Below are 72,089 nucleotides of genomic sequence, written 5' to 3'. Positions count from 1 at the left end.
GATAGAAGAAATATTCATAAACAGAGGCTGTGTTCCTATATAAGCTGTATAAGATGATATTTTTTAAAAAATGAGGGGTTACAAAAAAGAGGATGGTACTAAGAGAAACGTGAAGAAGCAAAATAAGATAAATTATACTACATAAAGAAAGAGGCACATAAGGGGGTGGAGAATACTATTATTAATATTAATTAGTTAATTAATATTAATTAATAATGAAAATATTAATGGGAGGAAGAGAATGGTAATAGGTAATACTTAAACCTTACTTTAAGTGGAATCAGTTCTGAGAGGGAAGAACAGCCAGATCTATTGGAGTATAGAATTCTATCTTACCCTACAGAGAAGTTGAAAGGGAATAAGGAAAGGGGTAGGATGGGGAGTATTAAAATGGAGGTAAAGGTTGGGGGGGTGGCAATTAATAGGCCTTAAAAGAGAAATCAGAGGGGAATAAGAAGGGAGGAGTGGGAAGGAAAGTAAAATAAGGGTGGGGAAAAGGTGGACTGATTAAGAACAAAACACTAGTGTGGAAGGAAATAGTCAAAGAAGAAAAGACAGGACTAAAAGAAGAAATCAAAATAATGGGGAATACACAGGTCATAATCACTACTCTGAATGTGAATGGGATGAATTCACCCATAAAACTGAAGCAGAAAACAGAGTGGATTAAAAACCAAAATCTCATAATACATTGTCTATAAGAAATACACATGAGGCAGGGAGATACACACAGGGTAGAGGTAAGTGGCTGGAGTAGAATTTACTGGGCATCAACTGAGAAAAAGAAGGCAGAAGTTGCAATCATGATATCTGACAAAGCCAAAGTAAAAATAGATTTAATTAAAAGAGATAAAGAAGATAATTACATCCTGATAAAAGGAAATATCATTACTCAACATGTATGTACCAAATAGAATAGCATCCAGATTTCTAAAGGAAAAACTATTGAAGCTTAAGAAAGAAAAAGATAGCAAAACTATACTAGTGGGAGACCTTAACCTTCCTCTATCATATAAATCAAACCAAAAAATAAATAAGAAAGAAGTAAGAGATGTGAATGAAATCTTGGAAAAATTAGAGTTAATAGATATATGGTGAAAAGTAAATAGGGATAAAAAGGATATACCTTCTTTTCAGCAGCACATGATACATTCACAAAGATTGACCATGTTCTAGGGCATAAAAACATTGCAAACAAATGCAGAAAAACAGAAATAATAAGTGCAACTTTTTCAGACCATAATGTGATAAAAATTATAATTAGTAGAGTTTCATAAAGAGACAAATTAAAAATTAATTGGAAATTAAATAATATGATTCTCCAAAACTAGTGGGTTAAAGAACAAATCATAGAAACAGTTACTGATTTCATTTAAGAGAATGACAATGAGGAAACAACATATCAAAATTTTGGGAAAATTTATATCCCTGAGTGATCATATTAACAAAAAAAGAAAAAGAGGAGATTAACAAATTGAGCATGCAACTAAAAAACTAGAAAAAGAAGAAATTAAAAACCTTCAGATAAAGGTCAAATTGGAAATCCTAAAAATTAAAAGGAGAAATTAATAAAAGTGAAAGTAAAAGAACTATTGAACTAATAAATAAGATGAGGTACTGGTATTTTGGGGAAAAACAAATAGAATAAAGACTTGCTTAATCTAATTAAGAAAAAGAAAGAAGAGAAACAAATTAAGAGTATCATGAATTAAAACTGTGATCTCACCTCTAATGAAGAGGAAATTAAGATAATTATCAAGAACTATTTTACCCAATTATATGGCAATAAATATGGCAATCTTAGATTAACAGAAGAGGAAATAGAATACTTAAATAATCCCATATCAGAAAAATAAATTGAACAAACCATCAAAGAACTCCCTAAGAAATCACCAGGGCTAGTTGGATTCACAAGTGAATTCTATCAAACATTTAAAGATTAATTAATCCCAATACTCTACAAACTGTTTGACAAAATAGGCAAAGAAAGAGTCTTACCAAATTCTTTTTATGATACAAATATGGTACTGATTCCCAAGCCAAGAAGACCAAAAACAGAGAAGAAAACTATAGACCAATATCCTTAATGAACATAGATGCAAAAATATTAAATAAAATACTAGCTAAAAGGCTACATAAAGTTATCACAAGGATTATTCACTATGACCAGGTAGAATTTATTCCAGGAATGCAATGATGGTTTTTAATATTAGGAAAACCATCCACATAATTGGCCATATCAACAACCAAACTAATAGAAATCACATGATTCTCTTAATAGATGCAAAAAAAAGTCTGAATTGCTTGTTGGTTTTGGGAGTGGGGAGGGAAGAGGAGAGGAAAAGAAAATAAATCATGTGAACATGGAAAAATATTTTAAAATAAAAAATGTTTTAATGTAAAAAAGTAAGAATAAAAAAATCTGGAATAAATAAATTCAGGTCTTTCTAACTCTAGATCTATTGTTCTATCCACTATATCAATAACTGCTTTGGAGTAGTGTAAGAATGCAATACAAAGCCAGGCATTTTGGAACCTAGAGAGTTAGAACACAAAGGAAGAGAATTGAGTGACAGTTGGCAGGAGTAAGGACTTCTGGGATAGAAGAGCCAACTGAATCTAGCTTTGGGGGGTTTAGCCAAGGTAAGAAGGTGGTTGTTTTTGGCTGTGTGACCCTCAAAGAAAGCCTGGGAGGTTTTCCTCAGACTTGATCCATATTGGTTCCTGAAGCACACTTGAATATCTAACAACAGATCCAACAGTGTTGGCCTGGGGTGACTGGACTTCTGTGGGGAGCTGACCCCTGGACTCCATTCTGCCTTGGGCATTGCCCCTCAATATTCCCCCTGAGTTTTAATAACAAATCTTAAGTATAGTAATATTATCTTGGGTTTGGGACAGTGAAGCTGTGTTTGGGAAACACAGAGTATCTCTGTGGGTACCTAACATAGTCAAGGACTGAAGGGACTTAGGGAAATTACCCCTGCATCCTCTTTCCTGTGAACCCCTTTCCAATTCCCTTGTTACTTGTTCCCTAAAATAAACCCTATAATTTATTTGGACAGATCAGCATATATTTCTTCGGTGGGAGGCAGAGAAAAGAGGTTGAAGGAAGGCAGGCTGACCTTCATTTTAAGCCTGACTTCCAGCTGGGGAATAGGGAGAGGCTTCTGTGTGCCCTGATGGGCATCAACATCTTTTTGGGGTCACACTCATTTCCTCTTGTGGAAACTTTAACTTCTACACCCCAGCACAATTAGCTGGGGTCCCCCATTTTCCCCTGGGACCCTATTTTGTCTCCCAGTAAGGAGGGGTGGCTGATAGGGAGGAGAAGCCCTTATACTTTTTTCTAGGGGGTTACCAACTACACCCCAAACCTTCTAATCACCCCCCTTCTTACAGTAGGCAGTTTAAATGTTATTATCCTGATTTTACAGATAGGAAAGTGAAGCTCTGTAAAGTTGTCTTTGATGATAAGATGGTGCCTGCCTATTGACCAGTAAGCCTTTTGTAACCAATCAGGTTGTTGGGTTTTTTTCCCCATTTCAAAATATAAAGAAAAATAAAAAGCCAAGAATTGTATGTGGGGAAAAAAATAAGAGAACACCCTCTATTCCTTGGGGGATAGAAGAATAAAAGAATTGGCAGGAAAGGTACATGAATCATTTCCAGTTTATTCAGATAAATCTGGTATCTCACTCATATGAGTACTTCCTCCAAATACTATCCCCAAACAGGATAGGAACCCATGCATATTTGTCTTGTCCATGTTACTCCATAAACTCACCACAATAAGTTTGGGCCCTTCTTTGTTTTCTCCTGACACATTAAAGACACCAAAGGAATGCACAGGCTGTTTATTGATTATTTTTTGCTCTTTCCATATGGCTAATCCATATTCTTGTTCACTCATAAAATTTCTTTGGTGATTTCTTTTACTCTAATTCTTCATTCCAATTCCAAATAGAATTCCCTATTTGTAAGTCATTGCTGCTTGATCATGCCAACCATCCATTTCTCTATTGCCTTCAATAAGGACACATTCAATTTCTAATTTATCCTCTTTCGTTTACATGTAGGAGCAGATCATTGAAATTATAAGTACAGAGATTAAATTGACTGTGTCCTCAGGTCTAATATCTTTCCTTTAAGGAGAAGGAGTTTTTTAAAAAGCTATATAGGAACTGAAAATCAATCCCAATCAATTCCACAAACATTTATTAAACATCAGCTACCCACAAGGCACTACATAGCTTTAAAAAATGTAAAATTTAGACAAAACAGGCCATGAAGTTGATCACAGAGAGACTCAAACACAAATGACTCTAATACCCATTAATATATGATAAATGTGAAGGGAATGTGCTAAATATAATGCTATGGGCAGCCTTGGGGGTTTATAGGATATTATAGTGATATGCTAGTAAATATTTAACTATCAAGTCTCTGAAACAAAAGAAAATATATGCGATACACATTTTTTTTATTTTTTTTTATTTTTTAAACCCTTAACTTCTGTGTATTGACTTATAGGTGGAGGAGTGGTAAGGGTAGGCAATAGGGGTCAAGTGACTTGCCCAGGGTCACACAGCTGGGAAGTGTCTGAGGCCAGATTTGAACCCAGGACCTCCCGTCTCTAGGCCTGGCTCTCAATCCACTGAGCTACCCAGCTGCCTCCTGTGAAACACTTTTAAGTTTAATCCTTATTATTAACTTTTCCCCCATTGCTTTCTTAAGTCTAGACAATTAACAAATGACAAATTCAAGAACTGGTTTATAATGTTTGTCCATTTCCAAAGTATAAATGCTCACACTGAAAATCGAATAATTTGTTCTCTTCAGCTAGTTTGAGTTGGTGCTAATACCTCTGGAAAAATAATCATTCAACTTCCTCTGTCTCTAATACACAAACTCATTCCTCCCATAATTTAAGACCCCCCCTCCTCCCCAATAGGATCTGTGATATATGGTTCTATGCTGGTCATTTCATTCAACAGATTCTAGATCTCATGTTTCTTTGGCTGGTTTTGCCTACATATTCAGAATAAATAACATTATCAGCAATTCCATTATTTTCAAGTCTAATAATAAGTAATTTGGGAGATGTTATTTAGATGTATAAATTATCCAAATACCCCCCTTCCTATTGGTTTGGTGCTTTCTCCAAAATAGTGGTCACTATTGTTGAAACTTCCAGTGATAGAAAGAAGCGCTGCAGTCTTTTGTCATTGCTTACAGCAATGGGATGGGATCAAAAATTGGTCAGCAGGGGGGCATCTGGATAGCTCAGTGGATTGAGAGTCAGGCCTAGAGATGGGAGGCCCTAGGTTTAAATCTGGCCTCAGACACTTCCCCAGTTGTGTGACCCTGGGCAAGTCACTTGACCTCCATTGCCCACCGTTATCATTCTTCCACCTAGGAGCCAATACACAGAAGTTAAGGGTTTAAAAATAAATAAATAAATAAAAGATTTTTAAAAATTGATCAGCAGATTCTTTTTTGGTGTGACTTCTCCTATCGTTCAGATCTCTTTAGCCCATCAAGAAGACATTCAGCCCTAAGGTGTCCTTCCTCTCCTTGCCCTGGAGGAGGTAATAGAATGCCCTGACATTAAGTTTTGAGCAAACCACCATGAAACATTTGATTTGGTATCTATAGAACCATCCTTCCCTCAACCTCAAGAGATAAGGTGAGTTCCAAGCAATCTCTGGAAATTCTGTTCAACTCAGGAGACCTGAAAATTACCTTTGAGTCATTTCTCATTTTTAATTACAGGCCAGACTACATGATTTAGCTCTGCTATCCAGGGTTAAGCTACAATCATCATTACAACACGCATCAGTAACCCACACCCCAAGGAGAGGAGAGTAAGATGTACTAGTGTTTCTCCCATGTAGGCAGAACTAAAAAAGTTGGGAAGCTGTCACTGAGATCTGATTAGTACAGGAGATTAGAACTGGTGGTACTGGTACAGCATCCTCATTATGCCAGCCCATGAAAATTTGGTGCATTTCAGACTTGAAAGCTGTCCCATTTTCATGTGAGTCAATCATCTCTGTGCCTTAATGCCCTTTCTGGTCAGACATCTATCCAGACAGACATGAGGGGAGTCGTGTCTACCATAGCCAGCTTGTCCTTGCGGAATATATTTTCCATGTTGTTAGCAAGCTTTCTTGTTAAATGCTGGATGGACTAGAAATGTCTCATTTCTTTCTAATTTTGCATCAGATTCATTGGGCCAGCTTGAAACCCATCTAGTCTAAAATAACTCCAAACTCTATCCATGGCTTTAAACAGTCATGGTTCATTCAATCTTGGCAACGTTTTGTTTTTTTGTTTTTTTAACCCTTACCTTCTGTCTTAGAATCAATACTGTTATTGATTCCAAGGCAGAAGAGTGGTAAGGGCTAGGCAATAGGGGTTAAGTGACTTACTTGCCCAGGGTCACAGAAAGTGTCTAAGGCCAGATTTGAACCCAGGATCTAGGCCAGGGTCTCAATTCATTGAGCTGTCTAACTGCCCCCAATCTGGAGAGTTTCTTACAAATCACTTTCTTAGGCAAAGCTATACCTTTACCCTGGGAAAATCAGAGATAGTTTGGTACATAGATATCTGAAGAAAAGGCAAAAGGGACCTCAATTCCCTTACAAGCCTTCAAGCTAACAATATCCTTCATACAGAAAAGAATTTATTTTCTAACTCAAAGTGAAAAACACAAAGGATTTGTACCTGAGCTCACAGATAGTCAAAAAAAAAATCACCTTTCATCTATAAGTCCCACCTCCCTTAGGGACTGATAGAGCAATACAAACTTATAGAATCAAAGATTTAGAGCTTGTCAGAAACTATTAAAACTACCAAGAATAGTCACTTCATTTTACAAATGAGGAAACTCATTTAGTAGACAGCAAGGGCTGGGTTTCCTTCTCTATGTCATGGTTCTGTCCACACCTATGCTCCAGCTCCTAGCTAGTCCCTAACCTAGTCAACACTCAACACACTGCTTAGTCTAAGAACTCTTCTCTGCCAGAAATTTGGGCCAGGAACTCGACATTATTCATTAAAATGGGTCAAATTCTGAAGTCCCCAATTCTCAAGTGTCTTGAATAGAAACAGAGTCAAAAAGAAAGATTGGTGAGGGATGCTCCTAAGATGAAACTCAATCTTGTAAACCTAGAGCTGTGGTTCTGGACCTCTGGTTATATTAGATTGCCTTTTCAGTATCCTCATCTGTAAAATGAGCTAGAGAAGGAAATGGTGAACAAGCTGTGAGACCCTGGGCAAGTCACTTAACCTTGCTTGCCTCAGATTCTTCATCTATAAAATGAACTAGAGAAGGAAACAGCAAACCATTCCAGTATCTTTGCCAAGAAAATCCCAAATGGGGTCACAAAAAGTTGGACACACAAAACAACTGAAACTACTTGGACATATTAAGAGGAAGGGGAGAGGGTAGCTGGGGGGCCCAGTGGATTGAGAGCCAGTTTCGGAGTTGGGAGGTTTGGGGTTTGAATCTGATCTCAGACACTATGAAACCCTAGCCAAGTCACTTAACCCTATTTGCCTATTCCTTTCTACTTCTTCTGCCTTTGGAACTAACACAGAATATTGATTCTAAGATAAAAGGTAAGAGAGGAGGTGAAAGAGGAGAAGGGACAAAGCATCTCTTAAGCACTTACTATTATAAGGATGATATTAGAAAATAAGCATTGTTATTGTTATATTAGTTTATTATTGTTATTATATATTGTTATATTAGTTTAGAGATAAGAAGTAGAGAAGCTGGAGGAGGGATTTTTATATGGGTGGAGTTAGAATCCAAATCCCTTAGAGTTAGAAATCTTTCTTTTATCCTTATCTATTTCAATAAATATTTTATTTTTTGCCTTTTATTTTTACACTATGTACCAGGTACAGCTTTAAGTACTCTACAAATATTAGCTCACTTGATCCTCAAAATAACCCTGGGGAAGAAGGTGCTATCATTATCCCCATTTTAGAGCTGAGGAAACTGATGCAGGTAGTGGTTAAGTGACTTGTTGGAATCACACAGCTAACCAGTGTCTGAGTTCAGGTCTGAGCATGGAGGTCTTCCTGACAACAAAACCCGAGCTCTATTTCCTGCAACCACCCAGTATCCTTGAGTAAAGAGGACACCAAGACAGATGACACACAAGAAAACCTAACTGAGTATGATCACTGAGGCGGCAAGAGATAAAATGATGGAGGGGATAAAATACTACCCTTAAAATCAGGATTCAAGATCTGCCTTGGGTACATACTGGCTATTTGCCCATATGCAGGTCATCTAATCCCCTCCTGGGTCACTGTCTTGTCATGACAAAGGGGCTTGTGTAACTCAATGAAACTAAGAGCTTTACCAAGCAGTTACTCAAGATGGAGAAGTCACCATGGAGAGCTCCCGCAGAATTGATCCACTAGAGAGGGAAATGGCAAACCACTCCAGGATCTTTGCCAAGAAAGCCCAATGGATGTCCTATGACCTGTGGGGTCATAAAGAATCAGATAGGACCTAATGACTGAACAGCAAATCACTTCATTGTTTAGTGTCCTCTAGCAATTTTCTAAAACTAGGAATGTGGAGAAGATGCTAATCTCTCTCCTCACCTGGGAATTCTCTCTAACAGTGAAATCACAAGAAGGGTCCAAACAAATTGGGCATAATTGCAGGGTAATAGAGAGCACAATGATCCTGGAGTCAAGAGAGAACTGAGTTTCATCTTCCCTCAAATGCATGCTGGCTGGGAGAAAGGCACTGAGCTATCTCAAACCTCAGTTTCTTCATCCATCATATGGATGCATCTGTTAGTACCTATCTCACAGAACTATTGTGAGGATTAAAATAGAAGGAAAGAGAGCTGTATTTTAGATATTATAATTATACAGAGCTATCATGATTAGATAAATATGTAGAGAGAGCCATAATAATTAATTAATTCCACATTTGTCTGACTTCCCTGCTGGTGCTTATTATTTAAATGCCTGATGGGAATGCCTGATGGGAATGGTTGTTGGGGCAGAGCTAGACATACTAAATGTTGACCTATGAAATCCAAACAGAACCTCTGTCTTAAGAGCTTTGGAATGTCTCTATCTCCAACACCGAGAGAATATCCCACATTAGCAAGAAATGAGTTTAGCTTGTGATGTTATTGGATGTGAATTCAATAGTGTCTATTTTTTGCCCCCAACTTAATTCAGTTCAACAATTGGGCTTGTTTTCCTCTAAAAGACACTGAGGCCAAGTGATGAGTTAGTATCCAGTTATTTGTCTTTCTTGCTTAATAAGAATCTAGTGAGCATCTACCATGAGCTAGGGATAGAACAATGAAAAACAATGCATCCTCGAGGAACTCACTTTCTACTATGAACTGGTTATAATCGTATACATGAATAAGTTATGATGTAGAACACCCAGTGATGCACAAAGGAAGAGTCCAGACAGTGGTCCAAGAGTTATGAAAAGGGAGAGAGAATTTGGAAAGGATCAAGGAAAACTTCTTGGAAGAAATTGCATCTGAACTAAACCTTGAAAAAAAGGGGGGGGGAGGGGAGGGATTAGATCAGGCAGACAAGAGGAAACATGGCACCAATACTTTCCAAGCATGGAAAATGGCCTGGGCAAATTTGCAGAGAGTGGCAGAATCAGACCAATGAATAATTTCTAGTCCAATTTGGATAGAATACAGAATGTTAGCGGGGTGGTAGAGATAGGCAGGGCTTGCAATAGCTGGTATACAGATGATTTCTGAAAGGTCTTAATACCAAGCTAAGGAGTTCTCCAAACCACTGTTCTCCAAAATAGAGGCTATAGTGTGAAGCTAAAAAGTGTGTGATCTACCAATAAGAGTATAGGAAGATGGGTTATATCCCACTTTTCTCACAATAGCCAATTATAGTGTTTGCCTCCAACACAACTAAACCCAATCTTATCCCTCAACTCTACCGCCTCAAACTGACAATCTATATGAATTGGATGAATATTTACAAAAATACAAATTTCCCAGATTAAGAGAACAAGTAATAGAGTATTTATATGACCTTATTTTAGAAAAAGAAATCAAATGAGCCATAAATGAGTTCCTTAAGGAAAATAAACTATGACCAAATAGATTTACAAGTGTATTTAACCAAACATTTAAAGAACAATTAATTTCCATATTATATAAAGTTTGAAAAAATAGGTAAAGAGATATGCTTCCAGTAGCTAAGATGCTAAAGTAAAGAATGCTCAGAGCTTGACAACCATTCCCCAGATAACAACAAAAAAAAATTTTAAGATAAAGGAGTTCTACTAAATTCCCTCTATGATATAAATATGGTTTTGATACCTAAGCCAGGGAGAGTCAAAATAGAAGGGGGAAACTATAGGCCAATTTACTTCATTGATTTGGGCTTTATTAAATTAATTTGAAATTTGCCTTTGCACTATGATATAAACTTAAGACAATAACATGAACAATGTTCCCAGGAAATGTTTTAAAAATGAACAAAAGGAATGGATCCATGATTTCATTGGTATAAGGAGCTCCCAGGGTAGGAAACACCCTCTCAAATGTAAGTCAGTACCTTCTCTTCAACTTATCCTTTTTTTTTTTTTTTTGAGAGTTTCTTGGAGCACTTAACAAGAAAGTGAATCACTCAGGGGACACACAGCCAACATATATCAGATGTAAGACCTCTTCAACAATGTCATAGCATCATTTATGGAAACTGATTTGTGAGTCACAGATCATTTTATTTGTTCACTAAAGCAGGATCCCTGAACTCTACTGGACAAGAGTTTGTTACAGCTAGGCGGCTGATGAATTGAGAGCCAATCTAGAGATGAAAAGTCCTGGGTTCAAGGCTGGACTCAGACACTTCCCAACTATGTGACCCTGACAAGTCACTTAATCCTCATTTGCCCAGCCCTTACAACTCTTCTGCCTTGGAACCAATACACAGTATTGATTCTAAGACAGAAGGCAAGAGATTTAAAAAAAAAAACCCTTACCTTCCATCTTGGAGTCAATACTGTGTATTGGCTCCAAGGCAGAAGAGTGGTAAGGGTAGGCAATGGGGGTCAAGTGACTTGCCTAGGGTCACATGGCTGGGAAGTGTCTGAGGCCAGATTTGAACCTAGGACCTCCCGTCTCTAGGCCTGGCTCTCAATCCACTGAGCTACCCAGCTGCCCCCCAAGAGATTTTTAAAAAAGAGTTTGTTACATTTCTCTAGCATCAATCAATAAGCAAGGAAAAGGATTGGATAAGAAATATTTAAGTTTGAAACATCTATAAGTCAATCTATGATGTGGGTCTGGAGTTCAAAAGAAAGACTGGGCTGGAGATAGAGGTCTACATTGAAGAGGCTAGGTGGCACAGTGGATAGAGCACCTCTCAGCTATCAGAATCAAGAAGACCCTAAGTTTAAATCTGACCTCAGGAACCTAAATTCAAAGAGGGTTGTTGTGAGGACAAATGAGAAAATATTTAATACAATGCCTGGCTTACAGTAGGTATTATACAAATGCTTATTTCCTTCACTTTCTCATCTGCTTAGAAGTGAAAGTTATAACTTTTATCTCTAATGATGTTATCAAGACAAAAGGGACCAAGACAGCACCTTAGGCACCACTCACAGTTGGGGGAAGGAAAGGAGGTCATTCTGAATGTTAAATGAGCAAAGAAGACCCAGAAGGAGCAGTCAGATAATTAGAAGGAGAACTAGAAGAGAGTGTCATAAACACCCAGGAAAGAGATAAGATCAAAGGAGAGATTGATCGGTCATGCAAAATGATTCAGGGAGGTCAAGAAGGATTTATACTGAGAAAAGACCATCAAATTTGGCAATTAAGAAATTGTTGGAAACTTTAGAGAGAGAAGTTCAGAGATGAGGTCTGAAACCAGATTGCAAAGAGTTAAGAAGAAAGAAAGTGGAGGTAATAAGCATAGACAGATCTTTAGACATCTTTTCCCCCCCAGGAGTTTAACAAGGAAAGAAATGAGACTTATAAGACAAAAACTTGAGAGGATGGAAGGGTCTAGGGTAGGTTTTTTGTTCTTGTTTAAGGATAGGTGAAACTGAAGCATGTTTGAATGGGGAAGGAACTCATTGATAGTGTAAAAATAAAAAGTAAATCTCTAAACTAATATAACAATACCTAATTTCTAATATGATCCTTATAATAGGGAGGGAAGAGTTGAAGATTCAAAAGAGAAGAGAACTGATTGAGAATACAACATGATACCCTTTGACCCAACAAAACCACTGCTAGGTCTGTATCCCAAAGAGATCAAAGAATCAAAAGACAAAAGATCAAAGAAAATATTTAGAGCAGCTTTTCTTTATGATGGCAAAGAACTGGAAACTGAGGGGATGTCCATCAATTGGGGACAGCTAAATAAAGTCATGGTATATGATTTTAATGGAAACTATGGTGCTAGAAGAAATGATAAGCAGAAAAACCTGGTAAGACTTATATGAAGTGATGCAAAGTGAAGTGAGCAGAACCAGGAGAGTATTGTACACAGAAACACCAATACTGCATGATGATTAACTGTAAATGACTTAACTATTCTCAACAATGCAGGGGTCCAAGACAACTCCAAGGGGCTCATAATGAAAAATGCTCCCCATCGCCATAGAAGGAACTGATGAGTCTCTTAATCCTCATTTGCCCAGCTCTTACAACTCTTCTGCCTTGGCACCAATACACAGTATTGATTCTAAGACAGAAGGCAAGAGATTTTTTAAAAAGAGTTTGTTACATTTCTCTAGCATCAATCAATAAGCAAGAAAAAGGATTGGATAAGAAATATTTAAGTTTGAAACATCTATAAGTCAAAGCAGACCATTTCTCACTTTATTTCCTTCATGAGTTTCTTCTTCTATATGTGATGTATTTTATTTCACAACATGATGGATATGGAAATATATATCGCATGACAGCACATGAATAACCTCCAGATTATCTGCTTTCTCAGGGAGAGGGAGAGGAGAGGGAGAGAGGGAGAGAATTTGGATCAGCAAAATGTCAGGAAACAAATGTTAAAAGTTGTTTGCATATGTGATTGGGAAAAACTACAATAAAATATTGCTGGAGAAGGAAAAAAGTAAAGCTATTTACAGAGCAATTTGAAAGAAAAAAGAGAATGCTATATGCTAAAGATAAGTTGAGACAGAACCAAACGTATATGCAGAGGTATTGGCTTTGGCTCCCCTTTGTCAGAGACTAAAGAAAAGGAGGAAAGTGATGTCTTTGTACAAAGAAAAGGTGTACAAAGAAAAAGGGGGTGATGATGTCAAGAGATTTTGAGATGGAGAGAAGAGGGAATTCTCATTAAAAGGTTTCAGTCTTCTCCCATGAAAGAGTTGCATTCTTTGGTCAAGAAGATGGGGATGAAGGTGAAACAGGGGGTGGATCTGAGAAGGGAAGAGAAAGTTTGGAATAACTTCAATGAGGAATGAGATAGTAAATCAATTAGAGAGGAATAAAATTACTGCCTTATTGTGTGTCCAGTTAAGGTTGGATAACATGATTTTGTAAAGTGTCCAGTCAGTATGGACAGCAAAATGGTACAGTGGATAGAGAGTTAGGTCTGGAGTCAGGAAGTTCAAATCCAACCTCAGACACTTGACTGTGTGACCCTGAGCCAATCACATAGGTCCTAGATGATATTCATGTTCCCAGGTGCCTGCCCATCGGATATAGCTCCCCCAAAAAATCCTCCCCTGTGCCAGTTAGAATTAGTTATGTCGCATTATGGGCTGATTGGTAAGTGTAACATTGTGATGCCTTATTTAATGGCGGTTTGAATGCAGTGAACAATCGTATACCCTGTTTGCCTCCATTTCCTTGTCTGTAAAATGAGCAGGAGAAGGAAATGACAAACCATGCCAACATCTTAGCCAAGAAAACCCAACTGGGGTCTCCAAGAGTTGGACATGACTGAAATGACTGAATCAAAACCACCACAGTCAGTAGAGTCGTGAGACTTCTTTCAGTTCTATTCAAAAGCTTCCGAGTTTGGAGTCCAGAAGGCAGATGGTGGGAGTAATCCATGGCCAAAGTTTGGCAATAGGACAAAGAGCTGAAGGATTCAAAGGATGTGTAGGAAAACTGAAGAGCTGAAATGGCTAATTATTGCTTTAAGGCTGGAGGGGGAACAAAGGGAAGGTCCTGAGTAAGCCCTCAGGGGTAGAAAGTTTGGATTGCCCAATAAGGATGAAAATTACATTCAGGAGGGTCAGAGACACAGAGGCTTTGAATGGCAAGAAGCTATGATTAGAGAGAGGAATGTCAGAGATTCTAATTAGGGAAGTGGAACGTTTATGAATAATTGAGAGAGATCTATCCCTCTATGTGGTTGAGATGAAGTTTAAGAGGTCATGGTGCTTAAAGAGGCTGGTAAATTTAGAGACTAAGTGATATTAGTGATATTAAATTATATAAATAAAAATTAAATATCGATGTAGTATAAGTGTAAACCAGCATGGCATAGCACATAGTTTCATTGAGCTATGCAAATCTCTCCACCATGATGAGGCAGTGGAGAGTTTTTTAAAAGAATATGTGAGAAAATCATATTCCACAACATTTTAACATGTTTATTGTTTGTTGTTATCATTCAGTCGTGCCCACTTCTCCATGACCCTGTGGACAATACCGTCCATGAGGCTTTCTTAGAAAAGAGACTGAAGTGGTTTGCCCTTTCCTTCTCCAGGAGATTAAGGCAAACAGATGCTAAGTGACTTGCCCAGGGTCACACAGCAAGTGCCAGAGACTAGATTTAAACTCGGGTCTTGATGATTCCAAGACCAGCACTTTATTCACTGAGACATCTAGTGCCTCTTATTAAAATATATCTAATACTAAAATCATACTATATATATATATATATATGCATATATATATATTTTTTTTGTCTGAAGGACAATCAGCATTTTATAGTATTCAAGAGTTAGAAATTCAATATCCACATCCTAACCAAGCTCATTCTTTCTCTCCAAACCTTCCCCTACTGCTGCCTAGGACAGAAAAGCCAAATACCCAGCCTCAGTTGCTGCCCGTAACAACACTCCATTGTGAGGTTGGTAGGGCCAACTTAAAAATACAGTTGAAAAATATTAATAAAATTAATTAAAATAAAATAAAATACAATATAATGTTAACATGTGATTTTCTAAGTCAACATGTACATACAGGTTAGTGACCCCCATTTCTATTTGAATTTGGCATTGCTGGTGTTGTTCCCCACTAAGTCCCCCAGACCCACAACCTCAGGGCCATCTTCCTTCCACTCTTTACTCTCACATTACACAAAAATCTTGTTTCTACCTTCTTAACTCTGGGCTATGTCTCTTCTTCTCTCCATTCACCACCCTAGTTTGGAACCCTCTCACCTCTTGCTTGGACCATTACCATCACCTTCTCACTGGTCTCCTGGCTTCAAGACTCTTCTCACTCCACTCCATCTCCTACTGAGCTGTCAAAGTAACTTTTCTAAAGAGTAGGTCTGACCATGTCACCCCTCCTCCTGGACTCATCTAACTCCCTACTACTTCTATAAAATTCTCTGTCATTTTTCTTGTTTTTGTTGTTCAGTCATTCAGTCATGCCCAATTCCTCATGTCCCCAAAGACCACAGAACACTAGGCATTTTGATATCTCTATGTAATATATAACTTTCTCTCATGAAAAATTCCAACCCTGGTTGTCTTTATAATGCTTTGAGAAGAAGATTGAAGGTTTTTCTCATTTGCATTTCTGATACTGATAACCATTTTTATATTGCTCCCATCATTATGCTTGACATGATGACAGTCGGCTTACCTAGCTCTTTCAGTTATTCTGTTTGCTATTTAACAGAGAGATGGCATTAAGGACTTCCTGGGCACATCCAGTTAGCTCACTAGCTATTTCTATCTCATTCAACACCATCACCACCCTCAAAATCTCTTTGCAAAGAGAAAAATCTTCTTTTTTATTTACACTCCATCCCATGCATCTTGATTATCAAAAAAGAGACAAAACTTATAAAGGTAGGGGGGCAGTTTCAGTGGATTGAGAACCAGGACTATACATGGGAGGTCTCGGGTTCAAATCTGGTCTCCCAACATTTCCTGTGTGACCCTGGGCAAGTCACTTAACCTCCATTGCCTAAGCCCTAACCCATCTTCTGCCTTGGAACCAATACACAGTATTGATTCAAGGTATATGTTAAGAGTTTAAAAAAAAAAAAAAGCAAAGGTAGTATGCATTCATAGAGCATGCCTCTTCTTTTCCAATTGGGAAAAGATTTTTCCTGGTATATTATTAGATTACACATTATAAGACTTCAAGTTAGAAGGAACTACAAAGGTCCTCTAGCTCAACCCCTTCATTTAACAAATAAGTGAGTCTGAATAGCTTCACTTATTTCCTACTCCTCCATGATAAATGGGATTCTTAATAATTAAAGTTGTAATGGGCTTCTAGTGGATTTTATAACTAGTTTTGTAAAGTGTTTTTTTCTTTCCTATGACAAACATAAACAGAAGTTTTTAAACATTGAAATGTAGTATTTTTGATGAACTGAAATGTGTCCATTAGTGGAGTGCCCAGAATGGTAAGATGGTTTCATAACTATGAAACACAGGGGAACTGTTGAAGAAACTCAAGACTCATAGAGATCCTAAAATATTGGGTCAGTTAGACATAGATGTAGTTTTAGAACCCAAAACTGATAGTTTTGTTGTCGTTAGTACTTGAAGATCAAAATGGCAGATCTAGTGATGTGTTTTGACTGATAAATTGAATTTCACTATGGATTCATTGATGCTAAGTAAATACAGAGACATAGATTTAGGTTCAACCTAAGGAATAAGTAATGAGTGGAGAAATTCTTGAATGAAATGGACTGGTTCATATGGTAGAGTTCACATAATCCAAGAACTTCCTTTTTACAGATAAGGAAATTGATGCCTTCAGAGATCACAATGTCTAGTCACACCAGTAGGTACATCCAAGATTTCAGTTTCCTTGACTCCAAATCCATATCTGAAATTGTATGGTTTTAGGTATTTTTAAAATGTCTTCTTAAATAACGATGAAAGATACTACTTACAAGAAGGATGTGTGTGTGTGTGTGTTCTGGATACTACATTTCAATTTGGGATTCTGATATACCTTCTAATAATAGCTAGGACAAGTCCCCAAGACTCACTGCTGGACTTTTATTGCTCAAGAAGAGCAAAATATAACAGGTTAGTGCCAAATGCCTCCTCTCTTGTTAGTGAAAGAATCCTACCACTCTATCTACTCTATTTCTAGAAACAAAGTATTGATATCGTCATGTTAATTTTATGCTGAGTTGTTATGTGGTTTCTCCAGAAACTCGGCTCTTTTGACCTAATTTAATGTTTCAACTGGGACATGATATCAGCTAAATTGCTCACCGTGGGTTTGATGATTTTCTCAAAACTCTCACTCATCACAGTTCATGTAATTGCTCATGGCTTACCTATTTCTACTATCTTAATTTCTTTCATCATATTAAAGCCCAACTCCAAGGGTGATTTACTATTTCAATACTGTTAGCGCTGTGGAAACTCTCTTACCTTCCAGACATAAGCAACTCTAGATTTAGGGAGGCCATGACTTGGACAATGGTGACTTATCAGACAGTGAACTCAGAAAGTCTTTTTAGAATTGGAAAGTGAGGGGATACCCATCCACAGGGGAATGGCTGAATTATACATGATTGTAACGGGATATTACTGTGCTGTAAGAAATGACGAGCAGGAGAAGCTCAAGAAAATCTGGAAAGTCTTACAAGAACAGAAGCAGAGTAAAATAAGCAGAACCAGGAGAACTTTACACAGTGACAGGAATACTTTACAATGAACCATTGTGAATAACTCACAATGTTCTCAGCACCATAAAGATCCAAAAACATCTGAAAGGACTCGTGATAAAAAAAATGCCATCAGCTTCCAGAGAAAGAACTGATGGCATCTGAATCCAAACCAAAGCAAACTTTTTTCACTTTCTTTTTTTTTTTTTATTATTGTTTCCTTCCACAAAGGATTAATATGAGAAAATGTTATACACACTTGCACATGTAAAATCTATGAGATGGCTTACCATCTCAGTAGGGGGAGAAGGGGAGGCAGGGAAAGAATTAGAGCCTCAAAATTCTTTTTGTTTTTAATGTTGGAAATTGTTTTTACATGTAATTGGGGGGGGGAAATTCAATTTTTTTAAGTCTTTTAACGGCTGGTGAGACCTGTCAGAGCATGAGACAAATGGGCATGGCCTTTGAGAAATCAAGGTCATCTCCACATGCCCCACAAGCACTAGAATAATAGCCAACATTTATATAGTGTTTGCTATGTGCCAGGCATTGTGCTAAGTACTTTAGTATTTCTGTTCTCACTTGAACCCCACAGTGGGAGGTGGATGCTACTATTAGCTCCATTATACCAGTTGAGGAAACTGAGTCAAGCAGTGGTTGAGTGACTTGCCAGGGTTCTCTAGGATGGAAGTATCTGAGCCTAGATTTGAACTCACATTTTCCTGACTGCAAGCCTGTCTAGAATTTGGTCTAAGAAGTTTTCATTCTCTTCTTAGAACCAAGATCTTGCAGCTTCCCGCCCCAGTCTTTGCAAGGGAAACCTAGCTCAACTTTCCTTGATCCCACGTCAGACGGAGGAGGACGGGTATTTTACCTCTGGGTTTCCTGACCCATGGGACGGGCTCATGGCCACTTTACCAGACTTTGCATGTAATGGATCATTGATTCCACACAGCAGAGTCGCTGAGTCACTGCACTAGTCAGAGGCAGGCAATCTCACCACACACCGGAAGCAGAAAAATCATTTCAGCATCTCCACCCAAAAATGCCTTTGCATTGGCTATATATGTAGGTCATTGTAGGGAGACTCGAGATGCCTCAAGTTACTGGGGAGGGACACAAAGAGGTGGTTCTTGTGCCTTAAACTTCATCAGAATACTAGCTCCTTTTTATCTCTATTTTCAATAACAAATATTGTTTGAAAGAGGAAAAAATGAGAAATTCTGTTATTTGGGGAAAAGTGTCATTTTGCACAGCTTCCCTAAGAGAAAGAAGCACCTGGGAACGATGCTAAGACACTGGTCATTCCTCTACTTGCCAACTGACCGCTCACAGCCCTCTGCCCACCTTCCTTTTGTCACACACTTGGTGCTTAATAAATGTCTGTTGAATTTGACAGCCTGCTGGCTAGTCCTTTCTTCTTGCAGAGCCAAAGCAATCTTCCTAAAATGTGGGTCCAGCCAGGTCTCAGCCCCACCTCTTCGGTAAACTCCAGGGGCTCCCTATTACCTCTAGGCCAAATAGAAAACCCCAGTTGACTTTTAAAGCCCTTGCTGGCCATGCTCCTGGCTCCCTTTCATGCACTTACTCTGCGGTCCACTGGTCTTCTGGCTGCTCCTCCAACAAGACCATCCATCTCCTGCCCCCATTGGGCCTCTCCCATGACGGTCCCCCAGCCAGCAGGCCCTTCTGCAGCTCAGTCTTAGACTCCTGGCATCGCTCAGCCTACATGGGCTTCCTTCACGGCTGCCGTCTCTCCTCTTGGCTTGCCTACACTCCCATCAACACTATTTCTCTTGTTTGTACTTGAGTGTTTTGATTAGAATGTGAGGCCCTCCCAGAGAACAGAGACTGTGTTTTTGTCTTCTTTGGTATCCTCAGTACTTACTTAGTGTGGGGTCAAGCATAAAGTGGGTGCTTAATAAATTCTTGATGACTTGTACGTACCCCCATCAGTAAAGAGAGGTTCAAAACACTGGTTCCTCTCTAGTTTTAGTAAAATAACATTCTTACCCTCCCCCGCAACTCCCCACCAAAAAAGTGTGAACTATGTGGACTCATCTTCTATTGTATTGTAACAAAAGCTTAAAAGGAAGTCTAGAAAATGTTGGTCACCTTGCTCTTGGAGGAAAAAATCTGAAGAAGGATTACCACTGTTCCATGAAATAACTTCCTGGAGAAACCAAATACACAATCTTTTTTTTTATTTGAAAATGTCTACAAAGTTTCAATGCTTCATTGTACAAATAACTTTTCCAACTTCAAACATTATTAAAATGTAAGACAAAGTTCTTATACAAATGAAAAACAGAGACCAAAAATATACATATTCTTTAAGCAAACTTTCTTGTGTAAGGTAAAAATATATATATATACACATATATATATATACAGTTCATATTTTCAACCTAAACACAACCACCTCAATCATACTAAAAGAGTAACTCTATTCTGAAGGAAATTTTTTTTAATTAAAAAAACTATAAGTGAATATTGTGGGCAAAAATTCAATTTCAATTTATAATATCTTTAATTTATGAAGATAGGTAACCAGTCCTACAGAATCACCCATTTCAAACTTAGTTCCTAGCTTCTACATAGTTTATCTTTTCAGAATACTCTTGGTAACATAGCTGTAATTCTCAATTCTATCAACTCTGCTGGATGACAAACAGCGACTTCAGAACATGTGAAGGCCTGCCTAATCCAATCATACCTTTTCGCATAAGTCTAACAGGGAAATAATTTAAAATTAAAATTCAATTTGTCTACCTAAAGAAAAAAATTAAAATAACTATTAGAATAGTTACTCATTTATATCCTTAGAAAAAGTCAACCTTCTCTTCCCTCAAAAATATAAGATTCTCAAATACTTTAAAAACCTCAATCCCATATATAATGAAAAAAAAAAAATCATCACACAAGAGTGAACAAAATGGAAAGAGCTGGCCATAAAGAGCACTATCTTTTGCCCCAAAAATTCTCTTTCCTTTTCTGAGCACGTGCCAGAGTTTGTGAAGCCATCAAACTAGAGGCTGCAGACCGCGCAGAGATCTGGGATAATCTGTCATCATCTACAACAGAAAAATCCACAATTACAAGTCAGGGTAATCAAAATCCATCATTCCTTATAATATGTTTATAACATAACCATAAATACTAACAAGCCCTCTCCTAATAGCATCAGAACAGGAAAGCTCAAAATTTGAAGCTCCAAAATCACTTATTAGCCACCCATCCTTTTATAGATGAGAAAACTAAGACCTAAAAACATGAAGTGAAAAAGAACAAGACCACTACACTGGAAAACAAGAAAAGTGGGCCTAGAATCCTAGTCTCCTCACTCCCAGGCCATAAACACTATTCGTCATTCTGTGTTTCTCTTTTTTTTTTTCCTCATCTTAAACTCTGACCTTCTGTCTTAGAACTGATGCTAAGTAAGAGTTCCAAGGCTGAAAAGTGGTAAGGGCTAAGCAACTGGGTTTAAGTGACTTTCCCAGGTCACTTAGCTAGGAGGCATCAGAGGCCATTATTTGAAACCAGAACCTCCTATGTCCAGGCCTGGCTCTCTATCCACTGAGTCACCTTGTTGCCCTTTTAGCTTTCCTCTTAAAAGTAGAACATAGGGGGCAGCTGGGTAGTTCAGTGGATTGAGAGTCAGGCCTAGAGATGGAAGGTCCTGGGTTCAAATCTGGCCTCAGACACTTCCCAGCTGTGTGACCGTGGGCAAGTCACTTGACCTCCATTGCCCACCCTTACCACTCTTCCACCTAAGAGCCAATACAGAGAAGTTAAGGGTTTAAAAAAAAATTTTTTTTTAAAAAGCAGAACAAATGTGAAAATGTTCCCTAATTAGAGAGTATTATGGTAAACATCTTTAAGACTTTAAGATAATTTGGAGAAAAAGAAAGTGCTTCAAATTTTAGGAACTTTTAATTTAGTTGAGTGAATAGAGTCCCAAACTGGAGTCAGGAAGACTCATCTTTGTGAATTCTAAGCTTGCCTCAGACACTTATTAGCTGTATGATCCTGGACAAGTCACTTACTCTGTTTGTCTTAGGTGCTCATCTATAAAATAAGCTTGAGAAGGAAATGACAAACTACTCCAGTATCTCTGCCAAGAAAACCCCAAATGGGGTCATGAAGAATTGGGACACGAGTGGACAACAACAAATCCAATTAAGTACTGTACTCGGTTTTCTTTCTCAGAGTAATCAATTCAGGAAAATTTGGCTGAATGCTTAATTTAAAAATGTGCATTTGAGAAATCTCAAGTACTCGTATTTGTAAATATATAATGATTCAATGACCATTTGCTAAATCTTCAGAAAGAGGCCTCAGAGGGCCTCATCAGAAGAAAAAAATATCAAACCCTTAAACACGTGGATATAAATACAGGTATTTTAGTAATTAAATTAACAATTGAGAAATTCTAGTATATTTTGTTAAGAGACATTTTACAATATCAAGCTTTCTGGGCTCTTCCTCTTGGTACTAAGAAACAATTTGCTAGGGTGAATATAATGTAGAAAAAAAATATATTTGCTCTTCAACTGGGGGAAGGGATTTCTGTGGAAAAAAATACACAAACATGGGCTATTAAAAAATATGAAATATTATTCTTGACTCAAATACTGATTGATCTGTGGGCCAGATCCAGGAAACTTAGTAGCTTTTTTAGGAACCTTACATTTTATCACGTCTCCCTTAGTTTTTAGTCACTTACCTTCATCGTTATAGACTTCTTGGTGAGGTAAATGGGAATAGCCTGTTCTTGGGCTCACAAGATTTCCTATAAGGGGGGAAAAAAAGCAAAATAGATTTGTTCTCACTTCATTAGCCAACTCATTTATTTAAAAGCACTTAGAGAAGGCAGACTACAAAAGCATACTAATTTTATTATTTCTGCAAATATCAAAGCAATGATGCAGCTATCTAGTAAAGGTAGCTAGTAGCCAACAGGGGGCCAGACTGGCGCTGCTAAGATGGTCACTGCCTCGCTAGAAATGCACAACTGGACGATGCCCATTGCTCATTTCATTTATAGAGGGGCCTCCAGCTCCGGTTGGTACTGATTTGAATTAGTTTACATATCAATTGTGGGACACAAACTGACAGCACATGACACTAATGAATTTCTTTGTTTTCACCATGAATGTAAGGCTATGAAGTAAAGAGTCTCCAGCAATCAGCCCCATTACTTCCATTATAAAACACGCTAAAAGTTGCTGATGCCTTTATAAACAATGTCATCAGCATCACGTGTGTGTGTGCCCATACATGCACAGATGTTTGTGTGTGTGCTGTAGGTTTTTTAAAAAAAGAACAAATAAAAGATCACCGTTATGCTGGAACTCTGCATTTCTGAGTGACCCCTGAATGCGACAAGATGGATTCCAGTAAGATGGCGCACCAAGAGGCTTAGTCCCGTGCATGGGGACAGTTATGGAATGTTCAGGGTACTTGGGGCCTGGACGGGCTCCCTCGGGTTTGGAAATATTGATTTCAATCTCATCCCTCAAAGGGAGCGGATCCATGGTTTTCAGGCCAGCTGCCAGAGGAGTTGGTAAGGGTCTAGCCGCATGTTCTTTCTAAAAGATAAGAAATACACTGAGATGCTGATCCAAGAGAGAAGTAATGAATGCTAACTGGAATAAAAGCAGTCTGGCAGGAGCAATGCCTTCTGTGTAGAAAGTCAAAAGAGGAAGAACAAAAGAATCTAATGGATATTCATTGAACTAGTCACCCATGTTCCCCATTCCTGCCTGACAACGCTGCAGTGACTTCCTGTAATATTCTTTTTAGCTTTAAGGATAAACTCTTTTTCTCCCTTAGATTTTATTTTTCCTACAGTAAAAATATGCTGAGGGATAGCTAGGTGGCTCAGTGGATTGAGAGCCAGGCTTAGAGACTGTTGTAAGTTGTAAGTTCAAATCTGGCAACAGATACCTCTTAGCTGAGAGCCTGGGCAAGTCACTTAGCCCCAAAGGCCTAGACTTTACTGCTTGTGTACTTTAGCACTGATTCCAAGATGAAAGGTAAACGTTGGAAAGGACAGACAGGACGGGAAAGGATGGGAAGGATTGACTCATTTTAAGGAAATAGAAAAAAATTTTAAAAAGGTGACCCTAAATAGAGCCTTTATCAGAAAACTGTGGTCCAATTCATTCTTTATATGAGACCCAAAGTAAAATATACTCCTTTCTCTTCTTTAAATAAAACTATATAACTAATAAAACAGCTAAACATAGCAAGTGTTAAAGTAGGTAATTTCTATAAAATATAATTCTTTTTAAAAGATAAAGTTGATACCTTTCTCACTAATTCTTAACTGTTGAAGTTCCTAGTCCTTTCTTGGATTCTCTAATCTATTTGCTTCAGTATTAAAATCCCTGGGTTAATTCACTGCTTCCTAGTTTCAGCTGGAAGCAAAATCCTACCAGTCTTTCTTACCCCTCTATAGCTAATGGTTTTATTTTCTGTCATAATGATGAATGGAGTCCTATCACGTGAAAAACTCTGATTTACCTCACTTTTGCTAGCTCTCAATTCTTCAATTCTAAGAGAAATAGAAATAGAAAAAATCACAGCTATATAACAAAATAGCTCTGCTAAGGGCCGAGTCTGAATTTTATTTCTGATAAAGGTTGGATATGCACTTGTTATATGAAAATTGTTCAGGATTTTTCCCTTTTGCAATGATACATGAATGGGATTAAAACTGTTTTTTGAAGTTCTGGCTAAAACCAATCAATAGATGATGTCAATCTGCTTGTAAAGAAAGCTTGTAAAGAAACTGTTCTGGCATGCTCTATTGTACAATAGTAAATAAATTAAATTAAGAATAAAAATTAAGTTACCAATAAGCCACCATGACTCATTCTAAGACTATATACATGTTTCACCTATGTTCAGTCAGCTTATTTGATCAAACTTCGGAGCTAATAAGGCCAGAGTAACAGTTTCAATTTCTAAATCAGACTGCAGACTACATACCCTTAACCCCAACAAGCCATCTCACTAATGTTTCCTTCCTCATTCACACATGGCAACAGGTAAGAGACTAGTCAGTGAATTCACTGCTACTATTAGAAAAACCATGTAAAGTGTACATTTCACTAATAACAAATCATAGAGTCATCTTAAGTTCTAAAAGAGTACTTTTTATAATTTATTTATTTAGAATACTTTCCCATGGTTACATGATTCCCCTCCTCCCTCCCTGAGGTGCGCCGAACAGTTCCACTGGGTTATACATCTATCATTGTTCAAAACTTATTTCCATGTTATTCATATTTGCAACAGAGAGATCTTTTAACACCAGAACCCCAATCATATCCCCATCAAACTACGTGATCAATCGCAGGTTTTTCTTCTGCATTCCTACTCCCACAGTTCTTTCATTAGATGTGGATAGTATTCTGAAAGAGTACTTCTTAAAGAGCTAAAATTGTCAACATAAACATGCTAACATATTTATTTAAACTGGAAAGAGATTTGTCTTTCTTGTTCCCTAACCATTACCCCATTAAAAATAGTCACCAAAATTGAGTTTTAACTTACCCTGTGAGATTCATTTTTTGAAATTTCTCCCAAGATATCTGAGGAGGCCTTTTTTTTCCTATGTTCTGGGAATGAAGACTTCACTTTAGATGGAGACACTAAAACAGCACCCCCTGGGAAAATACAGAAGGCTACAGATTTAATGTAAATTGGACAATATTAGGTAGAAAATATTTTGCTAGCTCATCTTTGCTTATTACCAACGGCTGGAGTAGTTAGATCATGATGAGTTCTTGGGGCTCCACCAAGTTCTTTTAGCTTTGGAGTTGGGAGCCGGCCACCTTTTCCTGAGGACACAGAAGAAGAATCTGACCTATCTGCTGAAGCACTCTGGAGGGAAGCAGTCTCTCTGCAAAACAGGACCAAAGACATTTGTGCCACTGACATGCAATGATTAGTTCTAAACTTAGAAGAGGGAGGTTTCCATTATCAAATATAATCAAATATAGGTTACCAAAGAGAATAGATGCTGTAAAGCACAGATCACTCACTCACCTTTCTGGATGAGGGTCGATCCTTTACTCCAAGTAGCTATCCTGAAACGCCCCTTGACCAGAACAACCAAAGCCCCAAATTCATTTGAAAGTGGAGTTGAGAAGGGCAGGGAACTCTGATGGGAAAGGGGCCGTGGAACCACTGTCCAGAGCAGTTCTATGTTCCACAGAAAATAACAGAGCCAAACTCTTAACCCCAGCAGTGTCACATATAAGACCTCTTTTATGGTATTTATGCAAAATATGCTACAATTGTCTACAAATTTCAAAACTTAAGTCATTTTACTTTGTTACTAACAAAAAGTAATACCAATAAATCTTTTGCCTTTCACATACTAATCATCAAACAAAGGATACAACTAGAAAGCCCACTGTAGAGAAAAAGTACTTTCCTAGAAAAGGCAATAAAACACACCTTTCTTGGATCCTATCTCTCTTGATGTCGCTCTCATGTTCTACTACTTCCTTGCCCTCCTCCAGATGATGCTGCTTGTCATTTTCCCCTTTCTCTTCTTCCGTTCTTATTTTATGATTCTGTATTTGATCATTGGTGCTGCCTTCATCCCAAGCAAGTTTTCTCCTAACAGGAAGGGTGGGAACATCAGACACACCCAATTTTTCTGTAGTATCTTTCTGGCATACTGTTGCCAGAGGTGGCTTTTCTTCTGCTTTTTTTCTGGAATCATGGCCCTGTGATGCCTTGTGACTCGCAGGAACTCTGTATGACCAAAACAAATTTAATTATAAGGTAATAATGTAGCTCCTTGAGTTTGAAATAATTGCAATCCAGCTTATTTCCCTCCTTTATCCATAAAAATGTGTAACTTATGCATACATAAACATAAATGTGTATCTGTGTATATATACATATATATGCAATGTGTTATATTATAGCAATGGATATGTGAAAGAGAGTTAACACATATGATTAGGTTTAATTTAAAGAATAGTAGCAAATGAAACAATCATCTGGAGTTTACATAAAATTCAGACATAAAAGCAATCGTTCAGGGTTGCACTTACAGGAAAATCCAATCATGAAGACATAGCACAAAGCCCACACCTGATAGCTGCCTGTACACAAGCACTAGCCTGGATGGCCACTGACACTGTTACTCAGGCTTCATACGTAAGTGCTAATCAAAGGCACAAATATTACTGAAACCATGGAAACCTCCATCCAAGAAAATTGATCAAATTCTCCTTTGCATAGATGAGTGTTTAAAGATAGCATTAAAGAAATCTGATTGGGGGCAGCTGGGTGGCTCAGTGGATTGAGAGCCAGACCTAGAGATGGGAGGTCCTGGGTTCAAATCTGGCTCAGACACTTCCTAGCTGGGTGACCCTTAGAAAGTCACTTAACTCCCAATGCCCAGCCCTTACCATTCTTCTGCCTTGTAACCAATATACAGTATTGATTCTAAGACAGAAGGTCAGGGTTTTAAAAAATTTGATTAAAATCAGCACTCCCATAGAGCAGGGATTTTGCACTTATTGAGTATATACAGACTCATGTCATCCTACACACAGTAAACATAAATATAAAAATATTTGCTCCTACTTCCTATAGCACTTTTTCTTTGGTACATAATTATTGGTAGTCAATTCACAATCAATAGGATCTTACAAGTGATTTTCACTTTTCAAAGTGCTTTGGAACTGTCTATTTCAGAAAAATTTCATCCCTCAATACTCACTCCCCAAATTACTATAAAAATTCCAAAAGAAATGCATCAAATACATATCTTACCTTCCACAGTTTTATTCTATGCATTGATAGTAAACATTATTTTAATCTATCAGATGACTGATGTTTCATTACAGGTAAAGTCTAAATGATAGTTTCATTATCTGATATTACTATACCTTTTTTAAAAAATCTTAATCTTATAACTACAATGAATTATTTCACTATCAAACTAAAATTTAAAAAAAGGATTCACACCCAGCAAGATCCAGGGCTCTGATGTTGTTACTAATAGTTCCTTCTGAGCTGGTCACAGAAGAGACATCCCATAAGCAATTGTTATCAGAGAGAATCTGGTTCAGATGATCCCGGGAAAAATGTGTCCCATACACCCGTTTTCTATAAAATTCAGCTTTCTCTCGAAGTTCTTTAACCTATACAAGAAGAATACAGATGCCATGCATCACTGTAAAAATCTAAGTTTTCTGTTACAAATATTAACAAAAAGCACAAGACACAATCTTGAACATTCACAGCACAAATTAGGCCACAAAACAAAGGAAAAAGAAAATAAAAATTAGCCACAGTTACATGACTATATGCATTCTGAAGCAGAAATCAGAAGAGTCAAGCTAAAGCACAGTGCTAGTTATTCATTCAGCAGGCAGGGAGATGATGTAGCAACTAAGAATACAGCAATTTTGGAGTCTATTTTATTTTCAGTCTGAGCTTGCACAAATATTCTATGCATTAGATTTTTTAAAAACTCAGAAGCAACCAACCTCAGCATACCACATGGAATTTAGGGTGTTTTGAGAACCCTAGGAGGAGGAATATAGAAAACACATTTGAAATACATCAGTATGATACTGTATCATCCACCACTTGGAACCAATTGATCACACATCATCAACCTCATTTTCAGTACATATAGGACTGATCCAACAGTATTCCCACAACTCCCCAAATTTATTTTAGTAACCTTGGATGTGAGTATCTTAAAATTGCATTGAAATTCACCACTGTCAGGAGCAGCAAGATAGCTCAGTGAATTGAGAACCACACCTAGAGATGGAAAGTCTTGGGTTGAAATCCAACTTCAGACACTTGCTAGCTGTGTGACCCTGGACAAGTCACTAAAATCCCCATTGTCTAGCCCGTACCACTCTTGTGCCTTGGAACCTCAACAGTATTGAGGTAAGAGTTTTTAAAAAGAATTCATCACTGCCTTGCATGTCAGAACTAGAAAGGACCTTATTAAATCCAACTCAAACTAGAATAAAAATTCTCTCTACAATAAACCTGATCCATTGGTCATCTAGCCTTTGATTGAAGACCCCTAATGAAGTGGAAGCTACTTCTGCTTTCTGAGCTCTAATAATCAGGAGGTTTTTCTTTACAAGCCAAAAATCTGTCTCTCTCCAACTTAAACCCTCTGCTTCTTCTTCTACTCTCTGGGTCTGAGTAGAAGAAGTCTAATCCACAAATGAGAGTGCTCTGAATGTGTGAAGATTGTGATCCATCCTCCACAATGCTCCTAAAGTAGTATTCCTAAAGTAAGGTGGTCTGACCATATCACTCAAGCTCAATAAACTCCTTACCCATTCCCTTTCGGATCAAACACAAACTCCTCTATTTGGCACTTTAAAGTCCTTTAAAAAGGGCTCAACCTGCCTTTCCTCCTTTCATCTAAATCAAACTGGCCTTGCCACTGTTCCTTAGACACAATAAATGCTGCAATCTCCTCTCACCAGGCCTGGAATGCACTCTCTCCTACACACTGCCTATCAGAATCCCTATTACCTTTCAAAGGCCAGCTCCAGAATGAGGCTGTGACCCTCCTCACTGCTGGGGTCTCCCCCTGCTCCTTCCAAATGAATCTTGCTTGTACTTAGGACACACATAATCAATGTAAGCAATCTCTGAGGGCAGGGATTGGGTCATTCCTGTTTTCTATCTCCAGATCTTAGCAGGGTGCCTGACACATGGCAGACATGTAATAAACACTCAATTGATGATCCTCACCTAAGTCTTCTCAAGGATCAACATTCCCAGGTGCTTAACCAATCCTTCTATCATGAAGCCCTTCATCTCCTTGGTCATGCCCTGCTGGGTGCTCTTAAGCTTATCCCTAAAAGGAGGCTCTGAGAACTGACCAGAGAACCCCCAGGGTGGTAAAGACCAGGCAAGGGAAGGACAGGATTATCCTCTCCCTACACCCAAACACTGGGCAGCCCTTAATACAGCCTAGCGTGACATGAGGATTTTGGTGGCCAGATCACACTGTGAACTCATACTGATACTAACCTCCAGGTTGTTTTCCAGAGAAACTGCTAACTAGATATATTTACCTCAACTATGTGAAGTATATTTTTTAAACTCATGTAAAACTTTATATTGATCATAATTCAATTTCATTCTATTTAATTAAACCCATTATTCTAGACCAGGGATTTTTATCTTTTTTTCTTATGGTAACACAGGCCCCCATCTGTCAGTCTGGTGAAACCTATGGACTCAGAGCAATGTTTTTAAAAACATAAAAGAAAACATATGTGACTACAAAGGAAACTATAAGTTTTCAGAGCCCAGGCTAGATAGTAAGTGCATAGAGCACTGGGCCTAGAGTCAGAAAACCAAGTTCATATTCAGCCACAGACATTTACCAGCTGTGTAATCCTAGACAAGTCACTAAACCTCTGTCAGTCTTGGTTTCCACAGTTATAAAGGGGAAGGTGGTTATAACAGCACCTGTCTCTCAGAGTTGTGAAAATCAAACAAGGTATTATTTGTAACTGTTCAGCAAAAGTCTGGTACATTGGAGGTGCTTAAAAAATGCTTGCTTTGTTTCTTCTTTCCTTCCCAGATCAAAAACACCTCGTCTAGCCACGATCTGCTATTAGTCTCAGATACTGACTCTGTCTATTCAACCTGTCCATTCAATTTTCTTCTGTTGAATGTGACCAAATACATGCCAAAAGAGCTGAATAAACGATGAAGAAAGTGAGGCTCAGGGAAGTCATTTGTCTAACTAATAAGCAGCAGTGCCAGACTCCGAACCCAGGCTTCTGAATCAAGTCTAACGTCCTTTCTCTCCCAACTAAACAGCAAGCCCCAAGAAGGCTGAGCCTTCCTTGTGTGTACCCTGACCCCTATTACCTGGCTCAGGGCTCCCTACACATACATCCATTGCACAATACACATTTTAACATTTGTTAAAAGAATCTTCGGGTTTTATGTGCTACTTCTCTGCTCCCTGAGAAGGAAAGGCCACTCTATGAATTCCTGCACTAGTCTATGAGCTCTCCTAAGAAAAAGAGGGCTATTTCTTCATAATATAGGGTTTGGGATTAAGCTACAAAAAATATACTTTAGGAAAGGACAGGACAGAAAAAATGAATTATTTTTAAATGTTCTTAATGTAGTTTTATCTTCTTACTAATTTGAAAAAAAAAACTTTTAACTGTTTTTTTCGATAAAAAATTACTTTCAGAACCCTGCAATTGTTTGAAATCCTTTAATTGTATATATCACACTGCCACCTGTTGGCTTATCAATAAATGCCACTTTAAGCTGTTTTTAAAATAAATGTCTCAATTATACATTTTCCCCACAAAAAACTTTAAGACCTATAAAGTTATCTTTGTTTATGATAGCAAAGAAGGGAAGCTAAAGGAATAAAGGCACCAAATCAAAACAGAAAAAATAATACATTTGGGTAGAAACTTACAACTGCTTTTACCTCTTAATTTTTATATTTACAAATCTTTCTAACCAGAAGGATTATATTTAATGAGTCATTTTTTCTTCTTAACCTGTTCAAACTAAAAAACAAGTAGGGAAGTCTAGCATTTACTGAAACAACTAAAGAAATATATTCAAAGCCCTGTAACAGAACCCTGGGGAAAGTAAAGGGAGAATGATCATGCCAAGACTCTAGAGCAGTGGTTCCCAAATTTTTTTGGCCTACTGCCCCCTTTCCAGAAAAAATATTACTTAGCACTCTCTGTCACATACTATCACCACCCCCTTACAGTTATTCACCGCACCCCCTGGATCGCTGCAGGACCCAGCAGGAGTCAGTGGCACCCACTTTGGGAATCACTGCTCTAGAGAATCCATCTGCAGACTGGTAGAAACAGCACCCTGCCAAGTTTTTCTACTCTTTTGAACAGCACTCATATTTAGTTTTAAAATTAATAATTCAAAAAATCTATTCTTCAGCTGGAGAAAATCCCTATCATTCAATAATTATTCCTACAAATTGTCTACGAAAGGTACTATTGTAAGTCTGAGGAACTGCACAAATAAACCCTAAAAAGTCATTCAATTTTTTCCTATTGTCCAATTTTACTAAAATACTTCTGTAATTTAAATACAAAAAGTCTTATGAAGCACTGTACTATATATCACTTGCTAAATTATATTGCAAAAGGAAATGTCTCCTATTTATATATAGATGCCTTCAAGTTCTATAAGTCTTCTATAAGTCTGTGACTGTTCTAATAAATATATTAGGCAAATTAAAAGCTATAATGCTGTATTTTTTAATTATTCTTTTACAATATAGCCAATTTCATTAGAAAAAATTAATTTTCACTGAAAATTACAACAAGAAGCCCAACAATTCTCATGGTCATCCAACATAGTCTGTTTACATAATGAAGTACATAAAAGTGAACTGCATTTATTTCTGGTCATGCCATAATTTTTTGACCACCAAATCAGTTAAACTGCAATGTGAAGCAAATACATATTTAAAAGGAAAAAGAGCAAATTAAATGCAAAGAAAGAAGTATAACTTAAAAACCTTACATTTTACATATACACAAAAGAGAGTTAACACAGCTAGAATGTCTTTTGTGTCTAGTAACAAATGTCTCCTTTCACAAAACCTCCAAGTAACCTCCTCTTCTTTTTAGAATTTGTTTTCTTTTCTATGTAATTTCACCTAACAGCCTCTGGGACAAATGCCAACACTACCATTTATTGAAGCTAATGTTTATAACCACTAGTGGCATTAGCTACAACAATATCATGATTTTCTACCCACTCAAACATTTTCATTAAAAGGATAAATGACATTAATACAAAAACACTGGGAGTTTTCTCCTTTCCAGGAATTATGAAAAATATTCATCTTTCATTTAAAAGTTACCTCCATCTAAGTTCCCAGAAAATGTAAAACTGAGGACTGAATAACCTGGGAGACTCATTAATCTTATTTACTTCAATGGAAGAAAAATATTTTCTCATGACAAGAATTTATAGCCAGTAGATTTAGAGGTTTTTAACCTGAGGTCCTTGAATATGTGGATTTTTTAAAATATTTTGATAACTATTTTAACATAATTGGTTTTCTTGGTAATCTTATGCATTTTATTTTATGCATTTAAAAACAACATTCGAGAAAAAGTCCACAGGTTTCACCAGTCTGCCAAAAGAGGTCTCCTAAAATGTCTTTAAAACTCCTCTAACCAACTACCATCCACCAACAGTGTCTTCTTCCTCTGAACCCCTGGAATACATTCATCATCTATACAAGTCACTTGGCTTCTTTCAAAGTCAGTTTCCTGTTCTGTAAAAATGGGAATAATAAAAGCACCTACTTAACAAGTTTTTATGAAGCATGAATAAGATAACGCTTTTACTTCAATTGTCTTTTTCCTGTACAACTCTTCCCTATTTCTGATTTTTTAAAAAGTGAAATCAGGTCAAAATTAGCATAAAGGGTAGATCTGATTGGAAAAAGATGTTACCCTCTTGTGAAATGTAACCTAAGGGTTATGTCTAACCTTTGCAAGTAATAGGAGGCTTTAGGATTAATCAAGAAGCATCTATTAAGCACCTACTATGTGCCAGGTATTATGTATATAAATACAAAGAATGAAACAATCTCTACTCTCAGTAAGCTTCTATCCTAAGGGACCAACTACATGTCTAAAGTCCTTTTAGCTCCAGCTAAGAAAGCCACCTTCTACTTCCTAGCAGCAAAGGGACAGGGACTGGCCTCAAAGCACAAAGCCTGGGACAAACTGTCCCTTCTTCATCCCTCAGAAATGGATCTGGTTTACAACATGCTGCTGCAAGACAGAATCCTACTCCAAACTATCCCCTTTCTCAGACTTGCAACCTATTTTGGAAACTATGCCAAAAAAGTCTTGATCTAAACTGAACTACTAGATCTTCACTTAAATATTTTAGACATCTCGGTATGAAAAAAACAGAGAACTCTGACTATTAAGCTAAATTTTTTCAGCAATTCTAATTCTTTCATAGACTAAAGTATTTTATTATTTCACCTAATGGCTTCTTGGCATTTTCTAATTGTGAGTCTCTCTCTACAACCCATTCCCATATGCTGTAGCATTTTTTTTAGATGACAGGAATTACTCCCATACCTGTAGATATCCCAACTCCATATTCAAGACTCCACTAGCATCTGTCTTCCTTCCCAAACACTCATATTATCTAATAATTGACTGCAATATCACATTTTTCCAGTGGGTGCCGCCATCTAACAAAAGACTGCTTGTTACAGACTAAGCACTCAGTTTGAGGCTGTGGACCTCTACAATTAATGACTGGACTATTTAGCTTTCTGCAGGGAGAGCTATCTAGCTAAGTTTACTCAGACAACGGACAACCTAGATGGTACAAGAATATTTTTCAGAATATTTTTAAATCCTTAGGTCCAAATCTGCCAACCACACACCTGATATTTTAGTATTTTTAATACTATTTAAAAGTGCTATAAACTTTTCATTATGTATTCCATCACTAACACAAAGTCCTCAAGAAGAATTCAACATTTCCATAGCCTTAGGGAAAACCTGAGCTTACAAATACTCACCTGATTCAGCATATTTTCCTTCACCCGTTTCCAAGCTCCATCTCTGTATAAATACTGAGATGGGGACAAAAATTTAGCTCTATATTCAGTGTTTGTTTTCCTAAAACAAAGAAAACAGTAACAAATAAGTTTTTCTAAGTCTAACATCTAAAAGTCATGATATTTTTGTTTCAAAATATATGCCCAAACCTTTGATATTTACGGGGAGAAATTTTGTCTTTTGGTTCCATTTCTGCTTCCCTCGGTTTTGATGAATTTTCTTTTTTACTACTCTGAAATTGAAATAATTTAAATAGTTTTAGTTTTTAGAATACTGCTTTAGAAAATAAAAAATTCTATAATGTTAGAATCTTATATTATGATATTTCTACATGAAGAAGACAGATTTGATTTGTTATACTCATTCAAGAATTAAACCTAAGCACTAATATCAAACACAACTACGAAGTTTTTATGTTTTATATGAGGTTGTTAAACCAGCCTGGTCAGTGATTTTTCCAGTTAAACTCCAGATATTGCATCATTTTATGATACAGAAAAGATTTTGAATGTAAATGCCCACTACTTTGTAAATCAATGTTGGTACATATCTTACACTACTACTGCATTCACCCTGGTATTCTGAATATTTGTATAACCACTTAATAGCACTATATTCCAGATGCAAAGCAATTAGGAAAGTGAAAGGGAAACAGGGGATATAGTTCACTCTAGTAAATATTACTCTCTTGTTATTCTGAAAAAGAAAAAAGATTATATACTCAGTAATGACCTTTTCAACAAGTAAACTGACAGCAAACCTTCCCTCCCCTGCAAAGTAATAATAATAATAATAATAATAATGGTAATAAATAATTTAAGGTATGATTAACAAATTGCTTTAATTTTAGTTATCCATCTTTTTAGGGAAATACCATATATTTACATGTGTATACAAAATATACATATACACATATATTTACATATACACACATGCATATTTCTGCGTGCATTTTTACCATGGAAAAAAATGTTTGAACTACTATGAAAATTATGAATTGTTTTACTATTTCAGCCTTCTAATGATCTAACTAATCCTCTATACATAAGGTAGAGCAGTGATTCCCAAAGTGGAAGCCACCGACTCCTGGTGGGTGCTGTAGTGATCCAAGGGGTCGGTGAATAATTCTAAGGGGGCAGTGATAGTATGTGACAGGGGGCGCTAAGTAATATTTTTTCTGGAAAGGGGACGGTAGGCCAAAAAAGTTTGGGAACCACTGAGGTAGAGTCTCCAAGCAGTACACACATGCTTCTTGATCTTAACATCACTATCTCAGGCCCACAGTAAGACATGGGATACAGAGATAGCTTCAAGTGGCTTGGCCAGAAGCAAAAATCACAAACTGTATTTTCATCAAACTGAATTCCCAGTTCCCAAAATATCTTGAGATCAGTGAAATAAGGTTAGAAAAGAGGAAAAGAAGTCATAAGAAACCATTTTGAGTCATGCAAAATTAAAAAAAAAGTGAATACCAGCTTTGCCTTTGGGAAGGAAGGAATTTTATGAGAATGTCTGTGCCCACCCTCAATGGTATCAGGCCAGCTCCTCTTCTCAACCCTCCTTCAAAGCTCTCTTCCTAAGCTACTTTCCAACTATCAACATAGCCTCTGCTTTTCCTGCCCCCAAGCAAAATCAAGGTGTCTAGGACTAATGCCTTAGACAAATCTAGGGCAACTTTCAGGGATAGGCATAATTCGGCTTCTTTTTAATATGCCCCCATTATTCAAAAAATTGTCTCCAGCATCTTTTAATATATTTATATTTCTTATCACTAGATTAGGCTTTTGCAGAAGCTGTTCTAATAAACAGAGAATTGGCCTCAAACCCAGATCTGAATTTAAGTTCTGTCTCTGATCCATACTGGATGTATGTCAATGCCTCCAGACAACTCTCTGAAGACACATACGCTAAAAAGTGGTGAACTATTTGCACTGGTAGGTAACTGCAGTTCCCTAGAGCAATCAATTTATAAGTCTACACACACACCCCTCCATCCAAATAAATATTTATTGAATTCTGAAGGAGACACAGGCTCAGACAAACAATGATGGCCTTTAGAAAAGAGAATAAGAAGAGCAAGAGGCAGAGACTGCCATAGGATCTAAAACAAGGGGTAATTTCTACTATCCACCACTGAGTCTTGTCAAATGTTGCTTCCCTCATGAATATCCATAAGAGTAAAGTGCTCTAAAAGCAATAGTAAACATCTTGGAAGAGAGGACTCAAATCTGGCATTTCAAAAGCTTTCATTTCATGGGGACACAAAGAAGTTACAGAAGAAATATAGGGTATAGAATTTTCAGAATAAAATTTCAGGATGGAAGGGAAAGGAAAGATAATTAATGGAGAATAAAGAAAATGAAAAGGCATAGCAACATCCAGATGACAGAGGAAACAGGATCATCCAGAAGTGCCAGAGGGAGCTGGCACAAATACAAAACCACAATCCATGAATTGAGGTTGAAAATATAAATGAACAGAAGAAAAGAATAAACATTCCCTTTGACTCAGGAATGCCATGACCAGACATATACCCCTGGGAGAACAAAGAAAAAGGGAAAGAACACATATGTACAAAAAATATTTATAGCAATACTTGTAAGTATAGAACTGGAAATGAGCAAGGGCTCATTAATGATGAATGGATGAAAAAAAAAAACAGATGTAATGTGACATACTGCAAGAATTAACTATGAGAAATGACTGAAATAGTTGCTAAAAAAAAAAGAAAAAGAAAGAAAAACCTAGGAGGATTGTGAACTAATCCAGGGTGAAATGAGTAGAACCAGGAGAACAATTAATACAATATTGGAAACAATGCAAAGGAGAACAATTGCAAAAGACTTAAGAACTCTGATTAATGCAATGACCAGTCATGACACTGAAAAAATGATGAGGAAGCATACTCATCACCTTTTGCCAAAGAGATGATATATGAAAGATGTAGAGTGAGATAATTTTAGGAAAAATTAATGTGTATTTTTAACACCACAAGATAGTGACTTTACAAAAACAAACCATGTGCCAGGAAAGGCAGAAATATTAAAAAAGAGTGTAACAAATATTTGCTAAGTAGCTACTACATGTAAGGTTATTATAAGGAATAAAGGTAGAATGGTAGAGCAGAAACAACATTGGCTCTGGAGAGCAATGACTTGAATTCAAATCCCATCTCTGAGAATTATTATCTGTTGTTATCTTGGGCAGGTCATTATATTTCCCTGGGCCTCAGTTTTCTCATCTGTAAAATGAAAATTGGACTAGGCATCTTTGGAGGGGTCCCTTCCAGCTCTAGATCTAGGATCGTATGATATATTCCTGGTTTAGATGGCTTAATATCTAGTTGGTAAGAAAGACCTAAATCTCCCAAATATCTTTCCAGCTCTAACTATTCTTCTGGAGTGCTGGCTACAGTTCCAGTCTCCTTTAAGCTATCATCATCTGCACCAGGAACATCTCAGACACAGGTCTGACATTTAAAACCCTCAACAACCTAGCTCCCAATTACCTTTCCAGACTTATTTCACAGTACTTCCTTTCATAAACTCTATATGCCAGATAAAATGCCCTGCTAGCTGCTGCTGCTGCTGCCACCAAAATTTGGTATTCCATCTTCAGTCTCTGTCTTTGAAAGGCATCATCCATGCCTGGGTGGCTAGATAGAGCAATGGATAAAACACTGGGCCTGGGATCAGAGAGAGGTTCAAATCCAGTCTCAGACACCTACTAGATATATGACCCTAGGCAAGTCACTTAACTCTTTGTCTCAGTTTCCTTATCTGTAAAACAAGTTGGAAAAGGAAATGGAAAACCACTCAAGTACACCTACCAAGAAAAACTCAGATGTCGGACACAACTGAGACAACTGAACAATAACAAAATACATGCTTGAAATTGCCTCCTACTTCCTCTCTTTTAAAAATCATTGGTCTCCTTCAAGTCTCAGTTTAGATACCTTTCCTTGCCTCCCTAGGACTTAGTGCTCTCTTCTGTGCAAATTACCTTTTATCGCCTTATCCTTGCCTCCTAATCCCCCAATAAAATGTAGGCTCCTTGAGAAAACGGATTAAAGGCTTTTTGTGGTTATATTCCCTACAAAAGCCCTACTAAAATGTAAGTTCCCTTAATCAATGTTTGAAATGAAATAGAAATTAACGCTAGGAAACCCACTCATTTTCTTTCCTTCAAAACCAAATCTTGTAGACTTTCCTTTTTCTTATATCAAAAGTCCTACATATCCCCAAACCCCAAAATTATCTGCAACTCCCTTCTACTCCCACATCCAAACAATTATCAAGTCTTGGTGACTCTAGGACAGTATCTCATGGAACGCTCTCCTTACTATAACCCAAGCTATTTTAATTTAGACCCTTGTTACTTCCCATTTGGAATACTGCACCATATAACACCACATGTTCCCAAAGTATTCTTTAGGCATGGATCTAACCCCATCATTCTTCTGTTTCAGTAGTTCTTAATGCCAGTCAAAAGTAGTCCAAAGCCCAATACCTGGCACTGAAGGAAACTTTATGACCTAGCACCTGACCTTTCTACATGTACTACACAACAGCCAAACTGGATTGCTCTCTTTCCAAAGTATCTATTCTCAACTTTCGATTCAACAGACATTTGTTAAAAATGTACAAAGGACTGCTATGTTCTGGGGAATAGAAAGAAAAAATCAAAAGGGTCCTCCTTCCCTCTAAGAATGACCCTGCCCTTTCCAAGTTTGAAATTCAACTTAAATATCACACCATCCATGAAGCCTTTCCTGAATCCCTTTTTGCCTTTTCTTCTTTCAACCACAGAGATCTTCATCCTTGTCTTATACCATTATATTCTTTTACAATTATTACATAATCCTATGTATTTGCTATATGCACATGAGAATGAAGACTCAAATTGCTGATAGCCCAAAAGACAATGGACAGACATGTGGAGCCAGAGAATATTATCAATAACCTCTGAATCCAAGAAATGGAAAATGAGAAAAAGAAAAGGGCTAGTTATGTGAGGGATAACAAATTTATCAAAGGTCTCAGCGTTATACTGATACACAAATAATCTCAAAATTCCTAGAAAGTGGCTTAGAGAACCCTGAGAAGAATTTATGGGAATCCATAATAAGCATCACAAATGAGAAGGTACAGATGGGTTTTGAGCTATACCTTTCCAAAGGAGTACTGGCATGGATGAGATCATAGAGATTCACTGAAGTTTAAGACCCTACCCCATGCCAGTCTTGCATAGTGTTTTAGGATAATGGATCCTGACAACTACTTGAACTGAGCATGGAAAGAAGAAAAAGATTTTAGCAAGATGGTATTTATTTTACTCCTTGTTGTGTGAACATTGATAAGTCATTCAGTGTTTTGGATCCTCAGTTTCACATCTGCAAAATGAAATGTTATTTGTGTCTTTATAGCTATAAGATTGTTTCAAGGGCAGCACTCTGTAAATCTTAAATCACTACCTCAATTTATTATTAATAGTATTAATAAATGGTTATTGAAATGCATAATTTCAAACACTGAAATAAATAACTGGCTATTACAAGACAATATCCATTTAAATAACACTTTGAGATAAAAATAGATTACCTATGGAGACTAATTGTCAAATGGTACCAATAAGAAGTGTTAAAAGGAGCTCAGAGGAAGGAAAAAGCTCTTCAGGATGGAATAAGTCAGAAGGATCTTATGAGAAGAAAGGATTTAGGGCAAGTCACTTCAACTATGTGGAAGTAGCTCTCCTGATTTGTGAAATGAAAGCGTTAGACCAGGTAATTTGAGTTCATTTACAGATCTAAATTGGATGACCTATTATTTAATCAAGACCTTGAGGATAGACAGTAATTAGAAAAGAGACAAGATAGGATGGCATTCTCAGCAGGGAGAAGGGCAAAAGCAAAGAACAGAAGTAGGAAAGATTGAATGAAGTCTGTTCCAGGGACAAGGAACAATGAGGTCTGCAGGGTTATTATCCCACTATATTTGGTATTTCCTCTTATTTTGTCATAGATTTCTTTGCCTCATCAAGTTTTAAAAGATACTTTGCCATCACTCTAGTAACTCAGGACATGGAAACCAAACTATGTTTATATCACATACACACATTCCATAGTTTTTCTGTGATACAATTTCTGGATTCCAGGCTTATCAGCTAAATTAGAAAATGAAGATTGGACAGGAGGAGCTTTCATGTTCCTTCTCACACTACTTCTGTGGTCATGAGCCCCACTCTGTTCTCAAATAACAACGTTCTCTAATATAAAGCAATAGCATGGTCAGACCAAAATAATAAAGATAATGATAAGTTTACTTGTCTCTACCTGAATCTGTCCCGCTTCTATTATATCTTTCTGAAGCTAACTGAATTACAGTATACAAAGTATTTCAGGGAGAGACATAACATACTTTGTAAAGGATAGAATAATGTTTTTGTATTTTATTTCTATGGATCTCAACATAAAGCTCAAAATATAACTCTTTCTGGGTTACAGTAACATTTTTCTGAAGACATCTATAGAGCATTTATTAAGTACTTACTATATGCCAGGCACTGTTAAGCACTGGTGATATAAGCCAACAACACAGACGACCTCTCAAATTTTCAATTAAAAACTCCCAGTACAGGCTCATTTTCTAAGTTGTAGCCAACTGCTGAGAACCTTTGCTTTTATTCCTTAATGTGGAGACTGTTTGTATCTAAAATCATTATCTTTCAGAGGGCAACCTCATATCTCTTAGCAGGTGGTCTTCATGACCAGAAGGTCCCTGAAGTAAGACCACAGTCATGCTAAAAGGGACAAAAAAGGGGCTTTATTTTGCCACTGTGATAACTATAGTTCAACTACTTAAGCAATTTCTTTGAGGTCAATTCTAGTTCCTATTCTAATATTACTGACATTTAAAAGAATTAGAGCACTTTCAAATTATTCAATTACCTTCCTGAGTTTCAGAGAATTTTAATTTTCATCAATTATGAATTTATTACAAAGAAAAGAAGCTTCTCTAAGGTGCAATATTGCTGACATTCCAAAGAAAATACATGATGTATACAGAGACAATGTATATGACATTACACTGGATAAAATCTTGTCTACTATATCTTTGCTCAAAAGAATGAAACAGCCAATTCCTGCAACCACATTTCTTTTTCTTTATTTAAATTCTTTCTGTACCCATGGTTTTTAGAGAGCTATGATAGCACTACCTAGCTATGTGACTCTGGGCAAGTCACTTAACCCCCCATTGCCTAACCCTAACCACTCTTCTGCCTTGGAACCAATTATACAAAAGTATTGGTTCCAAGGCGGAAGGTAAGGGTTTAAAAAAAAAGAAAGAAAAGAAAGCTATGATGGGCTATTTTTCTAGTAAACGAAGTCATATATCCAATAAGAAACAGAAAATGGTGGTTAAAAAGGATAAGAAATGATACCTTCTCAGGGGAATCAATTTCGGGATTTTCATTCTCTTTCAAATCATGTCTGAATATTTCTTTCTCTGGAGACAAACCTTTGAAATTCCTCTTGTATTCTGTTTCAGGGATAGTTGCATCAATTTTGAATGGTGGGACAGTTTTATTTTTACTAAAAAAAATCTTAAAATAAGAACAAGAAAGTTACCTTTCCCATTTTCAAAGGTCAACCACACAAAAATTAGATTTCTAAGAATAGAAAATAAAATACAATAGAAAATTATGACCTGCAAGAAACAAAGGGATAATTCATCCAACCCATTTAATTTTAAACATGAAAAAAATAGACCAGAGAAGTAATATAACTATCCAACTAGGTTATAGCAGAGCCAGGAACTCGACCCAGGTCTCCTGACTCAGAACATAACACACTTTTCACTAGACTACACTGATAAGAGATTAAGTTACAGCACACAAAACTCTATTTGTTGTCCATCACACTTCCATTCATATGCCAAGAAGTTAATGCCTAAAAAGTAGCAGATATTAATACTTCTGTTCTCAAACTGCTTTAAATTATAGTTACTATTAAGGGATGTTAGCCATAGTGTTGAAAGAAAATAAAATGTATTTACTTGCTTCCCAAAATGAAGAGAGGTTTCCTAACTCTGTCCAAGATTACCAATGATCTCTAAATCCAATAACCTTTTTCAAGATCAATTCCCAAAAAGAATTGTCAACAATGACCACCTCCATCTACTTCTCTTCCCTCCCAATTCCTACTCACCTCTCAATCCCTTGTAATTTGGCTTCTTACTACACCACTCTACTGAAACATATCTTTCCAAGGTTACCAATAACTCTTTTGGTCTTTTCTCATTTCTCATCCTTTGTTTACCTTTCTGCAGCTTTTGAAATTGGTCAAATCCTCTCCTCCTAACAGACTCTCTTCCCTTAGGTTCTATACACTACTCTGATTATACATTCTCAGCCTCTTTTGCTGAATTATCCATCTCCCACCTTTTTATCTTAGGAATCTCCAAAGTTCTACCCTGGGCCTTCTTCTCATTTTCTTCATGGCTTCAATTTTCTTTAAGCAGATGGCTCCCAAACCAACAAATTCAGCCCTAATCTCTCTGAGCCTTAACAAAAACTGCCTTCTGGCACATAATGAATACATCCAAAATAGAACTCTTCATTTTTTGGAGGTCATTCTCAACTCTTCCCTTATCTCTCACCTACACCCCACCCCTCACAGCTAAAGTTTGTCAATTCTTCCTCCTCAATATCGCTCAAATCCATCCCCTTCTCTCTACTCATACCACTACTATCCAAACTTGTCCCTAATCATCTTTTTCCTGAATCTCTGTACTAGGCTCCAAACAGGTTTTCCCCATCTCTATTCTCTCCCTCTCTCCACTTCAGCCCTCCACAAAGTGATAATCCTAAAGTATAGATGTGAAAACATCACTCCTCTGCACAAGATCTGGTAATTCCCTCTAGGAGAAAATACAAATTCCTCTGTTTAGCACTGGAAATACTTCACTATTGATTCCTGATCTATCTTTCCAGAGTGCCTGAATTATCCACCATTCCCCGCCCCCCATTCAGTCTACACCCCAAGCAGACCAGCTTCCTTGCTGTTCTCTGTAAACAACAATTCATCTGTCTCTCTGTGCCTTGGCCTATGCTGCCTCCCATGCTGGAAATGCTGCCCCCACCTCCTCATCTTGGAACCCCTGGCTCTCTTCAAGGTACAATGCAACTGCCTCCTCCTTTAAAAAGATTTTTCCAATATGTTAGTGTCCTACCAGAAATTATCTGTACATACATATCCCACATTTATTGGTAATCATGTTTTATCTATTTCACCAGGGAAATTTAAGCTCCCAAAGGCAGGGAGAAACTCTCAATTTTGCCTCTGTATCTAATAGCTCCTACCACAGTGCCCAGCACTGTGCTTAATAAGTCCTAACTGACTGATTTTCCTCAAATTGACCCACCTCCTAACTTCTCTATTTCTCTGGAGAATACCAGTACCCTACTAATCATCCAAGTTTATACCTTCTGGAGTCATCCTGATTTCCCCTCTCTCTTACCTCCTATTATCCAATCATTTGCCAAGTTTTATGATTTTGTTTCTACATCTTTCATATCCAATCTCTTCTTTCTACTCACCTGCCAGGCTTCCACTTGAGGACCTCATTACCTCAGGTCTGAACTATTACAAGGACTTCCCAAATGGTCACTCAGATTCCTCCTTGAAGTTGCCAAAATAATTCTAACCATGTAACTCCTTTGCTCAAAAGTCCTCAGTGGCTCTCTACTACCTCTGGGATAACACAAATTCTCTCTGCTTCACAATCTGACTCCAACCTACTCTTATTCTAACTTCAAATCAAATTGGTCTATAAAGCTGTTCCCTGTGTCACTTCCTATCCTCCACCTCCTTCCTCTTTGCAACTCTCACACATGACAGTTCAACTGAGGTGTCAAGTACCTACAAGAACCCCTTCCTGATCTCTACTTGTAATCAGATAAACAAATCCATCTTATCCCCAAGAAGAATGTTAGCTCCTTGATGGTGGAAGCCATATTTTTGCCTTTGTACCACCACTCCCCCTTCCCAATACAGTAGACAGTATGACAAGTACTACAATCTTAACAACTGTCTGTTAATCTGAACTGTGGAATGCTAGCTAACTACTTCTGAAAATGAGAGCAAAAGAAACAAACTATTGGATAGGAAATAGAAATGCCAACCAAATACATTTCAGTTATTGTCTGTTATAAGGTCAATCCAGTTAATGAACACTATGTATGACTTATACCAACTACTTAAAAAAATGTTGCTACAAGGTTCTAACATTTTAAAGCTCAATATACCATTTTGAGGACAAAAGAAATAGAGTCCACTGACAAAGTGATGGGGCCACTTTACACAGTTAGTCATTGAACAGGTCACCTAATTCAAAATCCATCACACTAATGAAGAAAAAAACAAAGCCCCAAGAGATAATCTTTAAGGCCCATTCTAGTTCTAATATTCTATGAGTCTGAATGTAATGACAAAATTCATTACTCTAGACTTCTAGATTTTAAGAGTTCTTTCTATAATATGCTATATCTTTTAAGAATTAGCTTTTTTTAAGATTTATACTTTATTCACTTAAATGTTTTATATTTTATTTTATGCAACATTTTAAACAGCAATGTTTAATTCATAATTACAATCAATAAGGAAAAATACTTGTCTTTGAAAGCTTTTACATCTCTTGCAATTTTTTACATTTTTATCTTAAATTAAAACAACTCATAAGGCAAAGAAAAGTCCTTTCAGATTTCTCTGAAAATTTTTCTCTGATACTATTTTTGTAAATATCAGAATCTGACTTGCATTTTCCTTATAAATTTTTAATTTCTTATATGGAAAAGCAAGCACGGAAGATATGAAATTCAAAGCATAAAAAATAGTTTTTATTATCTTATTTGTATTCCTAAACACGATTTCTTCCTAAAGTGTGAATCTAAATATAAACTGTATTGATTTGGTAATTTATAACCCCAGGGATTTCTTAATTTAAGGTGCTATGGTTAATTTACAAATTTATCTAACACATCTTTTCAGCTAACAGACTTTCAACATAATAGAACTTTACAAGTTCATTGTCAATTTCTTTCACTCGGCTCTCTGATACATACACATAATTCATAAATTGATATGATTCAAAAAGTCCAAAATGGCTGTTTTAGAACCTTCTCTAATGAGAGGGGTAAAATTAATGCCTAAAACAATGAAAATGACTCATTTGGTTCACTCTAAAGAAATAACATTAACTTAACCCAGTTCTTTTATCTGAATATTAACCACCAGATTTTTTGACAAGTTCCTCTCTGATTTAAGTAACTGAAATAATTCATCCAAAATTTTAAGAAATTGAAGAGATGAAAAGTTTTCATCTTCTAAGTTTCAAATAAGATTTCTAACCTTGCCAACAAATTTAATCTATTAGGACTTCTGTCATTAAGTTTAAAAAAAGCAAAAATATACCTCTTATCAACTCTGGAAAGCTATAGGTAAGTAAAATTTTTTGCACTGAATATAACTAAAATCACTAATAATTCCACAATGATTATAACTGACAAGATTACTGGCAATCATTCTGCCTTATTCTAGCTATTACTAATAGCATATCAATGCACTTCTAATTCTTGAATGGGTTGGAAGTACAAACGTGTGCACACAAAAAAATTAATAAGAGGTCTGAATATACTTACAAAGAAAAAAAGAGAAGGAAATTAAGTCTCTGGGGAAATCTGAAGTAATAACAAGGAGCTTATCTCAGCAATTTAAAGCAAAATTTTCACTTTCCTAGACTTGGCTTCTTTTATGCTTTAATTTAGTCTCTTTAAGGTCTTAGTCCCATCCTAATGTGCATCCCTACCACGTAAAAAGTTACCAAGCATTGTCAACCCAACCTTCAAACTACCTGATCAGCTGCAAGAAGTGGAGAGTTCTCCTTTGGGGTCTTCCATACAAACTGTCTTTGATATTCAGAATTTCTGAGGGAAGGATATAGGGGAGCAGCAACAGACAATCCTGCCTTCCTCCGTAGAATCCTGTCCCACGGCTTAAAAAAAAAAAATCAAAACTTTTTATCCAATTTTTTTAACTTCCACCATCAATGCAACTGCCATTTAAACCAAATCTTAATTTCCCTCCTTCAAGCTATTAAGATTTTTCAATAATAGTTACAACAAATTTAATAATGACATTATTTATTAATATTATGTTCATATTTTAGTTATGAATAACTCTTATTCACTCTCCATCCAGCAGCTGTCATTATTTACTCAGCCACTACTGGGGACACTGTCCCCTACCCAGTAGGCTTCCCCATCACCTTATTTGAATCCCTCCTCCTTGTCTGCTTTCTCTGAGGCCACAAGTTCTTCTCTAATACTAGTTAGTGCTCTTCTGTTGTCCCAATCAGCTGCTGACAGACATGAAACTAGGAAAGAGAGCTCCAACAGGGAATGGAACCCAGGAGACAGCGATAGCCCTCCAAATGCTGCTACAAACCCCTTATGTGCCTTCACAACAACCTGGCCTTGGCATGAGAAAGCAAGGCTGGCAGTGATACTGGGGAGAGCCAGCCAGGCCTCTCCTCCTTCCTCTTAGGATTTTAGTCAATCAAGATTCTCTTGGCTTTCCTGTTGGTCCATGATAAGAAATTGAAAGAGGCCTATTGAGAGGTCAACCCCTAAAGGACAGACCAAAGTATCTGAATTCACCACCTGCCGAGATCGGCTCCCTCCTCCCCTCCTGTCTTCATTTGATCTCTCTCTCAGGATTCAGATATGGAGATGTAGTGAATAAAACCCGGAGGCAGATGATCCACTGTTGTGTGTCACTGGCAGCATTTCCCAAGTTTATGTGGATAATCACGAGTCAAGGCTTAGAAATAATGCCTACCTGCAGCCAAAACCTAGCATTTGCCACTAACCCCTGCAAGTATATATAATACAAGGTTAAAGCTTCCAGTAAGTGCATGCATGTGTGTACACATACACATATACACATACACAAAAACAACACAGTTTAGGTATTTATACTAGTATTGTTATAGCCATTATGAAAATGAGATTTTTTTTTCCCCTTTCTCTTTGAGAAAACTCAATGACAATTCTTACCTGGTTATGGGCATTTTCTAAAAGATCTTGAGTAGACTTTTGTGCTTCTGTATTCCTATTTAATTGTGTAGGATCTGAAATTACTTCTTTATTATTTACCACTGGGTGGATGGTTTCTTCAGCTCCAGAGTCAGCAGAGTGAGATCGAACCCTCTTGGGCACTCTTGGGCCTTCAGGGGTTAAAATTCTTTCTTCAGTCAGGTCAATTTTTTCTTTTGTTTCCTGAGATTTTGGCACTTCTTGGACTTTGGGTTCTGGTAATTCAACCAACTCATTCTCAGAGCCATCTTCTGCCTTCCATTCAAGAGATTTGTGAATTTCTGGGTCATAATAAGGAACTCTTTTCTTTGAAATAAAACTTGGTTCTTTTGTGATTCCTATAAAACACAGTTGATAATAAGAATACTTAGGTGATTCTAATGTTATAAAGACATAATTTTATGTTAGGAAAAGATGAGAAATTCAACTTAAATGAATCAGCTTACTTGAAATTTAGAATCTTGGGGAAAACTAAATAAGGATTTTTCAAAATTAAGTCTACCCTAAGAAATTTAAATCCTGGAAATCTTCTCAGAAAAATGGTCATGCTGTTCAAATCGATTATAACAGGCACCAAAAGCATAACATCATATACTCAGCAAGTCATTAAAAGGACATGATGCCATGGTTTCTAATTATTTTTCCTGGCTACTTTAAAAACATTCAGCTCTGGTGCCATCTAAATTTGAACCTTTTCAAAAGGCTTTCTTATGCAGACTAGTCTGAGAAGAGTGAATATTCCACAGAAATTGAGGGAATCCTCAAGGATAATATTAGTAACAAATAGTAACAAACAAGCAGGCTTTGTAAGAAAAGAGATTCCCAGAAGATTCAACATTAGCCTGAATTTCCTGAGGACTAAGAAAAGATCTTTTTGAACAGCTGACACTATTGCAGTGAATTCTACCTAATGGAATCTATTAAAATAGATGTCCAATTGAAGAGCAAACTTTTTAAAGACAAAATAGAATTTACAGATTGGAAACCTTATTCACAAAACAAACCAAAAGTGTCCAAATTTGGGGGAAGCTCTTCAGCTAGAAACAAAAATTTTACTGTGTGGAGTTCATAAGTCATAAAGCTAGAGTTTCAAGAGACCCTAGAGGCTATACAGTCTGATCTGATTTAATAGAGAGGACACTGGCATAAAGATTAAATGATTTGCCCAAGTTCGCACAGTATTTAATTTTAAATCCTTCATTTCAAGTAATCAAGAAGTGAAAGGAGATGACAGAAACATGACAGTGGAGAGAAAGTTAGTGAGATGTTCTGGAGAGGGTCTGTTACAAAGTGACCATATAAGTAGTGATACAATGCCCAAAGTGCCTCTGCACATCTTCTGTTTGCCACACCCCACAGGCTCTGCTCTCTACCACCACCTACATAACCTTGATTGAGCCCAACACTGGCTTCTGTAAATTGAAGAGTCAGCTTCCATTTCTTCATCTGTAAAAGGAAGGATGTTGACTACATGATCCCTAAGGTGCCTCACCGACTCTATGATGAGTAAAGATACCTCAGGATCCTTTGTGTTCCTCAGTGGCATCATCTCCCTATGCCTACAGACACATAAGAGCAGTTTTTCCAAATCAAGCAATATGCAGAGAAAAGAGAGTTTGTTCCTACCTCCTAACACTACAGTCTCTGGAAACGGAAATTAAAAAAACGAGCTGACTGGACAGGAAAAGGCAAGGACAGACAGCCCCACAAAATTTCTTGAAACTTATATTTAGCATTTTCCTACCTCATTTTCCCCAAACTTCCAAGATCCTTAACTTCTCCAGGCCAATAAGGTTCTTTCCCTGTCCAAGCTCCCTCTCACTATAATATTCCATCTAGGCTTGTTCTCCCCTCCCCAATATTCTTGTTATCCCAAATGATTTACTCTCTTCCACCTGTTACCCTTCCACCTAAAATCTAATTGGGGTCAGCTCATTCCAAGAAGGGAATCTGATCAAACTAATTCAATGCAAAAGTATAGATTATCAAACAGTGTCACCCCAACTAAAGTCTGCATTTTAGGATATTTATTTGTGCTTTATAATTTCCCAAAGATTCCAATTGGCAGAATTCCATGCAGTCTAACACCTATCAAAGTCATGCAGTAATGTCTCACCATGGCATATATGTGAACCTGAAGTCTTGAAAGTCTGTCAATAGAACAAGCTCTAGCAGGTGCTACCAATATGTAAAGGCTTCAAGTTCTGACCCTGAGAAGAACTGTGTCTCTCCTGAGAGAACCAACCTCAATTTAAAACAGTTGGCCCACTCCAAGGATGGTCACAGTATCTATCAAGGCATGAAGGAGCTGCCACTTGCACTCAACAGCAAAGAAATCACAAAGCTTTTGAAGTTTTTAAGGATGACTAAGACAATTTTAGGCAGCATCCAGTAGCAGTTTTTGAGCAAACAATCCATTCTCAACACTGTCAGAAATACAGAAGCCAAACTGTCCCTGGTTATTTATTATTTATCATATATGCTATTCTCTCCTTCCCCCAGATGATCCCAGAAATCCTCTCTAATTTAATCTGTTAAAGCTCTCCATATTTCCCTGGCTCCTGTTCTGTTACCCTGGAACCAAGGTCACCCAATAAGACACAAACTAAGCATGTTTTGTAGGGTACCAAATAGGAAAGCCTCTTCCTGTTCCTGTCCTGCATGGGAAAGTCTCATCTGAATCAGGATAGGAGTGAAATGTAGGAAGAAAGCTGCCTCTCAGGAGTAAAGGTGGGGTTGGAAGAGGTGGGTGATAAACACAGCAGCCCCTTCCACCAAATCTGTTCTCTACAGCCTTAGCTTCATAGAACTTTCAAAAATTACACAAAACATTGGCAGAAGTACAGGTAAAAATTTACCAAATGCTACTGTGCCACAGTATTTCACCTGACTATTTGCAGCAAAGTATAGTCAGTGTAGTAACCTTAAATTAGCACTGAACATATCAAGTTCATATATGTCAGCTAGGACAACCACAAGGGCTCACCATTCAAAAAATGCAAAGCCAAACTGAAATATGATTCTGCCCAGTAAGAAAAAAATTAGCACAAGTTATTTAAGAGCCATCAATTTAGAAAACTTACCTATTTGATCTGATCGAAGTCCAGCCCATGGACTTTTTTGCTTTTCTGGAGAATTACTGAACTCAGAGAGATGTGAATTTTTCCACAGAAAGTTTCTCTGATACTCACTCAGACCCTGTAAAACACAAAGATGTAGAGGTCTGAGATAGAAACTTCATAGACAAACACCATTAAGTAATATTTGGAATCTTTTTTAAAATTCCAAATCTCAGGATTAGTAATCAAATACAAAAATTATCCCTTGGTTAACTGAGTGATGAGAACTTAAATGTTATTTCTTCAAGGTAGATCATCATTACTATAAGACTTACTTACTAATTCATGTCTGACTATGAGATATTCTTCTATGGGAAGTCTTTCTTGAGTTCCCTCCTATTTATCATTCTCTCCCCCCTCAGATGTCTTAATTTTACTTCTCTATTTACATACATATCCCTCAGAAGAAAGTAAGCTCCTTGAGGGGAGGCACAATTTATGCTTTTTTGTCTTTGAATCTTACATATGGTAGGAATTTTATTATTCTTGTTGAATCAAATTAACCAAGACTTACTGAAGTGGCCACTGGATGGCAGGATCTAGGTAATATGGTTCAGTATTATCAGTTTTAGCAATAACTTAAACTGTAAGAACACACAGCTACTCTGTCAGGCCATGTGATAAGCAAGTCACTTTTTTATCCATTGTTTTAAAGGGCAATAATCCCTTTAAAGATTTCCCTTTAAGAATCCCTTTAAGAGCTAGAAAATATGGTTTTCTACCTGAATCTCCATTTCAAAAAAGAATGAAAATGCAGAGGATCACAGATTTAGAGATGAAAAAGACCCTAGAGTCTTGGACTATGTGGTCCAATCTCATTTTATAGATGAGGAGAAAGAGGTCTAGAACTGTGAAGTCAATCACTCAAAGCCATGCACTGAAGAGGCACAGCAAGTACTAGAATGGAGGGCTCTGAGTCAAAGCATCAAAACTTACCAGGGAGTTGCCTCTGCCTATTCCAAAAGTTTTGGCAAGCAGGTTATTTGATTTAAGCTAAATGACAGAACCTGATCTTACCAAATGATATGTCAAATAACAATTATTTTTAAATTGGCAAAGTATTTTACATACACCCTCAGAATTATCTACATGTGCATACCAAGTGTTCCAGAAGTCTTAATGCAATTATAAGTTTTAATAGCTATTAAACTACTCTTTAAAAAAGCTTATAACTGCACTAAGTCATATAGAAGTACACATATATATTTTATATATGTAATATATACACACATACAACTATATATAGAAGACAGGTGCATAGAAGAAAGCACTAAGACTCTGAGGAGACCCTATATATATGTGAGTGTATGTATCTTTACATACATGTATACACAAAAACATAGGCACAGGGCACAAAAGACCACACTAAGACTTTTGGGACACTCTATCTATGTATACACATGCATATGGTAACAGTCCATATGTGTATATTGATTATGTATGTTTGTGCATACATATATATGCACATACACCTATACACACACACACACACACACACACACATACAGCAAGGTGGCACAGTGCATTGAGAGCACTGGAGGAGTTGGGAAGACCTCAGTCTTCTGAATCCTGTCTTAGACACTAATAGTTGGACCCTAAGAAAATCACTTCACTCCTATGCCTCAGTTTCCTCAACTGTAAAAAGAGACTAATCATAGCACCTAACTTCCAGAGCTATGTGAGGATCAAAGGAGATAACTGAAAAGCATTTAACCCAGTGCCTGGCACATAGTAAGAGTTACACAAATGTTGGCTGCTCTTAGTACTAAATGAGGTACCCCCTGAATGCTCTTTGCAAGCCACAAAGCACTATATAAATGGTAGCTATTATTATTATTATTATTATTATTATTATTATTATTATTATTATTATTATTATTATTATTATTGTTAGGGGAGCTGGCCTGGAGTCAGGAAGACTCATCTTCATGAGTTCAAATTCAGCTTCAGACACTTGCAAGTCACTTCACCCCGTTTGCCTCAGTTTCCTCATCTATAAAGTGGCAAACCGCTCTAGTATTTTTGCCAAGAAAATCTTAAATGGGGTAACTTAGAGTCAGACCTGTCTGCACAACAAAAATTATTATTCTTATACATGACGCCCCCCAAGTCCCAGCGCAGCTTTCCACATCACTAGAGTCCCGCCTCTGCTCCAAAGCTTCAGCCCGCGCTGGGACTACGGGGCGCCTCGCAGAGACCCAGCGTGCGCTGGGACTATTCCGCGGGTCCTCCGCTCCTCTCCCGCCCACAGCCGTACCAGCCGCCCCTCCCCCTATGCTGGAGTGTCTCCACAGGAAGTCTGAAGAGAAAGAAGGCCGAGCACGGACGACAGGCAGGACGCCTGGGCTTTTTTCCCCCAGCTCTGTCACTAGCCGGCCGCACAATCAACTACGTCCATTCCCGCCTCCAGGTCTCAGTTTCCTCGTCTGTCAAATGCGGGGGCAGGTGCTGGAGTTTCCTCCGACGCCGGGCTCATGCTCTCCCTGGCCCCGGCCAGGCCCAGCGTCCTCGGCTCTGGAGCTCACCTTGAAGCGGACAGGCATGTCTCCGCCTCCGCCAGGCCGCAGCCCTCCCTTCGCCACCGGACAGTTAACGGGACAAAGAGCCCGTGGGGTGGGCGGGGCGGCCCAGTCCGTGGCCCCGACCAGGCGCCTCGGTCCGGCGTCCCCAGCGACGCGCCGGCGCGCAGCTCACCGGACCCGCCCTTAAAAGGCGGGTGTGTCCCGCCCCCCCCTCAGACTGCCGAACCAATTGCCACAGGGGTCTTACCTGCATCGGACCAATGAGGACTCATAGGGGCCGATGAGCCCGCCTTCGCTGCCCGCCCAAATGCGGAGCGCCAATGGCAATCACGGGGCGGGGTCTAGAGGCTCGCCCGTCACTCACTCGGGTGGGCGGGGCTTCCAGGGGCGCTCGGGCTCCCGGGAATGTTCTAACGGTCTTATTCTAGGGCCATCGCGGACCACGGAAGAGCTGATTCCCAGAACCCCGCCCAAACTGTAAAGACTCCCTAATGTAAAATGGTGATGAGAGTACTAGCAGCTCCCAGGGTACTCCCAGGGTAGTGAAATAACATTTGCAAATCATTTTGCAGTCCTTAAAGTGCTATATGAATGCTAGCTTTATAGATATATATATGTATATATACACTTACACACATAATATGTACCTTTATATGTAAAGATACATAGATATAATCTTTATATATAAAGATATGTTTATTTATAATATACATATATAAAATATATAATAAAGATATATCTTCAAATATTATATATATTTACACACACACACACACATATAAGGTTCACAGTCAGCCAGTAGACACATTTAAGAGGGCATAAAAGGGAACAGTTTGGTGACTCAGTGGATTGAGAGCCAGACCTAGAGACAGAAAGTCCTGGTTGAAATCTTGCCTCAGATACTTCCTAGCTGTGTGAACCTTCCCCCTCCTCCTCCCCCTCCCCCCCAGGCCTTACTGCTCTTTTGCCTTAGAACCAATACACAGTATTAATTATACAACAGAAGGTAAGGGGTTTTTTAAGTGCATAATAAAAATAGGAACTATAAAATCTTTTCCCCATAAACCTCCCACAAATATACACAAGGTCCATGAGAAGAATTGGGCACAAACCTATAGTACATCATAGAGCATGAATGTAATAAAGGACACGTAGTAAACACATGACAAAGACATCTCACAACTCCAGTATTGCTGGGCTTCCTTGTCCTTTCTCTCTTGGTTGGCTAGTATGTTGTTGTCTTTTGTACTTGAAGACCAAACCACTGCATTGGTAAAGTTTTTTAAATTGGATTTAAGTGAGGCAGAGTTGCAGGAAGTCATTGGTATCACTGTCTCTTCTAAAGTCAGCAAAGTTCAGTGGCAAGACCAAAGTCAAGATGACTGATGATGGCTCAGGATGCTGTGGATGACTTTGGTTTCTTCAACGTCTGACCAAGTTTTAATCACTCTAAGTGCCTACTTACAGAGTCTTTGTGACTGTTGGAACAAATTGTTCTCATCCACCCCCTTTCACCAGGAGAAATCTTCACATGCTTAGTGTAGACACCTCCTAACTCACAGACAGGTTTGAGGTCTATCAGTTAACCTCAGCCTGGTTTAGCCCACCCAACCAGACAGTTTACCAGGTATAGAAGACTGCTACAGCTTGGAGCCACAGGTGAGAGCTGTATAGCAGGTGGACACCAAAGGAGGAAATCAGCCCGGAAAAGAGCTCAGCAAACCCTCACCCCAGAGGTACTAGCCTTTCCTAAATATCCCATACACCCACTCTCCTTATGGAGTGTTTATAACAAGCCCTCTTGAACTCAGTATCTCTGCTGGACTAATTACCCAGCTGGGCTCCTAGGCTCTGCCCTTTTCTACAGAGCAACTCTCCTGCCAGGGCTAACTCTCTCTTGAGTCCATAGGCAGCTCTCTTTTCTACTGCCAGAGGTCTCACTCTGCAAATAACTGCCTCTTGGGTTTCTGCATGCCTGGAGAGTGAATGTCTCTGCTTCCTACTGGATGCAGCTCAAGCTGACTTTCCCAACTACTGAAGAGGATACACCTTCTACTCATAAAGGGCTCTACTGTCAGACACCAGAGCCCATGATTGGGGGTGTGGAAGGGTCTGGAGATAAGATATGCTCACTCCCCTACCAGCCCACTTGCCCTTGCTACTTTCTAGTGTGGTCTCACTCCCAAAATGCTGGAGCCTGACCTGCCATTGATAGACTCCAGTCTTAGCTGTTTATAGGCTTCTTCCCAAATTCTATCAGAGAAGCATGGTTATATTTTGTAAAAAAAAAACCATTAATATCCAGTCATCTATGATTACATCAACTGAGATGGGGGAAGAGAGGGAACAAATCTTGCCCCTTGCATATATTATACTTACCAAGAAGCCTCACTGGGTTAGATACTAGGGATAAGAAGATACAAATGACACAACCTTTGCCTTCAAAGAGCATCTCTGTAATAATACTAACAATAATAGATAACAACAATAATAATAATCATATCACTTATTAAACGCCTATTGTGTGCAAGGGACTGTGCTATTTATTTTAAAATATTACCTCATTAGATCTTCACAAATGGCCCGAGGAGATAGGTATTGACCTGTCACTCTGACCCCAAAGAATAGGACTAGTTAAGCAAAAAAAAAAAATGTTTTTTTTACTTCAAGGATGAGATGAGGGCTGTCTAAGGAGCAATTCAAATATTTCACCTTCCTGATAGTTATCTTTTAAGGAGTAGTCGTAATAATAATAATAATATAGTTATTATCCCTTCCACATTGTGACTTTCCCCATCATGGTTTTAATATCTTGGGTTGAGAAAAGAAACTAATGGGAATTGCTTAGGAGTTTTGCAGAAGCCACAGATAACATAAAAAAAGTTTAGAAACTCAGAAATACATACTAAACCCAAAATTTACAATAAGGTATTGGGAACACCCTCCAAAAGAAAATGAAAAAATTCAGATCTTCTCTGGAACAAAGGAAGAGCCAATAAATTTTACTTGGATTTTCCAGATAGCAGGAGATCCTCACTCCTAACCTCTGAGTGAAAAGGATAATTTTGCTATGATGTCCTAGACACTATGCTAGGTTTACAAATATTATGTCATTTAAGCCTCACAATAACTTTGGGAGGCAGGTGCTATTATTATCCCCATTTTAGAGCTGAGGAAACTGAAGCAATGCATACACAATGCCAGACTTGAAGTCAGAAAGACTGCTCTTCCTGAGTTCAAATCTGGCTTTGAACATTTACTAGCTATGTGACCCTGGATAAGTCACTGTGTGCCTCAGTTTCCTCATCTGTAAAATGAACTGGAGAAGTAAATGACAAGCCACTGCAATATCTTTGCCAAAAAACCCCAAATGGGATCACAGAATTAGATTTGTGTATAGGGGCACCAAACTTTGAATAAGATAACTAGGATGTCTCAGTATATCATGTCAGCAGTTCAAGATGTGCTTCATTGCTTAACAACCTAATGGTTTTCAGTGTTGAATTTACCCAATGGATACTACCAATAGCAAAGGAAGACCAAAAATAAAAGGCAGCTTTCATCCTCTGTGAAGAATTTTTTTTAATTTTAAACCCTTAACATCTGTGTATTGACTTATAGGTGGAAGATTGGTAAGGGTAGGCAATGGGGGTCAAGTGACTTGCCCAGGGTCACACAGCTGGGAAGTGTCTGAGGCCGGATTTGAACCTAGGACCTCCCGTCTCTAGGCCTGGCTCTCAATCCACTGAGCTACCCACCTGCCCCCCCTCTGTGAAGTATTTTACCAGTTTGAATGTAGTCCCCAAAACATCTCAAAACTTCAACTTTTCAGTGATTTATGGAGAAATAGTTGGAGATGGGAACTACATTGAAATATTGTTCCTAAATGACTGTTGCCTTTGGAAAGATGCTAGGAGAGCGTGGGAAAAGACTGATGAAAATAATGGAACTATCTAGTGGAAGTTGGTCTGATGATGGTAAGTGGCCGGTACTAGTTTGTTTCATAGACCTTACCTCAAATGGGTGGGTCTCATACAAGATTGTGCGAGACCCAGCTAATACCAATTTTAAATTTTCAAATTTTCAGTGGGAGCATTAATACTTTGGAAATCTACAAATACTACAGATCAGGGCTCGATTTTATTGTTTTGTAATTGTTTAGACTTTCAAAAGTGATGAAGAAAAGGTAAGACTTTAGGTTAAGTTTAAAAGTGGGTTGCACATACTTTTTTTAAAGAGTAAGTTGTGAAACATTGACCCATCCTACAGTAATAACTAAGAAGGCAGGTGTATTCCCCAACTGGCTGTGTTCAAAGGTCCTTCAAGAATTAAGGACTTTTTCTGGGATTCAGGGGCTGTTATCTAAAATTTGTGAAGAACTATGCTAACTACAGCCACATCACTCAATGATCTCATTCAGGGATATATGATCAGGAAGAACTTAAAACAGAAAGAAAAGCAAGATTAGCATGGCCTAAATCCTCTTAAAAAATGGAACAAAGAGAATAAGAAATTGGTACTCTGCAGCTTCGCACTTATTATGGAGCCATATACCCAGGGGGCACCTGATACACGCTAATTGTTGAGGACAGTCTCTCTGTCATTTAAATCAAGAATGGCAGAAACAAGACACTTTTCAACCTAACAGCTGGGGAAAAAAGCAGCTCTGTTAAATGGAACTCTGCCTGCAGCTCTGAGAGGCAGTGAGGTACAGTTGAAAGAACATTCATTTTCCAGTCAGAAGACCTGAATTCAAACCCTACCTGGTCACTGATTGCCTGCATGACCTGGGAGCAAATCTCTTGCCCCCTCTGGGCCCCAGAGAGAAGCTGAGTTTCTTTTTATTCAACAATGCAATTATTTTTGCTTCCTCGTGGTACACTGGATCATCTAGATCTACTTTTTCAAGTGGTTCTGGGTTAATATTTCATTTTCCAGTTTCACAAGATCAAGAACTAGAAGGACCTAAACAGATCATAATAATACAATCCCCTCATTTTTGTTGTTCAGTTGCATCCAGCCCTTTTGTGGGTGACCCCATTTGTGATGGGGGACCCTAGATTTACCTTGCACCCCAACATTATAGAAGTGTTTCAGGCCAAACTGTAAGCAGGAAAATTCCTTTGCTTTCTTGCATTCTTGTTAAGGCTAAAGAGAGGGTAACCCTGGAACTTCAAAGGCTAATGATAAGAAAGACCCTTGATAAAATTATCCTCCTAGATTCTCCCCTGGACACAGAGATACAACTCCAGGCTATGCTTTGATACCATCCGGTTGTACCTAAGACACCTATTTGGCTCCTAAACTATGAGGGTCACCCCTATGTCTTCAGGACATAAGACATTGCTCTGACCCTGGTCAGATGACCAACCCACCCACCACTTGTGCTTGAGTTCATACCCTCCTCAAGCCATGTATCACCTGCTCTAAAGAGTATAAAAATTTCAGAGTTAATCCCTTTGAGGAGGTGGCTTTCCTCCTAGCTAAATTCAACATAAATTCCACATTAATAAATTTCTCTTTTTATTTCTAAGCTAAGTTATGGAGTCTTGCATTCTTGCAAGAACCCAGGGGGTTCCCAAGCCCCCCACAACATTTTGAGTTTCCTAGGCAAAGATGCTAGAGTGGTTGGCCATTTCTTCCTCCAGCTCATTTTGCAGATGAGGAAACTGAGGCAAATAGGGTTAAATGACTTGCTCAGGGTCCCATAGCTAGTAAGTGTCTAAGGCCAGACTTGAACTTAAGTCTTCGCTCTATCCATTTCAACATCTAGTTGCCTTTCATTTTACAGATGAGGAAACTCAGGTCTAGAAAAATTAAATGACTTGCCCTAGCCCCCAAAAATGGCAGAGATGAGATTCAAACCCAATCTGATGACTCTCTACTGATGCTCTTTCTAATAACCTGTCCTGCCTTTCAATGATCATATTCTACCTTCATCCAAACTGATCCAATCACCCAACCTCAGTGCCCTTACACATTGCCCCAGGAATACCTAACTTTCCATCTCTGTTACTTGAAATCCCTTCTTTCTGGGACAACAAGGTGGCTCCATGGATAGATAGCCAGTCTTGGAAACAGGAGGTCGTGGGTTCAAATCTGGAATCAGACACTTACTAGCTGTGTGGCCCTGGGAAAGTCATTTAATCCCCATTGCCTAGCCCTTACCTCTCTTCTGCCTTGGAACCAATACTTAGTATCAATTCTAGATAAGGGTTTTGGGGAAAAAAATCTGGAAGGAGGATAAGAACAAAGACATATAAATCAAGGAGAATATTTAGGAAGTTGTCACAATAATCTGGACTACTTGTGATGAGAAAGCTGAATTAAAGAGTAATTGTGTGAATAGAGAGATGGAATAAGATATAAGAGATGTTATGGAGGTAGAAATGGCACAACTGATTGGAAATATGATAGAGTTACAAAGCAGAGAAAGTGGAAGAACAGTGGAACCTTCCACAAAAATGAGGTTTGGAAGATAGGTGAGTTTGTGGAGAAAATAAACAGTGAGATCAGTTTTGAACATGTTGAATTTGAAATGGCTCCAAATCATTCCATTTAAATATCCAATCAGCAATGGGTGATGTTGGAAGAACCTCAGGGGACATAACTGGACTGAATATTTGTGGACCATCTGCTTGGAGATGATAATTAAACCCTTGGGAGCTGATGAGGTCATCAAAAGAATGAAGGTAAAGAAGAGTAGGAGGCCTTGAGGAACACAGTAGGGGGAAGGGAAGTTATCTGAATAATAAACTAGTATGGGGGATTGAGAAGGATCAATTAGACTAGTCAGAGAAGAACCAGAAAAGAGCAAGGTCCCAGAAACCCAAAGAAAAGAATATCCGGGAGGGGAGGGTCCTCAGCACTGTCAAATACAACAAACAGATCAAGAATAAGGACTGAGAGACTTCCAGTTAAGATGGCGGCAGAGTAAGGAGCTGCTAGATCTCTCCTGACCGAAGCATACAGAACTCCTCAAGGGGAAATAAAAATGAGTCCAGAAGAACGAAGGAACCCCACAACAGGGCGCAGCATTGAAGGTACGCAGAATCGGGGCATTTCCACGCTATAAAGGGGTGAAACAGCTCTCACTAAAACGCGAGAGGAAGAAGCCCCTCCTCCACCCCACACGCCCCACCCCCCACACCTCGCACAACGCCAACGCACAAGTGGGAAAACAGGACTGGGGCAACCAGATAATCACTGGCAGCCCCGGGGCTTGTACCTGTGTGCTGCAAGAAGAGGGACCCCAGGTGGCTGGGGGCACACACAGACTTTCCCCCAGTGTCCACATGGGTGAAGGCACCGCCTCAGGCTAGGACAAAGGCCTCTAAAACACAGCCTTTCCCAAGCCCTGAAGGCATTGCCTCAGGTGCAAATAAAGATCTCCAGCCCATGGACTTTCACTACCTTCTGCGGGAGGTGGGGGGGGGGGGTGAAGGCAGGCCCTAAGAGCATCTGCACAGGCAAAGGCAGTGCCCTAGGCTTGGATAACCATCTCCAGCCCAGGCTTGGACCTCCAGTGGGGACCCAGTGTGGACCGGAGCGTGGCAGTGGAAGCAGCCCCAAAGACTGCTAAAGGAACCTCAGGCAGAGGGGCAGACCGGGAACTACCAGGAGGCCTGACCCAGAGGACAAGGAGACCGGAGCCCCCGGGAGCTTGCAAGGCACAGGCAGACCCTGAGTGATAAGACAAAGCTGAAAAGGGGCCGGACTAACAATGGCCACCAATAAGGAAGTCCAGAAGAAAAAGACTATCAAGAGAAACTCTGGAACACTGGACAACTTCTACACAGAGAAAATCCAGGCAACAGAGGAGGGAAAACAAAAATCCAAACCTCCCCAAAAAAATGAAAGCTGGTCACAAGCTATGGAAGAGTTTAAAAATGAAATGCTGAGGAAGATGGAAGAAATCTGGCAAGAAAATAACAGTTTAAAAGGCAGAATTTTGCAATTGGAAAGTGAGACAAGTCAACTGAAGACCAAAAATGACCAGATTGAAAAAGAAAACCAAAAAATTATAGCCGAAAACCAAAACATTAAAGCTGAAAACCAGTCCTTAAAGGCTAGAATCGAACATTTAGAAACCAATGATCTCTCAAGACAACAAGAACAAATAAAACAAAGTCAAAAGACTGATAAAATAGAAGGAAACATGAAATATCTCAATGAGAAAGTGACAGACCAAGAAAACCAGTCTAGAAGAGACAACTTGAGAATCATTGGTCTTCCAGAAAAGGCAGAAATTAATAGAAACTTGGACTCCATACTTAAAGAAATTATTCAGCAAAATTGCCCTGAAGTTCTACAACAAGAGGGCAATATAGACATTGAAAGGATCCATAGATCACCCTCTACACTGGACACAGAAAAGTCAACACCAAGGAATATAATAGCAAAATTGAAGAGCTTTCAAGAAAAAGAAAAAATCTTACAAGAAGCCAGAAAGAGACAATTCAAATATCAAGGAGCACCAATAAGGATCACACAGGATCTGGCAGCCTCAACGCTAAAAGACCGCAAGGCTTGGAATACAATATTCAGAAAGGCAAGAGAGCTGGGCCTTCAGCCACGAATCAACTACCCAGCGAAACTAACCATATACTTTCAGGGGAAAGTATGGGCATTCAACAAAATTGAAGAATTCCAAGTTTTTGCACAAAAGAGACCAGGACTAAATGGAAAGTTTGACACTCAACCACAAACATCAAGAGAAAGATGAAAAGATAAATAAGAAACAGAGGGAAAAGAAAGAAAACTCATAGTCTTTTAAGCTTGACTCTTTAAGGGCATAAATAAGATCTAATTATCTGTATTACTAGGTGGAGAAATGCTATGTATAATTCTCTGTAGTGAACTCTATACACTATTATAATATTCACTATTATAGCAACCAGAAGAACAATTCATAAGGAGAGGACAGGATACTAAATAGTCTAAGAAGACATGGGGGGTGGGAAAGAGGGGGGAATAATAGGGGACACCAAGAAAAATCTGAGTAAATAAGAAAAATAGGATATTCTATTACACACAAAGAGGGCATGGGAAGGGGAGGGGATAAATACTATCATAAGAAGGAGAGGAAGAGAGCATTAAGAGGGAATAATCAAACCTTACTCTCAATATAATCAACCCGGAGAAGGAAGAGTAGCCTTATTATCCATTCGGATAAAAAACTCTATCTAACCCTACTGAGAAAGTCAGAAGTGATAAACCAAAGGGAGCAGGGGAGTGGGGAGGCCAAAAAAAGGAGGGGAGAAGAAGGGGGAGGGAATTCATTTGGTCTTTAAAAAACAAAAAGAGGGGAACAACAAGGGAGGGGGAAGAAAGGGAAGTCAATCAAGGGAGGGGATAAGGGATACCAGCTCAAAGCAAACCACTGGTGTAAAAGAAAATAGTGTAATAAGAAGGAGTGGGCCTAGGGGAGGATACAAAAATGTCAGTGAATACACAACTAACAATTGTAACTCTGAATGTGAACGGGATGAACTTGCTCATAAAACGGAAGCAAATAGCAGAGTGGATCAGAAACCAAAATCCTACCATAGGTTGTCTACAAGAAACACATATGAGGCAGATAGACACACACAAGTTCAAGGTTAAGGGTATGAGCAAAATCTTTTGGGCATCAAATGAGAAAAAGAAGGCAGGAGTGGCTATCATGATCTCTGACAAAGCCAAAGTAAAAATAGATATGACTAAAAAAGACAGGGAAGGTCATTACATCCTGATTAAAGGCAGTATAAACAATGAGGAAATAACACTGCTCAATATATATTCACCAAGTGGTATAGCATCCAAATTCATAAAGGAGAAATTGGCAGAGCTCAAGAAGGAAATAGATAGTAAAACCATAATAGTGGGAGATCTAAATATTCCTCTTTCAGATCTAGATAAATCAAACCAAAAAATAAATAAGAAAGAGGTAAGAGAGATGAATGAAGTCCTAGAAAAATTAGATTTAATTGATATGTGGAGAAAAATAAATAGGGACAAAAAGGAATACACTTTCTTTTCAGCTGCACATGGTACATTTACAAAGATTGACCATGTAATAGGGCATAGAATCATGGCAAACAAATGCAAAAGAGCAGATATAATAAATGTAACCTTCTCAGATCATAACGCGATAAAAATAATAATCAGTAAGGGCACCTGGACAGGCAAATCAAAAACCAATTGGAAATTAAACAATATGATTCTCCAAAACCAAATTGTCAAAGAAAAAATCATAGAAACAATCAACAATTTCATTGAAGAGAATGACAATGAGGAGACATCCTACCAAACTCTGTGGGATGTAGCCAAGGCAGTACTCAGGGGGAAGTTTATATCCTTGAGTGCATATATTAACAAATTAAGAAGGGCAGAGATCAATGAATTGGGCATGCAACTTAAAAAATTAGAAAGCAAACAAATTAAAAATCCCCAGATGAAAACTAAATTAGAAATTCTAAAAATCAAGGGAGAAATTAATAAAATCAAAAGTAAAAGAACTATTAAATTAATAAATAAGACTAGAAGCTGGTATTTTGAAAAAACAGATAAAATAGGCAAAGTACTGGTCAATCTAATTAAAAAAAGGAAAGAAGAAAACCAAATTGACAGTATCAAAGATGAAAAGAGAGACCTTACCTCTAATGAAGGGGAAATTAAAGCAATCATTAAAAACTATTTTGCCCAATTATATGGCAATAAATATAGCAATCTAAGAGATATGGATGAATATTTACAAAAATATAAATTGCCTAGATTAACGGCAGAAGAAATAGAATACCTAAATAATCCCATATCAGAAATAGAAATTGAACAAGCCATTAAAGAACTCCCTAAGAAAAAATCACCAGGACCTGATGGATTCACAAGTGAATTCTATCAGACATTCAAAGAGCAACTAATCCCAATACTATACAAATTATTTGATATGATAAGCAAAGAAGGAGTCCTACCAAATTCCTTTTATGACACAAATATGGTACTGATTCCAAAGCCAGGTAGACCAAAAACAGAGAAAGAAAACTATAGACCAATCTCCCTAATGAACATAGATGCAAAAATCTTAAATAGAATATTAGCAAAGAGACTCCGGCAAGTAATTAAGAAGATCATCCACCATGATCAGGTGGCATTTATAACAGGAATGCAAGGATGGTTCAACATTAGGAAAACCATCCACATAATTGACCATATCAACAGTCTAACAAACAAAAATCACATGATTATCTCAATAGATGCTGAAAAAGCCTTTGACAAAATACAGCATCCATTCCTATTGAAAACATTGAAAAGTATAGGAATAGAAGGACCTTTCCTAAAAATAATAAACAATATATACCTAAAACCATCAACAACCATTATATGCAATGGGGATAAATTAGAAGCCTTCCCAATAAGATCAGGAGTGAAACAAGGATGCCCATCATCACCTCTATTATTCAACATAGTACTAGAAACACTAGCAATAGCAATTAGAAAAGAAAAAGAAATTGAAGGTATCAAAATAGGCAATGAGGAGACTAAGCTATCACTCTTTGCAGATGATATGATGGTATACTTAAAAAATCCTGGAGAATCAACTAAGAGGCTGGCAGAAATAATCAACAACTTTAGCAAAGTGGCAGGATACAAAATAAATGCACATAAATCATCAGCATTTCTATACATTTCCAACACATTAGAACAGCAAGAGGTAGAAAGAGAAACACCATTTAAAATCACCCTAGACAATATAAAATACTTGGGAATCAATTTAACAAAACAAACACAGCTATTATACGAAAACAACTACAAAACACTTTCCAAACAAATAAAACTGGACCTCAACAATTGGAAAGCCATTAACTGTTCATGGGTAGGATGAGTTAACATAATAAAAATGAACATCCTACCCAAATTAATTTTCCTATTTAGCGCCATACCTATCAAATTACCAAAAAACTTCTTTACTGAATTAGGAAAAACTATAACAAATTTCATCTGGAATAACAAAAGATCAAGAATATCAAAGGAAATAATGAAAAAAAATGTGAAGGAAGGGGGCCTAGCAGTACCAGATATCAAAGTATACTATAAAGCAGCAGTCATTAAATCAATATGGTACTGGCTAAGAGATAGAAGGGAGGATCAGTGGAATAGACTCGGGGTTAATGATGTCAGCAAGACAGTGTATGATAAACCCAAAGAGCCCAACTTTTGGGACATGAATCCACTATTTGACAAAAACTGCTGGGAAATTTGGAAAACAATATGGGAGAGATTAGGTTTAGATCAACATCTCACACCCTACACCAAGATAAATTCAGAATGGGTGAATGACTTGAATATAAAGAGAAAAACTATAAATAAGTTAAGTGAACACAGAATAGTATACTTGTCAGATCTCTGGGAAAGGAAAGATTTTAAAACCAAGCAAGAGTTAGAGAAAATTACAAAATGTAAATTTAATGGTTTTGATTATATTAAGCTAAAAAGCTTTTGTACAAACAAAAACAATGTAGAACTGATCCAACCATTCTGGCTGGCAATTTGGAATCATGCTCAAAGGGCTATAAAAGACTGCCTGCCCTTTGATCCAGCCATACCATAGTTGGGTTTGTACCTCAAAGAGATCATAGATAAACAGACTTGTACAAAAATATTTAGAGCTGTGCTTTTTGTGGTGGCAACAAATTGGAAAAGGAGGGTATGTCCTTCAATTGGGGAATGGCTGAACAAACTGTGGTATATGTGGGTGATGGAATACTATTGTGCTAAAAGGAATAATAAACTGGAGGAATTCCATGCAAATTGGAGAGACCTCCAGGAAGTGATGCAGAGCGAAAGGAGCAGAGCCAGAAGAACATTGTACACAGAGACTGATATACTATGGTAAAATCAAATGTAATGGGCTCCTGTACCAGCAGCACTGCAATGACACAAGACAGCTCTGAGGGATTTATGGTAAAGATGCTACCCACATTCAGAGGAAGGACTGCAGGAGAGGAAACATATAAGATAAACAATTGCTTGAATGCATGGGCTAAGGTGGACAGGAATGGGAAATAGACCCTGAACAAGGACACATGTTACAACCAGTGGAAATGTGCGTTGGCCATGGGTGGGGGTAGAGCGGGGGGTGAAGGGGAAAGTAGGGGCATAAAGTATGTAAACAGGTTAAAAATGAATATTAATAAATGTCTAATAATAAAAAAAATTTTTAAAAAGAATAAGGACTGAGACAGGGAAAGAACATTAGATTTGGCGATTTAGGGATCCTTGGTAAATTTGGAGAGGGTAATTTCATCTGAGTGATGAGGTCTGAAGCCAGGTTGCAAAGTCTTGAAGAGTGAATAAAAATTAAAGGAAGCTGAGATGACAAGCCATCATAGACAGAAAACTAGGAATTGGACTGGGAAAGAGAAGATATAGAATCATAGTGTGAGGGAATTGGGTCTAGAGAAGGTTTTTTAAGGAAAAAGGGAGATTTAGTCATATTTGAAGGCAGCGGGGAAAGAATCAGTAAGAGAAATGACTGAAAATTAGAGAGAGGATGATTGAGATTGCAATCTGCTGAAGAAAATGGAAAGGGTTGGGATAAAGGGAATATGTAGAGGGGTTGGTCTTGGAGAGAAGGACCATTTCATTGTCAGACACTTAAGAAAATTGGAGAATAGGGCAGGAAGAGAGGAAGGGAGATGGTGTTAAGAGTTTTTAGATGAAAAGAAAAGGAGAAGGGGTAGTTTGGTGGCTCAGTGGATATAGAACCAGACCTAGAGACAAGAGGTTCTGGGTTCAAATCTAGCCTCAGTCACTTCCAAGACATGCGACCCACCTTGCCCTTACCACTCTCTTTTTTTTTTTTTTTTATTTTGGAACCAATACTTAGTACTGATTCTAAGACAGAAGGGAAGGGTTTAAAAGAAAAGAAGGAGAGAACAGATAGCTCACATTGAATTTCCTCAATTTTCTCAATAAAGGAGTAGGCAAGTTTTTCAATTGAGAGAGAGAAGGGTGAAGAAGAGGAGAGAAAGGAAGATCTGGAAAATCTACATTAACTGTTGCCTGCCATATTCCACTATGGGTCTGTAACCTTAGAGTTCACTAAATTTCCCAGATTTTTTTTCACACACTATTGTCTCTCTGTTCTTCCTACACTCTGTATTTCTGCAACTGAGTTTTTAAAATTTATCTCCAATAAATTTTCTCTTCTTAGATACCACTTCTTTCTAGCCTGTCAAGATCTTTTGGTAGATAGCTCATTTACATTTTTAGGCATGTGAATAACAACCCCATAAGTGGAATCTTAATTCATAAAGATGATGTGAATGCAAAGAAATAAAGAACAACTTTAAAAGCTAGAAGAATATGCAGTGCTCATGGCTAGACTGTACCAGAGTTCATTAGTTATTTTAATAAGATATCAATTAAATTATCAAAGGAAAACTTTACAGATATAGAGAAAGTATTTTAATTCATTTGGAGAAATAGAAGATTATCAGAAAAACCATTAAAAAGGTAGAAATGAAGGGAAATAACTCTTTTCAAACCATACTATAAAACAAGAGTCATCAAAACAGTTTAATGCTGCTGGTGGACCAAACTAGAATAGGTGAATTAGAAATAATGGAACTCAATAACCTATTTATTATACAACAAACTTGAAAAAGATAAGTTACTTAGGAAAGATTTTTAAGAACTGCTATACCTTATTACATATTCAATAAAAAATTTTAAATGGATACTTGATCAGAATATTAAAAATCAGACCACAAAAGTACCTTTCCCAGCTATGGGTAAAAAATGGATTTTTGAGCAAAGAGAGAATAGCAACAATTATAAAAGATAACATGGGAAATTTTGATTAGATGAGCATTTGAAACTCTCACTTAAAGTAATAGATGTAGGAAAAGAAGAGAAGCTATCAAATGGTATAAAAAAATCTTTGTTTCAAATTTAGTTGAGGTTTTGGCATCCAAAATATTTACAACTAACAAAAACAGAGAAGACCAAAAACCAGTCCTCCATAAATAAGTGAGCAACAGATATGATTAGCAATTCTCAAAAGAAGAGTTATAACTAACAACAACTATATGAAAGTTCCAGATAATTAATAATAAATGAGCTACAAATTAGACAACACTAAGGTTTCACCTCCTGCTATTCAAATTGGCAAAGATGACAAAAGAATAGCCAGTGGTAGAGGGTTGCACAAAGTAGTTGTTCAGTAGTTTTAGTTTTTCTGACTCTTCATGACCCCCCCATCGGAGTTTTCTTGCTAAAGATACTGCACTGGTTTGCCATTTCCTTCTCCAGCTCATTTTACAACAGAGGAAACTGAGGCAAACAAGGTTAAGCAACTTGTCCAGGGTCACACAGCTAGTAAGTGTCTGAGGCTAGATTTGACTGCAGGTTGGTATACTAATGTATTGTTGGTGATGCTGTGAATTGATCCAACTGCTTTGGAAAGCAGTTTGGAATTATGCAAAAAGGGAAGAGGGTCTATAATCTGTCTATACCCTTTGACCCAGAAATTCTACTACTAGACATATACTCCAAGAAGGCAATTAATAAGAAAAAAGATCTTGTTTATACTAAAATATTATTGCAATACTTTTTGTTGTAACAAAAAACAGAAACAAAGTAGATGCCCATTGAAGAATGGCTAAACAAATTATGGGAGTCAGAAAAAGCAAATATAAACTAGAGAACAATATGATAGGACCACCATGAACATATATGTAAAGTGTGCAGAGTCAAAATACACACACGTACAACTGTGCACATACACACACATACCCTTACAACAATGTAAATGGAAAGAATGACCACCAAAAATAATTTAAAAAAAGAATAATCCAAAACTAAAAGGCTAAACTTGTCCTCAAAGGAGAGATTTGAGAAGATAATTTCCCCCCATTATTTGGCAAAGGTTGGGGGTCTCCAAATGTGTAACACAGTGTATGTTGTCAGATTTTCTTTTTACTTGATTTTGACTTCTTCCTGTTTTAGTGCCATTCGGATAAGAGAAAAAATGATATTGTAAGGGGAGATATCTTGGACCAATGCCATCATCCAAGAGTCACTTATGATCCATAAATATAGGCTTTAATTCTTTCCCTCTGAATTTATTATTTTGTTTTAGATGCAGGAAATTATTCTAAGAGGCCACAATCTTGAGAGCTTCAGGAAGTCCAGGGAGTGAACCAGTGAAGAAGTCCAGGGGTCCAGTTCATATTGGGTTTTGCAACCAACTGGTTGAACTTTGAAGCCCAGGGAAACTTGAAGATCTTCAGGTTCCAGCCCAGAAGCAGGTGAAATAAGGGCTCCTCCATGGATGCTCCATTTGAGCATGGACTTTGCAAGACCAATGCTATGTAGAAATTGCACTGTCTGAGCCCATTCTTCCCAGAAACCAAGATCCATATAGGAGAAATGATGCCCTGAGGTTTGGGGTAGAAATGTTTGTACTTTTATTCTTGACATATTGTCACAGTAAATATCCCTTTGTAAAATCTAACTGATGTTAATTGATTAAATAGCACCTGGGTCCCAGATAGATACTAGTGGCTCATAGAGAGAGCAGCACCCCCAAATGGGGGCTAAAGTTGAAAGCAATAAAGAAATAATAATAATAATGATAGCTAACATTTATATAGTGCTTACTACATGCACTGTGCTAAGTGCTTTACGAATATTATCTCATTCAGTCCTCACAACAACCTTGGATGGTAGTTGCTATTATGGTCTCCTTTTTTCATTTGAGAAGACTGAGACCAACAAAAGTTAAATGACTTTCCCAAGGTCAGTCACGCACCTAGTAAGTGTCTGAAGTCAGACCTGAAACATCCTGACTCCAGATCCAGCACTCTATCCACTGTGCCACCTAACTGCCCCTCAGGGGTATCCTCAGAAATCTAAAAGGATGATGTGGCCAGCCTCACTCTGGGAGAATGGGGCCAGAATACTCGCTACAAAAACACTAGCAAAGGCAAAGGAATTAAACTCTAACAATATATAGCAGGAATATCAGTGAAGCAAAAAATGGGCAAATGAAGAATTACTTCTTCTGTTCTCAGTTACTGCATATATCTTATTGCCTCAATTTTTCCTCTTCTGCTGGTCCACTTGAGTGGCCATAAGTGGCCACTTTTGCTCTGTCCAGCAGTAGTGGCCTATACTTCTGCTCTGGCCAATAGTAGTAGTAGCAGTGGAAGTGGTAACAATAATCCTAATTTATCTTGGATCCCCAATACCCCAGTGCCCATATCTTGTACTCCCTCTGCCTCTACACCTCTTGGGAAGTTTCATTTCCCCTTCTCTCTCTTAGGAGTAGGCATGGTTTTCAGTACTAGGTCATCCCTCCAAGGGTCTCAGTGGCTCTCCAGAGCATGAATTAGGGGAATTCTGGTTATTTCTACCCTAGCTGCCAGTGGACATCGACTTTGATGTCCTGTTACATGCCATTAATTAATTGTAAATATATGAAATAGGAAATCACTAATAATCACCAATAACCAATATGAGTCTTCTATAATAAAACTGGAAGATTTTCATGGCATCAATTTGGAAATTCATCTAATAAAACGAGAAGACAAGCAGAGCTTCAGCTAAGGATGGCTTACAGCTCCCGCACCCAGAACCAAACATGTTTCAGGATATTACAGATGAAAATAAAAATCTTCTACCTCCAAGGAGCAGTTATCTTGTAATATTCCCCCATCCTTGACTATGTCAAAAACAGAAAGAGTGGGCAGGTTGGCTCATCTCCCAAAACTTAACACTGTTAGTTGCAAGTGTTTTCCAAATAAATTTCTGTTTATTTTCGAACTCACTTAGTAACTGTAATTTGTAATCTACATAAATTTCCATAGCTGTCATAACATTGTTGGTTTTTTTCAAATGTGTGGCTGCCTCTGTGCATACCAGAGGTATGAGTTGTGGCTCTGTCATAGGCTGGAGGATAATTTGAGATCCTTGGCTCCAACCCAATGCTTCCCCACAAAGATGTTTTAGGTTGGGTTGGTTTTTTTTATTGATGTTTTAAATAGGGGCATTCTCTCTGTCTTTTGCAGAAAGTAAATTGTAGGACCATCTTCAGAGAAACCAAAGCATCTCTTTTCCTTCTCTGATTGGACAGGATGTTCCATTGGTCAGCATCCAGGGTTAATGAATTGAGGATATCCTCAGACTGACCACTCAGCAACTCCTTGCTCTTATAGGTTATCTACACATATTTGTTGCCATGTTGTCTCCATGCCTTCTCCCCATTAGTTTGGGAGCCCCTTGATGGCAGGGACTATTTTGACCTCTTTTTGGGTCTCCATCACTTAAAACATTTCCTGCATATAGTAGGATTCTCCACTTGAAATTGAATTAAATTCTCCAGTTGAAATTGAATTAAACCTAACCCACCTCTACTCTTAATCCTATCCCTTCTTGACTTTAACACATTCACAGGCTTTTATCATTTGGTTACTACATATAAGAGCTATACTACATCCCAGAACATACAAAGGCAAAATTTTTGGAAACAGTCCTTTCCCTCAAGGAGTTACACTCTATCCCTCAGAGATCTTATTGTCACTCCTAATACCCTCCCTGTCTAACACTGACCTCATCCTGCATACTGAATCATTGAGGTTTGCGTTAGGTTAGCAATAGAGCTGGGGTCTCTTAACTCTACTTCTCAGCCAGTCCCTGCCAAATAAGATGCTCACCGTGGATTAAATTTCAGATTTAATTACACAACAATTCCCTTTTACAAATCACACAGGAGTAAGATGAACTTGGAAATTGAGACAAATTTCTAACTCAGTACAAAAATATTTAGATAGATCTGT

General features: G+C 37.9%; 1 protein-coding gene across 1 annotated transcript; it reads right to left on the bottom strand.

The window, feature by feature from the left end:
* Positions 1-20,262: 20,262 nt before the first annotated feature.
* MDM1 (Mdm1 nuclear protein) lies at positions 20,263-53,289 on the bottom strand. Its single transcript, XM_044677694.1, has 15 exons — positions 53,272-53,289; positions 50,711-50,825; positions 47,589-47,965; positions 46,385-46,525; positions 41,916-42,077; positions 34,619-34,707; positions 34,436-34,535; positions 28,365-28,403; positions 27,841-28,016; positions 26,311-26,613; positions 25,602-25,750; positions 25,402-25,514; positions 23,180-23,429; positions 22,565-22,630; positions 20,263-20,912 (listed from the first exon to the last, which is right to left on the bottom strand). Exons 1-15 carry the CDS (start codon positions 53,287-53,289, stop codon positions 20,800-20,802), a joined length of 2,211 nt encoding a protein of 736 aa, XP_044533629.1. The 3' UTR covers positions 20,263-20,799.
* Positions 53,290-72,089: the final 18,800 nt, after the last annotated feature.

The sequence above is a fragment of the Gracilinanus agilis genome, chromosome 5, assembly GCF_016433145.1.
Source record: "Gracilinanus agilis isolate LMUSP501 chromosome 5, AgileGrace, whole genome shotgun sequence".
Classification (NCBI taxonomy): Eukaryota; Metazoa; Chordata; class Mammalia; order Didelphimorphia; family Didelphidae; genus Gracilinanus; species Gracilinanus agilis.
The sequence above is the reverse complement of the archived record's forward strand: the minus strand, read 5'-3'. Positions and strand labels throughout refer to the sequence as shown.

Coding starts and splice junctions, on each gene's coding strand:
- MDM1 (XM_044677694.1), bottom strand. Junction 26,614..27,840: donor AGAGCCCTGGATCTTGCTGG/GTGTGAATCCTT, acceptor TTGGTCATACAG/AGTTCCTGCGAGTCACAAGG. Junction 20,913..22,564: donor AGAAGTCTATAACGATGAAG/GTAAGTGACTAA, acceptor TTTCTGTTGTAG/ATGATGACAGATTATCCCAG.